The following is a 72,089-nucleotide window of genomic DNA, read 5'->3' as shown; positions in this document are numbered from 1 at the left end:
GTTTTTTTATAAACGTAAAAAATATTTAAATCTTTCATCATTGCCCTGGCTTTACCCTATTAATTGTAGTCGGGGTATTACCTCTTCTTCTACTCTAATCCCTGATTACGAAAATAAAATAATCAAAGTCGTTATTAAAACGATTTTTTTAAATACTTTGCATTTCAAAAGATTTGGTGATGGCCAATATATTTACATTTATATTATATTTATAATATTAGTAAGGAGTAAGGATGTCCTTTTCTTCCACTGATCCATATCAGGCGTCATATCTTATCTATTAAAAATATTTAAAACTATAACTCCTTTAATGTAATACTTATTCTTCCATTCTTCTTTCTTTCAAGACTGTATTTCCAGTTAGCTTTATCAATTGTCGACGAGATGATGAACACAACACTTGACATGCCCACATTTCACTGCATATATTAGAAATCAATATTCCATTCGGCTAGTCTATAGTCATTTCTCGGAATAATTTAATTTATTATCGGTTTTTCTATCACCGGTGATTCAATTAGAAAAGTTTATAACTATAATTCCTTTAATGTAATACTTCTTCATTCTTTTTTCTTTCCTTCAAGATTATTGTCTATATCAATTGTAGATGTAATGTTGATAGCAACATTTGACAGCGAAATGTAAGTATTTTCGCTGGGTATAAGAACTCAACGTTATTGGTCGAGCCTATCATCATTTCTCGGAATAATTTAAGTTATTATCGGTTTTTCTATCACCGGAGATTCATACACAAAGTTTTTTTCTGTAAATTTATACACAATGTTTTTTGCGTTGGTCAGTTGTGTTGTGAAGTTAACGTCAGCTATAGTTCTAACTTATCTAAACTTTTTTTTAGTAGGTTCACATTATTAATATTAATTAAGTCTTAATCCGAATACCGTAAATATCGTAAACGTCAAAGAGTACAACGCAGCTATTAAAAATCGTCAACCACATAACTCTACGATTACCAATGATCAATAGTATGTTGGTACAAATTACTGGATTAAGTTGTTAAATTGTTGTCTAATCTTCTGTATTGACCGTCACTATTGCTCATAAGGTATACGTGCAGTAATGGATTTTAAAAAACATCCCCTTTTTAATTAAGAGAATTGCTTGAAATTGCTAACTGCGTGGAATCTAGTCATAAATAAGTTTAAACAATCATCTATAGCAAGGATCTTCAACCCGCGGCCCGCGAGCTGCTTGCGGCCTTCCGATGTGTTTTCTGCGGCCCCCCAAAAGCATAGGCCCACTCTCAATGACGACAACAATTAAGTAATAAAAAGTACCTTTAATGTAAAATAAAAAATCCTTATAAAAATAAACATGATGTGGCCCGCTATGCAGAAAAATTTTTTTTTGGCCCTTGTTTTGTCAAACGTTGAAGGCCACTGTTCTATAGTATCAGTCAATAAGACAGAAGTTAAAAAACTGCAGGCACCTATCGACTTTATCATCGCTGTACTTTAGTCAGCTCGTCCAGGTCTAGTGTAATCATTTTCTTTCTGGGGGAAAATCCTCATGAGACACGCCCGGAAATAAAAAAATACATACATGAAATACCTTTATTTACCATAAAATTATTCGCAATAAGATCCGTTTAACTATATTTATAATGTCAGCTATAGCGAGGGTGGGTTGACGAGCAGCACTCTTGCAAACATGTAATAAAAATCAATCATTTAACTAACTGTTTTTTTTACATGTTTACGCTTTTTCATTTTATTTTATTACTGGCTCGTGGATAATTTTTTAGTCCAGTCCAGTATAGCTCTAGATCCGAACTCTCATTCTGAAGTAGGCAATATCTTATACATACATACATAGTATAAAATAAAGTCGCTGTCGTTGTCTGTCCGTCTCTATTCATGCTTACATCTTTAAAACTACGTAACAGATTTTGAAGTGGTTTTTTTAATAGATAGAGAGCGAGTAGCTAGTTAATATTATATACGCAAAAGTTTGTGAGTATAGACGGATAGATGGATTGACGAATGTTTGTTACTCTTTCACGCAAAAACTACCGAACGGATAGTGATGAAACTTTTCAGTAATATACCTTATACATCAGAATATGACATAGACTATAAATTTCATGCGGATGAAAGCGCGGCTAGTAGTTAATATGCTAATAACTGAAATGTTTAAACTAGAACACCTACTTGTGTAAGTGTAACTAGTTTGAATGTAACAGTTCTCGACTATGATTTATGATGGTGTCTCCATACTACAGTTTGATAGTTTTAATACATATATTATGTGTCATACCTACATATATATCATATCATTATATGATTTAGTTCCAGAACTACTTAATTTACATACAAGTTTGTACATTATTACGGAATCTTTAGAATAGAATAGAATAGAAAATCATTTATTCAAATAAACTTACATTGAAGCACTTTTGAATAGTCATTACTTTTTTTTTAATCTACCGCTCGTTCGGAAAGCTGTCTCATCACAAGCAGAACGAGCAAGAAACATGCGTGTTGCTCTTTTAAATAATTTTATTATTACTTTACATTTTTAAGTTTAAGTTTGTGAATACAAACCACCAATTAGCACTAATTCAATTAAATACTCAAAAAGAAAAAAATATTGAATACATAACCAACTGGTTAAACAATTAATAAGAGGAAATCAGTCATAGTGATTAGAGCAGACCAGTCCCTACAAGCAGCACCCGTTCACGAGTATGACGGATGAGCCAGCCATCACTGCGCTCGACCATATTTTAGAGAGCCCAATGACCCGGCCCACCACGCCGCTACAAGTCTGGACATTTTAGTGAGCATGACTACTCAAAACACTAGACACGTCAAAGCTACTCACAATTGCCATCTGATAGTTATAGTATTCACATTTTACATAAGAATGCATGCGGCAATTAATACAAAAACCGCTACGCTTTCATATTTCTAAAATCAATCAATTAAATCAAGAAAGCAATGAGAAAATAAAATTTACTTTGTTACAAATCTGTAGTCAGTATAATTACGTGTCTTAGATAGAGTGATAGAATAGAATAGAATAGAATGACTTTCTTTGAGTATTTAAAGAAAGTCTTTGCTTTTTTATTTTATTACTAGCTACTCGCCCCGGCTTCGCACGGGTGTACATGTATTATATATATAAACCTTCCTCTTGAATCACTCTATCTATTAAAAAAAATCCGTTGCGAAGTGTTAAAGATTTAAAAGCATACATAGGAAACAGCAACAGTGACTTTGTTTTATACTATGTAATGATTGTGTATTAACGAAATAAAAAAGCCAATAATAATTTAATAACATGTAACTATAATAATTTATTTTATACATACATATAAAATATACAAATACAAAATATTACAAAAGACATTGTAAATAATACAAATGATTCAAATTTTTAAATTAAAGTGGATGGTTATAAGGGCAGAGGAAGGCCGAAAAAAAGAAGGATGGACTGTGTGAAAGATGATATGGTAAGAAAGGAAGTAAATAACGCGATGACTGCGAACAGGGATGAATGGAAGCGAAAAACATATTACGCCGACCACAAATAAATGGGATAAGGAAGAAGCAGATGATGATGATGATGATTCAAATATTTAAATTCGTATTTGGAAGAATACAGTGACCACCAGCATATGCAATTGCAATTTTGACAAAACAAAAACGTATAATCAGTGCCGTAACCCGGACAGACTGGTCCACACAAGCAGCACCCGTTCTCGAGTATGACGGATGAGCCGCCAACATTGCACTCAATCATATTAAAGGGAGCACTTTGATACCGCCCACCACGCCGTCAGAAGTTGAAATTTATAGCGAGCATGACTGTTTCAAGTTACTCCACTACGTCATTTATAGTATTTAATAGAGCTTAGATTGTAATAATCGCAGTTTTCACCCATTACAATATTTTATTTCGTAACTTTATTATTATTATTCATGTATGTCGTACAATTCCTAAAAAAACAGCAATATTCATAATATTAATACTAGATTTAAAGACAAACTTGCTATCCCCAAGTATCGTTTAGAAAAAGTTAATAGGTGTTTTATGGGAATAGGTATAAAAATTTACAATAAGATACCAAAAGATATGTTGGAATTACCCTTAAATAAATTCAAAACATCTGTTAAATCATATTTACTGAGCAAAGCCTATTACTCATTAAACGATTACTTGAATGACGAGTGTGCATGGCAATAGTTGTTCATGCACTGAATTTTCATTTAATCTTAGACATAGACTCCTATATAAAAATACATTGTAAATAATCTGGCTTTAAAAAAAAAAAAAGTAATTCAATTGAGTTTCTTGCCAGTTCTTCTCAATTGGATCTATATATCGAACTGGACGGTAGGGAAAAAATAAAATTATAATGGAAAAATTTGACGGTCATGAGCGGCTAAAATGTCCTACATGAATAAATGATTTTTGAATTTGAATTTGAATTTGAAATTTGAATTTGACCAAGTTAAAATATTTGATCAGAACATTGTCGACTACATACCGACCAGACGAAACCTGACGTTGAGGGTGACGCAGCTGGAATCGAGTCATAACGCTAGTTTCAAGGGATTTGTGACCCGAGTTCCCGCCAACATTCTGCCCACCTTCATGAAGGACGACTGGCTGAAGGGTGTGGTGTATCGGCGCTACCATGGCAGATTACCATCATCAGTGCCGTGATCACACAGACTATTTATATTTATTTTCACTATTAATTATATCATTCATATATATGTGAGTCTGTAAGGTATTTATAATATGGGCCATTAGTAGCCTGAAATAAATAAATAAAGAGATAAAAAAAAATTATTCTAATAAAATAAGTTATATAGATACCTACATGTATTTTACGATTATGTTATCTATCTATACACATAAATAAAATTGGAGTCTCTGTATGTAATATTGAAATAACCGATTTATTACATGCATGAATATAAATATGGTACATTAAAATAACTTTTTGAAAAAAAATGCTGTCTGTCTGTTTGTTCCTGCTAGTCTTTGAAACGGCTGGACCGATTTTGACGGAACTTTTTTGGCAGGTAACTGATGTATAAGGAGTAACTTAGGCTACTTTTGTTTTAGAAGAATAAAGTTAAATTCCACGCGAAGTCTCGGGTACAGCTAGTGTAATATATAATTATAGATGTCGCCATACAAATCAGTTAAATGTAAGAACATAAGTAGCTTCTCGCTGAAGGTGACACTTATTAAATTTCTAATTTAATGTTACTTCTAATTAAAATTATCAAAATGCGACATCGTAAATTACAAGACACACGCGTAGGTTTTTGAACTGTGGCGTGCGAATACACGGGTCGTATTCTTATTATTTTACTTATTTATACATAAACATTGTCAGTCGTACATAAGTAAAAGGAAATGTGAGTCAAATCTTACATATATTTGTTTCTGAACAAATAATAATTTATAATAAACAAATAATAATAAATAAATAACCCTGGACAATTAACACAGCGCCATCTAGTCCAACGGAGGGAGATACCTACATACAAATAGAAAACACCCGGACCGATACAAACAATCGTTACTCATGAATACAAATGTGTATGCCGTGTGAGAATCGAACCCGCGACCATCGGAAGTAAAGCGGTGCGCTAAACACTAGACCACCAAGGCCGTCAATAAGTTAGTTTAATAATAATAAGTACCCATACAAACACACGCAGTGAACATACTTGCCCAATAATCTCAAAACAATTCACACAGCATCATCTAGACCCAAGTTAAGCTAGCTAAAGCTTGTATAATGGGTACTAGATAACTGATACAAATTAGATATTATGTATTTTCGAAAATACATATTATACATAGAAAACACCCAGACCAATATAATACTCATGAATAAAAATGTTTGTGCCGTACGAGGATCGAACCCGCAACCATCGGAAGTAAGGCAGTGTGATTTAGGACGTTCGATCTCCAGCTGAGGGGTTCTGCAAGTGACCATCTTGACAGCTTGACAGCTTGACCTCCTCACGGTGCCCCCTGGAAACCATCGTGATAAATTCCTGATTAATTTGTCACGATGGGCTAACTGACCTGACCTCATACTCACCTTATCATCCTTCACTGGTGCCCCGCCAGCGTAAACCGTTAACGCAGGCGGGTGCACCATTCCATTATGCCTAAAAAAAACAGCTAGCGATTCCTTAATGCGTCAGATATCTTTTCAAAATTCCTTCTATTAACTTTGTACAGTCATATTCTATTTAATATCATAATTAACAATTGAAACTTTGTTAATATAAATTTCATTGTGATGTTTCGGAATTCGGATCAAACGTAAATAACTGAGGGTGTTCACGCCGATTGCGTGTAATTTTAAACATTCCGTTGCTTGGAAATTTTAATAACAAAACAAGAATAATCTTTTATCCTTACGGTACAGGGCCGGATTTACCATTAGGCAGAGGGCCCCAAACGTCGGCTCCTGTCCGAATTTTGGGGCCCTCCCTACTTACCCTGTGCGCACACAAGCAGAATAGAATACAATAAGAATATAATAAGAAACTTTAAATGTAAGCACTTTTCAATACTTATTTTTTTAATCTACTGCTTATTCAGAAAGATGTTCCATTACAAGAGGAACGAGCTAGAAATTTGCGGTGTTGCATTTTTCGACGCATGCTGATAAAATACTTCGTTATAGAACCATCTAGTATCGGGTAGTAGAACTTATAATATTACACTACGGGTTACAAAAAAATGGACGAGGAAAAAAAAAGTATAATTTAATCACTTTGAAAAAAGCTGATGATCTTCAAACGGTGACTACTCTATATGAAGTATATTGCATTGCGTATCTCTTTTTAAAACTTTTTTAAACATTGAGGGTCCAGAGAGTGTATTACCTAGGGGCCCCGATAACATTAATCCGACCCTGTTTACGTTGAATGTTGATTGTAGGACAGGTATTTGCTAATTTTGTATTTAATTTGACTAGTAAAGTAACTAATTAGAAATAGCTATGAAATAGTTCTAATACAATAAATACTACCAAATTTAATAATTGTAAAGTTGTTTATAATGGAATGAAGAGAGTTGAATAACTTTTATTATATATACGATTTTTAATTTGGATTGCTTATATACCTTCTTTCATTATCTGTTTTTTAATTAATCTATTTAGGATATAAATATATATTTAATATTTACACGCATAACGTGCGCGGAATCGAACTCGCGACTATGTTGTCACTAAATTTGTAACTAAAGATTTGAATTAAATTGAATTGAATAAATAGCTAGACCATCGGGGCAGTCAGTAACTATTGCTAATTTAAGAGAGTTTTTGGGATAACATATTTCTAATTCCTTAGTTACAGATTACGTAGTGAATACTATCATTTCTGTGATTGCGGATATCATAAATGTAACGTAACTTTTTCTTATCGTATTTCATCGTAATTTCCTCTTCCGTTGATGTATAGCGGAAGTATATATAAATGGTATGGTGGTAACACTAGTTTTTTTTATATGTGAGGAAGGACAGTGTGGTTTTAGAGGAGCTTCTTCTCGCGTAAACTTAGATTTTTTTTAATAGATGATAATGGTATAGTGCACCTATCTGCGCTAACGGTTTACGCTGGCAGAGCACCAGTGCAGGATGATAGGATTAGCATGAGGTCAGGTCAGTTAGCCCATCGTGGTAAAATCACCAGGAATTTATCACGACGGTTTCCACGGGGAACCGCGTGGAGGTCAATATGGTATGGTACATTGCCAGCAATGGGGTCACCAGTCCACATTACTAACAATTCCCTTCTGCCCCGTATACTTCGATTGTGGAATGAAATATCTGCTGAGGTTTTTTAGCGAGATTACACTATAGGGTTGGTAATTAAGGTATATTAAGGATTCTTGAGGGTCGACAACGCGTATCTGATATTCCTGGTGTTTCAGACGTCCATAGACTATGGTAACATTTACGAGGTGGCCGTGAAGCCTGTGAAGATACCAGGAGGTTTCTGCGCTTCTGGGAGGAGCTTAGTTAATAATAATAATAATCTCAGGACAATTCACACAGCGCCATCTAGACCCAAGTTAAGCTAGCTAGAGCTTGTGTTATGGGTACTAGATAACTGATACATATACATAGATATTTTTTTTGTAAATACATACATATTATACATAGTAAACACCCAGACCGATACAAACAATCATACTCATGAATACAAATGTTTGTGCCGTGCGAGGAATCGAACCCGCAACCATCGGTCGTAAAGCGGTGTGCGTTTTTTTTTTTTATAGATGATAAAGATGATAATGGAATGGTGCACCCGCCTGCGCTAACGGTTTACACTGGCGGGGCACCAGTGCAGGATGATAAGATGCGCATGAGGTCAGATCAGTTAGCCCATCGTGACAAATTCACCTAGAATTTATCACGATGGTTTCCAGGAGGAACCGCGTGGAGGCCAACCTGACATGGTACATTACTAGTAATGGGTCCGGAGTCCACATTAATAACAATCCCCTTCCCCCCAAAGCGGTGTGCTAGACCTCTAGACCACCGAGGTCGTCGTTACTTTAGTAGTCTTGACTCTACACGCACAACGACCCAGATGAGAGGTTAAATAGAGTTCAAATTACATTACTATGTATATCTCGGTAAATTAGTAAGATGCGAGGGAGTTTTTACACACAGGCACATAGCTCGTAGAACAGATGGCTGGTGGGGCAGTAAAGTCTCGTCCTTGACCGCGGACCGGAAGACGCAGCGTGGGAGGCCTCCAGCAAGGTGGATATGCGATCTGCTCAAGATCGCTGGAAGGCGTTGGATGCGAGCAGCGGTGGACCGATCGTCGTGGAGACTTGGGGAAGGCCTTTGTGCAGCAGTGGACGTCTTCCAGGCCGAGATGATAATCACAGATCAAAGCATTGTCCCTTAAACAAACTCTTTTACAGACAGTGAAGTCGAAGAAGAGGCAGGTCACGTGATCCTGGAGTGCGTGCAGTGGTCACACAACGTACACAAATCCTTGGTAAGGCACTCCGTGAAGACCTTGTTGGAGCTTCAGCAGCTCCAATAATATGAATGTTGATATGATAAGTACTTTAATTGCCGCCGTACTATGCACAAGTGGCGGTCGGCTCCGTTCGGGTATTGTCGGTGTCCTCCGGACGGTCCCAGCTGGTCGCGCTGCTGTTTCATTAGAGTACCATGTAATGAACACCAATGAAGGCACCAGGAGGCTTCTGTGCTTCTGAAAGCAGCATAGCTTATATTTGAATTAGATCATACTTTTAGTAGTCTCGGCTCTATACGAACAACGGCCCAAAAAATAGGTTCAATTTACATTACAATGTCTACCTCGATAAATTAGTAAGGTCCGCGGAGATTTTTTAAATGCAATAGTAGTTGGAAGTGAAACTTAAAGCAATTCTGTAGAGTGGTGGTGGTGGACTTATAGGAAGATATATTTGGAATATCCGTATCGGAATCACATCGGCGGATATTCCGCGCCGCGGAAATGAGTGCCGCGGGGTATCCGGAGTTCGGGGATGACTGCGAGTTAATGGGTCCTATATATTTTATATGTTAGGATGTTTTGTGACTTTTAATTTGTATTTGTACTTGACAGCGTCGTGGTTTACTAACGACCTCAATGGTGTAGCGGTTTAGCATACTGCTTTACTTTGATGATTGCGGGTTCGATTCCCGGTGCAAATTTTTGTATTCATGAGTATGCCTATTTGTATCTATCTACGTGTATTCTATGTGTATTATGTAACTATTTACTAAAAAAAAGAAACAAGTATTTATATCAGTTGTCTGTTATATTATATTATCCATAACACAAGCTGTATATATTATAGTTTGGGACTAGATGGCATTGTGTGAATTATTCATATTATATATGCGATATTATTATTATTACTATCCCTATTGAGACACAAAAGGTAGTAAGTTTAAACCTAATCGACTTAAAACATCTTTTTGTGTCAATTTATATTACTTACGTATGTAAATACTACTTCTCCGGTGATGTAAACACCGACAATAAACAAAATTAATAATAAGAGTGACGGCACGAGCAGTAGCACCATATCACGTTGGATTACAATAAATAACACAAGGGGACGTCAAGAGTTGACAAAACCTCTGCCTATCCTATCTGGGATAACAGCCGTGAAGGAGTGTTATCAACATGGAACTGTATCCACGTGAATTTTATTGCATGATTAATCAGTTTTTATATATGTATATATTTGGATGTAGATATAGGTAGGTATCATTCAAATTCAAGTTCAAAAATCATTTATTCATGTAGGACATTTTAGCCGCTTATGAACGTCAATTATAATTTTAATTTGTTCCCTAACGTCCAGTTCGGTATATAAATCCAATTGAAAAGAACTGGCAAGAAACTCAATTGAATTACTTTTTTTAAAGTCAATTTATTTGCAATGTATATTTATATAGGTGTCTATGTTTAACATTAAATAAAAATCCCGTGCATGAACAACTATTGCCATGCACGCTCGTCATTCAAATAATCGTTTAGTGAGTAATAGGCTTTGCTCAGTAAATATGATTTAACAGATGTTTTGAATTTATTTAATATATCCTTTTGTATCCTATTATAAATTTTTAAGAGTAAGAGTTGTAAGTATTTTAGAGAGTTTTGTAAGAATCAACTGACAAGGACTGTTATCGGTAAAGTTGCCAGAGAGAAGAAAAGATATTAACCAGATATTATAATTGTACAGGACTTATTTTTAAATATTTATATTTTATATCGGTTGCTATGTTTTTGTTATTCCTTTCTTTTGATTCCTTGTATTGCCCTTGCTTTCATATAGTTTGTTAAGACATATATTTTTATAATATACTATTACTTTTACATATTGCATCTTTAATTACCACTATCGTTGGCTGCACCGACCCCAGCGCCCTATACACAGTCCCACACAATAATGCTAAGTTGCAAGAGTAAACGAATGAATGATTTAAAATCAAAATTATTAAATTATATTGTGCAGCCTTTTAGTATCTGTGACTCGGGCACTTTACTGTGATTAAAGTCGAATTTCTTTATCTGACACATTTCATCATTCTTGTGCTGAGAAGTGAATGTGATCTCTATACCTTTAATGTATAAAACATATTTTCTGTTGACACGTTTAATATGAAGCTGTACAACGATATATAAGTTGAAAAAACATGCGGATAAACTTAATCCTGGCCATTATGTCTGCGAACAATATTTTTCGATCAGCCAACACTACACCAAACCGTACCTATTGGGACGGTGACAGTTACATGACAATCTATTCCAACTCTTATCACATAGACATAAAGTTACATTTTATTCGATAGACATTTACTACAATTTGAAAATAGGCCGGCAAGTCACCAAACTTTTTATTTGCTATTACTGTAGTCCTTATTGCGGTGTGGAAAGGTGTAATATTGTATGTTTGTGGTGTGAATAAATTTGTAAAACAGGTGATCAGCTCGGAGAATGCTGGGAGGCATAGCAGGCGTTCAGACAATATGAAGTGAGAAGTTATCATGTTTTATGACTTTGCGACGTATAAAATGTGTTTGACAATATTCTGATAGGCCGGGTTGTGTTTGAATAATTCTACGAAACGTAAGTCTCAATGACATTTTCGTGTTATACAAAACAATAACATACTAGGGATGTGAAAAAACAATAAATTATGTAATCGATCGATTCAATTAAAATTAGATTTTTGTTATCGATTTTTCATATGTTACTATTTTAGAAGATCGATTAATTTTAATCAAATTTATATTGTCATTTTTTATCTAATATTGTCTAAAACCAGACCAATTTATGTCCAAAAAAACAAGGTCAAAGGTTTCAATAATTAGAGTTGCAGAAAAATAATCGGTTATGGAAATCTATTATTATTTAACAAATAATCGATAATTTATGTATTCGATTATTATGATAACATGAATCGATTTTTATACAATATTTCACGTCCCTATGACAAGCGACATTTAAAAATAGAACAGCATATCGCCATTTGGCGGGAGTGAATTGTGATCACGTAGACATCGACTTTCATCAAATACATTCATATTTTAAATTTTAATTAGGTACTTGTAATAATGCACTCCCAATAACATACAAATTTAAAGCCTATTTTTAAATTTTAAGGCAAGTATTTATTTTTATTTTCTACTAGCTGTTCCTGCAACTTCGTCCGCGTGGAAATTAACGTTATATTTCTAAAATAGAAGTATTTTTCTAAAACAAAAGTAGCCTAAGTTACTCCTTATTACATCAGCTACCTGCCAAAAAAAGTGTCGACAAAATAGGTCCAGGCATTTCGGAGATTAGACGGAACAAACAGGCAGACAGACAGACAGGCAAAAATTGTAAAAAAAATTATTTTGGTATGTACCGTATTTATATTCATATACATGTAGTAAAAACCGTTATTTCAATATTACAAACAGATACTCCAATTTTATTTATATGTATAGATGTATAGATTTGTGTCTATTGTCCAGGATTATTATAATTACTGTGTGAAATAGAAAACCATAAAGGTTATTAGGTTATTCATTCATACGAGGAGGATAAAAATTCAAATGATAATGTGATCATAAAAGGCAGTTGCAATGTTAACGTTTATCGTTATTTTTGGTAACAACCGTTTCGTTATCGTTATTTTTAAGAACAACAGCCAGTAACGGAATATTGTCTCGTTCTGGGCAAATTGTGATAATGAGCAATATTCGCTTACTCAACGTTTATTGTTTGTTTTTAGGAAATACGGGTGTATATTTAGGGTTATAGTACCTACTTTTAACTCCCAACGCTAAATGATGAGTGTTATATGTTCGATGTGTTTTAATGTCTGATTGTCTGTCGCATCGTAGCTCCTGAACTAGTATTTCCGAAACTTCTGAACGGATTTTGATGAAACTTTACAGTAATATAGCTTATACATCAGAATAATAGTGTAAAAATAACAGAACTGCAAAGCTTTTTTCAAAAGTTGATAATAATTACAGGCAATTAAAATATTTAATTTTACGTTTTAAAGCATAATTCATACCATCTTCACAAGTGTTATCCACCATAATTTGCTACAAGCAGCCAAATGGTCCCTAAAAGGTAACGTTAGCTTTAGTTAAGTTACCTGCCAAAAAAAGTCCCATCAAAATCGGTTCAACCATTTCAGAAATTAACCGGAACAAACAGACAGACAGACAAAAATTGTAAAAAATGTTATTTTGGTGTATGTACCGTATATTTATTTATGTGCATGTAGTAAAAAACGGTTATTTCAATGTTACAAACAGACACTCCAATTTTATTTATATGTATATATATTTGACTGAAGATTATTTCTATTTTTTTTTTAATTATATACAGAATTACAAAGTTCATTTTGAAAGTTGATCAAAATTACAATCCATTACATATTTTACGTTAGTTTTGAAATTTTAAAGCAAAAATTCACACCATCTTTTCAAGTGCTCTCCACCATAATTTTCAACAAGCAGCCAAATGGTCCCTAAAAGGTAACGTTCATTTTTAATAACGTAGGTACATTACATCCGCTTGGGTCGCCTCAGTACCTAAACATAAGGTAAATATAAACCTAAACTCAGGTAGAAACTCGTAAAACTAAATCACTTTTAAAAAAAAGAAAAGAAAATTAAAATCTATAAAATTACATATAACAAATTAGACGGCCTCGGTGGTCTAGCGGTTTAGCACGGCGTTTTATTTTCGATGGTTGAGGGTTCGATTCCTCGCATGGAATAATCATTAAAACATAGATTTTGTATGATTACCAAAACAAGTAAAGCGAAACGTGATGAGTGATGAGTGGGTATCATATCAGTTCTTCTTGGATCTTATCATACGTGTCTGTAATTAAATCTACCTCAATAAAGATATTTTATTTTAATAAAAAAATATTTATTCTCTAAACATACAACAAACGCGATATTCTGAAAAAAGAGATTTAATATTATATGCCTTATATCAAACAATGTAATACAAATTAAAAAATTACAAAATCATAAAATAATTATAAATTCAAATGTTATTATAGATTAAAACATTTGCGCCTACCAGATTCAAACTTACCACTTTTCAGATCAAGTTGGAGAAGACTCATACAATATACATGATATCTATAATACACGTATGTATGTATGTATATAACTAGTAAACCCAGTGTATTCCCATTAGTTGTGGCGCTTACTCGGATATGAGAGACCCTCAGTATATATAAGGGTTGTATAGATAAGGGTTGTACAAGATAAAGAGCGTAGACCGAACGTCCGTACTCGTACCTACATTTAAATTTTGAAATCCTAAACTTAATCTACCTCATTTCGCTGGTAGTTAGAGTGAATGGTTAAAATTTTACGATTTTCAACCGAACAATGTTTTTATAGATGTACTAAGATAGAGCTATGTAAATGAGCACTTTTTCGTGACTTTGCGACTTTTGAGTGTTTTGTACATTAAAAATGAAATTATCAGGGTCAGTTCCAGGTCTTCAGGTTCCAGCTCCAGCCAAACGCATTGAATTAAATAGAAATGCAAACAAGCTGATGACCGACAGAATGTAACCGTGGCCTATATGTGTACAAGAAGCGCTCTTGCGTTGACAATTCAAAGAACTAAGATATCATGCCTTTGTACCTTACAATTTCACTGCCATATCTCACTCTCCCCTTTGGTCGATCCCCCATCCAATTCAAACGGAGATCAAAATTACGATAGTATGAGCGAGGTTCGAACCCCTTTCGGTGCTCTCAGACTAAAGTCATATCCGTCAAGCGGGTGTTGATCTTCAGCCAATCCATAAGTCCTTCCGCGGGTTTGGATTGACATCTGTCTCCCCCCCATCGTTCGGTGAAGCTGTAAGGCCAGCTACCGCCAAAAGGAATAGAGTAGTCCGAAAAAAAAAATGTCACCCTACAACAAAAAATTACGATAGCCTGAGTGAGGTTTGAACCCCTATCGGTGCTCTCAGACTAAAGTCGTCGTATCCGTTAAGCGAGAGTGGATCAACCGCTCCATAAGTCATTCCGCTGGATTGTAGTGCCATCTATACTCGGCTCCTATCATCCGGTGAAGCTGTAAGGCCAGCTGCCGCCAACAAGATTCATCATCATCATCATCGCAGCCCGGAAGACGTCCACTGCTGGACATAGGCCTCCCCCAAAGATCTCCACGACGATCGGTCCTGCGCTGCTCGCATCCATGCCTTCCAGCGATCTTGACCAGATCGTCGGTCCACCTTGCTGGAGGCCTTCCCACGCTGCGTCTTCCGGTCCGTGGTCGCCACTCGAGGACTTTACTGACAACAAGATTAGAGTAGTCGAAAAAAAGTGTCATCCTACAACAAAAATAGTTTTCAAAGGAAGCTGCACGGCGCCCGAATAAGGGAGACAGGTACCTATGCAGACGACTGTAGTAAAGGTACACATGACCCATGACCATGATAATAGGTAATCAAATATGAAGTCCAATTGCATACTTAGGATACAAAATAAGTCATTTATGTTAGCAAATCTACGTACAACGTAATTACACTACTACGCAGTGTAACTGAACTACGTCTAATATTATGTACAGTAGCTTTTGTTCTAATTACATATATTGAAAAACAGATATTTATCAGCATATATAAATAAACAATGCTTTAGTGATTAAATGCAAAAGATAATGTGTGTAATGGTACTATCATATCTTTTGTTCATATATCTACAGAAATATTATAAAGCTGAAGAGTTTATTTGTTTGTTTGTTTGAACGCGCTTATATCAGGAACTACTGGTTTGTTTTGAAAAATTCTTTTTGTGTTGGATAGGCCATTCATCGAGGAAGGCTTGAAGCTATATAACATTAAGCTACGATCAATAGGAGCGGAGCTGCAATGAAAAATATTGTAAAAGGTGAGGAAATGAAACCCAGACGAAGTCGCGCGTCAGCTAGTTATGTATAAATGTGGTATTATTTCTTTATGATATAAATGGTATTTTTTTTCTAGAAAGTCATATAAATAATCCTTACTAACGTACATGATGTTAAACCTTATCGGAAATGACATTTGTCCGTCTTATTAAAAAAGGAAAGTAATCTATGAACCAATCAAATATTATGACTTCGACCAATGAAATACTGAGGTAATGTAAATGTAGATTTTAGGTTATGTTATTTAATAAAATTTAAATCTACATCATTATTAATGATCATGATGAAATATTTCGAGATGTAAAATACGAAGGTATAATTATGAAATTGCTTCGTTTTTTTTATACCACGTAGGTGGCAAACAACCGAAAACCAAAGCAACTATCATACAGCTATCAAACAAGCGTACGTACGTACGTACGTAGTCTATGGACGCCTGAAACACTACGAGTGTCACATGCGCGTTAAGAAAACTTAATATACCCTTCTTGTGAAACCCCATGCTGTACTCTCGTGAGAAAAACATATAAATAGACAGGTAAATATGAATGCCGATGCTTGTATTCTACAAAGATTGTACCTATGATCATCAGAAGGTAAGGCATTGTGTTAAAAGTTTATCTTTTTGATAAATTCAATATACATTGACGTACCTACTTATAACCAAAATTGGGAGGGTGAAACCTATGCAGCAAATAGCTTTGACTAAGAAAAATATACCTTAAAGGAAAGGACGTTAAGTTTATTATAGAACATGCATTTTCATTTTACAAGGCTACCTTTAAGTGATAATGTGGGCATAAAAGAAAATTTGCTTTTACGACAAAACATTCTTGTATGTAAAATCATTCTACGGGTATATAAAATCGTTATTTACGACCTTATGAGTCTATACAGGTAATTTTATTTATCTTTAACCGACTTTACAGCAGGTTCTAGATTTAATAATATTTTTTGTGAGTGTTCCAGGATATCTGCGCTTTTTATTTATTTTTTACAACCCTGAAATGTTGTACAAGCAGACGGTTGAAGTTGGTTGGTTGTTTCAATGACAATAAAACTGGAGGATGGTATTTAAAAAAACCGAAGTATTTATTAGATGGCTGTATGGGTTAAATTCCTGAAACGGAAAAAACCGAACCAAAAAAAAGTAAATGTTATATTTTTTTACTGCCTATGTTCATTATTTTTACAGAATAATGTTTATAAAGTTTATATTAAATTAAACGGATTTTAATACTTAATGTTCAAATTCATATACAGAAATAAAAAAAAAAATTGTAGAATTGGATATGAGACCTCCTTACTTTATGGCTATAATGTATAAAAAAACATATTACTAAATACATAAATGACTTTTAGACTATGAGAAAAAATATTTTATTCCATTTACGTCGTTCCTAAATAAAACCCCTATACAAAGTTGCTTTGCATTAGTGTTATTCCTAATATTTAATCGAATTAGGTGTTATTTTGCGGAAGTCCATTTCACTACTCGATGGATTTATATTATTTTGTTTAATTCTGCCACAATCAATATGTGTGAGACCACAAACATTCAGTGCGAACCCTGACCAGCGCTACGACCCTCTCCAGTGGCGATCAAATTCCGATTTGATCAAATTTGAAATGAAAATTTATTTGTGGTGGGCGTAATATGTTTTTCTCTTCCATTCATCCCTCTTCGAAGTCATCTTGGTCTTTACTCCCTTTCTTACCATATCATGATTCGCGCAGTCCATCCATCTCCTTTTCAGCCAAACTCTGCACTCATAATCATCCACATTCATATGTAACACCTATCTTAAATTATCTTCATTCTTACGCATTACATGCTCATAAAACCGTACAAAATTATGTCTGTAAATTTATATATTACCTACATTTATTATCTGTATAGAGGTAATCATAATGAGTATGAAATTACTGTTAAAGAAATACAGAGAAATGTACAAATCGTATTAAAACAGAATAATTATTTTCTAAGTTAGAAAATCAAGATCCATAAATCTGATATAATTTGGCGCCAATTATATAAATTACCATAATGCTTTTTTATTTTTTATTATGGCTTGGTAACAAGAAGTTTAAGTCAAATGATTGTTTATATTTTTAGAATTTACAAACATTTCTGAAACTACTTCAATTATATCTTGTTAATATACAATCACAGAGCTAACTAACACTTTTTTTAGACTTTACCTGTACAGCCATCTTTCAAAAAAATATGTGATTAAAAAGGTTACATTACAAATTATTAAAACATAACATGTAATTATAAAATTTATTTTTACAAGATGTACGCATATGAAGATTATATTTAGTTAGATGACGGAAGCCAGTGACTTTTATAATTTAATAAAAAACGTGACTTTATGCAAAAGACGGTTAAGGAAAATGAGCAGTTTAAAAAAATAACGTAACGTAGAAGCAGTATTAAATAGTATTATCTGTGGTATAACTCAGCTTAAAGAAGCAAACGCGCGTTATTTAGAATAAAATATGTTTTGTATTAATCTGCGCAATTACTTTTTTAGTTGGAATGCAATTTTACAAGCACTTTATCACTTTAATTTTAGGCGCCAACTTAAAACGTTTTTTTTTCCTTTTAGCAATGGATCTCTGTTGCCCCATTGGTCATACTACTTTCAACAGATGGGAAATAGATGTAATAGGATGAATGGAAATTTAGGAAAGAATTTCATGATTATAAAATATAAAGGATCGATAGATCCTATAATATGATAATATAATAATATTACAAGGAATAGGGCAAGAAAATTTGAATTAAGTCACCTATGTTTGTTACATATCATTCACTATTAAATATAAAAATTTGCTTAGAAGATTTTTTTTTGGTTTCGATTTTTACCATTTCAGGGAAATGCAAAAGGGCTTAGCCCATACAGCCATTGTCTTCGGTAAGAAAAGTCATCTAATATAACTTATAGAGCTACTTTATTATGAATAACAATAATTAAATACATGTATATGTCCAACTATATTTTCTGCATTTAGCTTCTCGTTTAGGTCGTGGCATGTGTAGAGCAGAGACTACTAGAATAGTCAGTTAAGTTTCTCCCAGACGTACAGAAGCCTCCTCGTGTCTTCACAGGGTTCACAGAGCGACCTCACCATTTCAAGGATTCGTGACGTTGTGTGGCTACTGCACTTCAGGATTACGTGAGCGGCCGTTGCTTCGGTTTCAATTCAGTCACCACTAAAGAGGACTGTCTGTATATCCTATTGTGTACAAAGAGATTGTTTTAAGGACAGTGACCAGCTATTGTACCTATTATTATCTGAAGTTTTTTTTAAATACAAGTATTATAGATATAAGTACACTTTTATTGTTTGTCCCTATGCTAATTTTATACCTCCACGCGGTTCCCCCTGGAAACCATCGTGATAAATTTCTGGTGAATTTGTGACGATGTGTTAACTGACCTGACTTCATGCCCATCTTATCATCCTGCACTGGTGCCCCGCCAGCGTATACCGTTAGCGTAGGTGGGTGCAACATTCCATTATCATCCATAAAAAATTAAAAAAGCTATTATTATTTGTGAAAGCCTGTCAGTGGTTTAGTGCGTTTTAATATTGATTCAATATTAAAATTATAATAATAAATAACCCTGGAGAATTAACACAGCGCCATCTAGTCCCACGATAAGCAGAGCTTGTGTTATGGATACTAGACAACTAATATTAATCATGTATTTATATTATACTCCATTTTTTCAAATACATACATAACATATATAGAAAACAAATACAAACAATCATAATATATATAAACGAAAGAATCAACCCGCGACTATCGAAAGAAATCGGTTTGCAAACCGCAATAATAATAATAATAATAATAATAATAATAAAAACTTTCTTTATTAGTGCTCTGATTACACATAAAATAAAATGTCAGAAAATAGTGGCCTAATTAAATCGATAAAATAATACAAAGAGACCAGCAGTGACGTTTTTTATGATTCTTTTTTATGATTATTTTTAATATTCACTTCACTTCAATTCACTTCACTTCACTTCACTTCACTTCACTTCACTTCATTTCATTTACCTACAATTTTTTTCGTTTCTTTTAAATCTCTAAACATTGTATAATTATAATATATTTAGTGTAGTATAAGCTCATAATTTGTTTAACTTATATCACATTTCAGTTGCAGGCCTGGTGATCTGTATTACAGGTTATGCCTATCTCAGACACCAGCTCTTCACAGCAAATCGATTCAAATAATAAATTTAAATATTTTACTATAAAGAATACTACATGTATTGTTGCCATCATGTTTGTGAGGAGAAATTAATAAATCATATTATTATTATTTGGAATAAAATTATTTTTATTTCAGGATGTGTGAAGAGCTCTAAAATATATTATATCTGGTACGCTAGTTCCATCTGACTATCTTTTCCAATGTTAAAATGCAAATGTGAAAAACGTCTCAACCATTGTCGTATATGACAAAGGTTTTATGCAAACAGCTGACTGTTAAACGTGTCGAGTTTTTTTTTAATCTGTCCTCTTTTGTGCGATATTAAAAAACGTGGCGTACTCGTAACAGGTGCTTTTAGTTGTAGAAACTATTATTTGTAATCTATGGTAACATTTTGTTAATATTATAAATACGAAAGTTTGATGATGCAAAAATCGAACGGATTTTGATGTAACTTTACAGTAATATAGCTTATACATTAGAATAATACACATATATTTCATGCGGATAAAATCGTGTGCACAACTAGTAGGTAAATGTGTTTGGTTCTACATACATTAGTAATAGTAATACTATCTCAGAACATATCACACAGCGCAGTCGAATATGTGTGTTATGGATATCTACTTAATTAATAAATAAGACAAAATCATAATCAGAGGACGTCATGCGTCTTTTCGTGTACTTTCTCCATTGAAAAACGGCTCCATTCCTTCATGCAGTCTTTATTAGTGCTCTGATTACGTTGGTTGTGCATCTTGCCGAACTTTAGAAAACGTTAATATACCTCGAAAATCCTCACAAAGAAACTATATAAAAAACAGTCAGTTTGCTGTAAGGAACGAAAATTCTGTATTAATGTATTGCCTTGGGCATAAATTCAATTAGCGAAGTTTAATACATAACTTTGTTTTCCTTATCGATAAAATAATTTTATTCGATTTTGTTATTTTTTCAAAGAGACCAGCAGTTACGTTTTTTAGTTCCAAGATCATGATTCTTTTTATAATTATTAAATGTTAATATCTCTCTGTGCATTTTCTACCGCATATATCACTTCACTTCCACTTCACCACCGTCACTTACCATCTTCACTGAATCACTTCCACTGCGGTTTTCAGAAACTTTTTGCACTTATGGAATCACCTTCCAGCAATTCATTTCACTTACGATATTGAAACCTTCAAGAAAAGAGCTTTCATTTCATTTACTTTATTCATTTACCTACTATTTTTTTGTCGTGTTATATTAAATCTTTAAACATTTATAATTATATATATATTTAGAATATGAATGGATGTTTGTTATAATTTGTTTAACTTATTCACATTTTGTCGTTGGGGGCCATTGATCTTTATTACAGGTTATGCCTCATCTCGACACCAGTGTCTTCACAGCAAAAAAAAATCGATTCAAATAATAAATTTAAATATTTTACTATAAAAATAGAATACTATATTGTATTGTTAAACATTTCATCATGTTTGTGAGGAGAAATTAATAAATCATATTATTATTTGGAATAAAATTATTTTTATTTCAGGATGTGTGAAGAGCTCTAAAATATATTATATCTGGTACGCTAGTTCCATCTGACTCGGAAATCTCTATTCCATTGCTATGTTAAAATGCAAATGTGAAAAACGTCTCAACCATTGTCGTATATGACAAAGGTTTTATGCAAACGAGCAATATTAAAAGTTAAACGCCATTATACATTTATTAGTGATGTCAATCTGTATACAAATTTTGAAAAAATGTTGATATTAAAAAAATTAGTGGCGATTTAGAATCGTAACAGAGAGAGAAAGTTTTAGTTGTATATACGAAACTATTATTATTTGTAATCTATGGTAACATTTTGTTAATATTATAACTACGAAAGTTTGAGTATGTTTCTTACTCTTTCACGCAAAAATTACTGAACGGATTTTGATGTAACTTTACAGTAATATAGCTTATACATTAGAATAATACACATATATTTCATGCGGATAAAATCGTGTGCACAACTAGTAGGTAAATATGTTAGGTTCTACAGAGATTAATAATAGTAATACTATCTCAGGACATATCACACAGCGCCATCTAGTTCTAAGCTAACCAGAAATTGTGTTATGGGTACTAGACAACTGATACTTAGATAAGTCTACACAATATCACATAACTCCATCGATATCCCTCATGCGTTGCCATATCAGAGGACGTCATGCGTCTTTTTGTGTAATTTCTCCATTACAATGAAGCAGATTCTCCATTCCTCCTCTGTTCCTTTCTTCTTCTGTTTTTTTTATGCTGTTTTATTTTTTTATACAACGTACGGCCCATCTGATAATAAACGGTTACCGTAGTCTATGGATGCCTGATACACCAGGGGTGTCAGGAAACGTTATACCTCGAAAATCCCCAGTACACTTATGTAACCAATTAACTATATAAAAAACATCAGTTTGCTGGTAAGGAACGAAAATTCTGTATTAATGTATTGCTAACGCGAAAACTTGGGCATAAATTCAATTTTGAGACGCCGCAAGCGAAGTTTAATACTATAACTTTGTTTTCCTTATGGGCTTTGTAATGGAGTTTGATTTATTTTATTCGATTTTGTTATTTTTTCAATATGATTAGCTAAATAAGTATATAATCCTAGACAAACGGCGGTAAAGGGATTATAATTATAATATCTCAGGACAATTCACACAACGCCATCTAGTTCCAAGATAAGTAGAGCTTGCATTATGGTACTAGACAACTATATAAATACATATACATTTTTATTGCAAATACATCTTATTAATTATATATATGCGAAAGTTTGTGAATATGAATGGATGTTTGTTACTTACTAGTTTTAGTTTACCGCGAGCACAGCTAGTTCATTCATAATTTAAGAGCCATGCTCTTGTCGTTGGAGGTGTTGCCATTTTCCAAGATTTTTCATCAATCTGGTCAGTTATGGATACGACACGACTCCATCTTTTTCCGTAAAAGTGTGTTACAGTAAAAAAAATAGATTAGATTAATTTGGTTAATTCTGCTATCATAAAATAACAATTAATTTAAAAATAGATAATACATATATTATATTTCTGTCAAATAAACATTTCATTTAATTTTATTCCGCGGAGACTTTATACAATCTCTATATTTAACTATTATATTTATTATATATTAATATTAGTTATTAATTTGCATTTCCTTATTATCTCTGATCACCGTGACTGATAGAGAATGCCATCAAGCATTAAGTCCGCCATATACACAAACATCTATGCCAAAGAATAAATATATAAAAGTCTCCTTTCAGAAAGAAAACAGTACAATAAAAATAATATGACTTTATTAAACATTACTATTCTATTGTTTAATAACTATCGCCAATCACAATATAATTTACGAGCGGATAATTCTGTTTTTCACATACAAAAAATATCAGTCTTGTAATCTTACTCGTATTATAGATAAAAATTGCATGTTTGCCAGTGTGAGTTACAAGAACACTTATCTGATGTTTAATAGCGGCGGAGTGCAGATATGATAGTGGATAGCACTGATAAAATTATTGAATTATAAGCCAAACAAATCATTAGTTGGCATGAAGCTGTGACAGATAGAAGGCATACACTAAATAATATAGAAACAAATATGCCTGGGTATATAAACAAGAAAGAAGTGATTTCGTCTGACGAATCTACTGACTTGAGTGACTCAGATAGTGGTAATACGCAAAGAAACAAAAGAGAGCTAAGGAAAAGCAGACAATTGACGAATTATGTACCACAAGAACCGATTACGTCAGATGAAGACTCTGACGACTCTGATGGTGAAGGCAGATTCTCCCGCGTGTTTGTAGTCAATCCCGATTCATCATCCGATTTGGAGAATAGCAAGGACAGTGATGCGGATTCAGACAAATCGGGTGATGAAGTTGTTAATGAGAAACAAACAGTGAAAAACAAGGATGGTGTATAAAATTTGTTGTGTTAATAGAAGATTGTTTATGTGTAAGAAAATTATAGAATTATGTGAATTGTGAATGCGCAGTCAATATGTGATATGAATTTACAAGATGGGCCGTATGCTTGGTTGCCACAATACTAGTATAAAAAGAAAGAAGAAAGAAAAGAAAAAAACAAAAAAACATCTATGAATAATGTATGGACTTAACTTTTTGAAAATTATTATAATGACATAATTATAACATAGTCGTCACATATGGCAACATATCCATAGGCGTTTTATTATATTTTATGACATCCCTGATGCTAGTCCTGTATTCATGTATTTTCATTACATAGACAGTCATCTGGTTTGCCATTTCATTTATTACAAAAATATATATTGTGTAATAAATTATAACTCGTATTTTAGCAGTCAATTGAGATAGTAAATTTTGAATTTGTATTTGTCTGTTATTCTATAATATGTATACTATATCATATATTATACATCTATCAATTGTTTTGTACCCACAATATAAACTCTACTTAGTTTAGGGCTAGATGGCGCTGTGAATTATCCACCGTTATTTATGTATCTATTGTATTGTCGGACGCCTAAAACCTTAGTATTACCACAGATAAGATAATATGTATTATCTATGTCATTTAACTTTATGTTTTTCTAATGAATGATAATGTGTATCTGCCTGCGCTAACGGTTTAAGCTGGAGTGGCACCAGTGGAGCATGATGAGATGAGCATGAGGTCAGATTAGTTAGCCTATCACGGTAAATTAACCTTGAATTTATCACGATGGTTTCCAGAGGAACGTGGAGGTCACCCTGACATGGTACATTGCTAGCATTGGGCTTATTAGTCCACAACTAACAATTCCTTTCCCCCTAGTAATTCTTCCCCTCACAAATTTTGTGTGTATATATTGCATAGATTACAACAATAGTAATCTATATTTACTAATAATGTATTGAATCCCATTACCTCTATCAATAGAAGCTCAGTAGTAACTTCAGGGTCAATAGTCAGACTTCCTCGTGATTAGTTATTTCGAAATGAAATTTACTATTCACATACTGTAACAATATCTAAATATAATTCTAATTTGTGTCCTAATTTAATAGTTTTAATATCTGATATTGTATAAACCGAGTTTTATATTATCTATCTGATTAATAAATTTTTTTGGGTAAATATTTCTGCTGTGAAACAATGCATATAATTTGCTCTGTAGAGAATATGGTCTGGGAAAAGGGAAATAAATCACTTAGATTTATAAAATTTTTATGTTATATCTGGCTAATTAGAAAATTATTTTTTAATCTAAATTTGTATTTGAATTTATGGTTCTTTTATAGTACATTTTTTTATATTCTTCATTCTGTCTTGTCAATGGTTTCCTAATATATATTTCCGTATTCCAAGTCTCTGTATTTTATTATCTGTACACATCTATACATATAAAAAAAATTGGAGTGTCTGTTTGTAATATTGAAATAACCGTTTTTTACTACATACAAATGTATATAAATACGGTATATATACCAAAAAATCACTTTTTACATTTTTGTCTGTCTGACTATCGGTCTGTTTGTTCCGGCTAATCTCTGAAATGGCTGGAACGATTTTAACGGGACTGTTTTTGGTAGCTGATGTAATAAGGAATAACTTAGGCTACTTTTATTTAAAAAAAATAAAATAAAATTCCACGCGGACAAAGTCGCACGTACAGCTAGTATAAAATAAAACTAAACATTTTATAGTAACATAAAAAACCAAGATAGTTATAGAATAATAGCGATAACAAATTCAACGTAAATATATATGTTAGTTTTGAGAATAGATAAACAAATTTTGATATGTTTTGATAACGAATCGAATTGAATAATAAAGAGAATGATGTAAAAGTGTGATTCCTTAATAAATGGATTTATAATTAGATATTTATGTTTATTTACATTAACATATACACACATATATATTTTACAAGACTATTTAGATTTAAAAAACCAATAGTATACAAAAATAGAAGAGGAAAAAACTTACTAATATAATAAATTCGAAAGTAACTCTGTCGCGCATTCACGCCTAAAATACTGGACCGTTTTAAATGAAATTTGGTACACAGATAGTGTAGACCCTAAGAAAGGATATAACTACTTTTTAATGTGTTAAAATTTTTGTAAGGGGTTGAAATAAGAGATGAAAGGTTGTATGGAAGTATTACGATATATATACAATTTCATACAGACTTTCCTTTCCTCTTTCTTTATATGAGTACCACAGTAATGCAAAAAAGCAGCAACTCAGTGCATTGTTTGCTCTAGGAGATAAACAAAGGTTTTCGGTACATATAAAAAATTGTATCATTTCATTAAATAGTTTCATTTTATATTAAAACATCGTCCATTTCATATTTGACGTCCAACATTTATTACTTTGTCGTAACAACTGTTGGTAATAAAAATTAAAAATTCATATCTTTGTGGAATTATATTTACTAGCTGTGCCCGTGATTTCATCCGCATGAAATTTAAAGCCTATATGTTATTCTGATTGCTATATTACTGTTTCATCAAAATTAGCTCAGTAGTTTTTGCGTGAAAGACAAACAAACATCCATCTATACTCACAAATTTTCGCGTTTATAATATTAGCTATGTTATCTGTGAATTAATAAGACTAGCTGACCGCGCGACTTCGTCTGCTTCACATTTATATTTGAAATATTTTTAGTCAAAGCATGATGTTATATAGCTTTTTAAATTAAATGGGTTATCCAACACCAAAAAAAAAGCAGTGAAGCAGTAGTACCATTAAGTACTAGCTGTGCCCGCGGTTTCACTCGAGTTAAATTTCAATAAAAAATATAGCCTATGTCTTATTCTGATGCATAAGCTATATTACTGTAAAGTATCAACAAAATCCGTTCAGTTGTTTTTGTGCTAAAGAGTAACAAACATCCATAAACAAACTTTCCCGTTTAGAATATTGTTAAGATGATTGTTAAATAGACTACTTTTATTGGACGGTAAGGATAGCGAAAAAAAATATGACATACATAAGCGGCCTAAAGGTCCATTTTATAAATAACTAGCTGTTTCAGCGACTTCATCTGCTTGGAATTTAACTTTATTTTTCTAAAATAAAAGTAGCCTAAGTTACTCCTTATAACATTAACTATCTGCCAAAAAAAGGTCCCGTCAAAATCGGTTCAGCCATTTCAGAGATTAATCGAAACAAACAGACAGACAGATAAAATTTTAAAAAAATGTTATATTGTTGTATGTATCGTATTTATATTCATATGGATGTGGTAAAAAATGGTTATTTCAATATTGCAAACAGATTCCAGGACTACAATTTCATTTACATATATGTGTATATTATGAGTTTCAGTTTACTAAGTTTATATTCGTCCTCTCTCGTTTTGTTTATTAATATTATCTCTTTCTATCAAGTGAGTCAATGGCCTGTGTATAAAAAATAGCCCTTACTCAGTAATGTTAAATTATTCATTTGATCGAGGGATCCGTAGATAGAACTCTATAAATAATAAAGCAAACTGCATCCAATGCAAATCGATATCCTAGAATGCAAGAAATAGAATAAGGAAGTGAGTTTTGTTAAAGCTCCGCGCTCACAAAATGGCGCGTAATTTTGAAGTTATATCGTGTCTAAAAGTCAAACAAATCAGTCAAAATTCGAAATATATTTTTACTTATTTCTAAAAAAGATAAGAATATAGATAATTATAGACATTGCGTAACAGTAATAAAAAAATATTTAATTTACGGTATTATTTTAAACGTAAATTAAATTTCATTTATTTCTTCGTACTCATAAAATGGCGCGTAATTTTGAAGTTTGACGATCAGGTCATAATAAATCTGTCAAATTTCCAAAGATAAATTGGTGTAGATATCTGAAAATAATAATAATATAATTATAGATATTACATAATAGTAATAATTTAATTTTTTACAATTAAATTATTTACAATATACTATTATTTAAACTTAATTTTTTCTTCACGCACACAAAATGGCGCATAAATTTGACGTTTGACAACCAAATTGTAAAAAATCTGTCTGTAAAATTTTGAAACAATTTTTTTATGTCTATAACATTAGCTTTTGATTTAGTTATTGTTACCAGGTTTTATATTTATAATTGAGTTACTAAGACTTCAATTTTTTTATAGAAGATGAGGCTATACGTCTGTGCCTTCTTGCTATATCGGCCATTAAAAGATATAAAAACATATTTGAGTTATTTAATGTAAGCATTCAATAGTATATTTTTATCAACAGTTATTCCAGTACCTTAAAGAAGTGTCTTTGAAAGTAGCTTTATTTTTTTAAAGAACTTTTTTTTCTTATATTTATTAATGGAAACTCGTTGTCTCTCTATTTACAATAATCTAAGACGTGATCTAGTTAAGCGCCAGTGAAACATAAAACATAAATAATATGCGTTTATTTTACAAACTCGTATTATACTTACATATAAAACGTAATCAATTCTTAATTCGATTAAAAATATATCTTATCATGCTATAACATAATGTTCTATTTTAAAGGTTATAGGTAGATTAAATTTAGTTTTCTTGGTAGTGCTAATTTGTTACACCCTCGACTAGACGCAAGTTTAACCACTTCTGTCTATTGTAAGGTTGTCTGAAAGAAATCATACCTCCTACGCATGTCTGGAAGAACTGTTTTGCGATAAGGCCGCCCATTGTTAATTATAATATTATATATATATATATATATATATATATTAGATAATAAAGATATTATAATTAATTAAATAAAATAAAATTTGATAATAATAATTTGCATTTTTTTATAAAGTAAGTATCATTACATAGTATAAAACAAAGTCGCTGTCGCTGTCTGTCCGTCTCTATGTATGCTTAAATCTTTAAAACTACGCAACGGATTTTGATTTTTTTAAATAGGAAACGGTTTTTTTTTAATATATGATACACATAACGAAGAAGGAGTAACCATTTTTTATTAAAATCATATTAGGCACTGTGTCAAAAGTCGCCGGCGCTGTGTGTTCCTTAAGGCAACGTCCTTATTTCCCAATAGATAGATTGATTCAGAATAAATAGTACTTATATAATAATTTATATGCAGCTAAAAGCATCGTTTTTATTGTGTTGAGATATTCTATTCTAATATGATTTTAATAAAAAAATATAATTTGGTTACTCCTTCGGTAACACACAAAAATTATATATTTATTAAAATCATATTAGGCACGGTTGTTATGTAGTTTATTCGAAGGAGTAACCATTTTTTTATTAAAATCATATTAGGCACTGTGTCAGAAGGCCTTAAGGCGTCCTATTTCCCAAGGCAGCATAAACTACATAACGACGAAGCAGTAACCATTTTTTTTATTAAAATATTATTAGGCACTGTCTCAGAAGGCCTTAAGGCGTCCTATTTCCCAAGGCAGCACTAAACTAAACTACATATTGACGAAGGAGTAAGCATTTTTCTATTAAAATCATAATAGGCACTGTCTCAGAAGGCCTTAAGGCGTCCTATTTCCCAAGGCAGCACTAAACTAAACTACATAATGACGAAGGAGTAAGCATTTTTCTATTAAAATCATATTAGGCACTGTGTCAGAAGGCCTTATTTCCCTTATTTCCTTATTTCCCGTTATAAAGTGTATGATACATAAAAACGTAGAGCGCCTTGGGAGAAATACCTTTCGCAAATACGTTCCCTGTGTGCATATTATTTGAAAGGGTAAAACTTTATATTCGATCGCGGAGGCAAGTTATAGAATTGGATAAATATATTTTATCTGGATTATGCGAATATTGAAAGAGGATCATTGAGAAAAGTTTCATTTCAAAATGCTTTATTTTATTTTGGAAATTTGGTATTGTTCTGTATTATTTTTTATATAAAAATATCTAAATATATCTGTCAGTAGTCTAGTACCTATAACACAAGCTCTGCTTACCGTTTAGTGAATTGTCCAAGGCTATTATTATTATATTGGATGTTACCCGCAAATTAGTCTTTCACTTTTTTATCAAAATATTTTTTTTTAATAAAGCCAAGTTACTCCTTATATAACTAATCTTTAGTTACATGTGAGTGAAAGTCTCTTCAAAATCAGTACGGTCGTTTCAGTAACCAATAAGGATAAACAGAAAGACAGATATATTTTTAATATATACATTTATGTAAGCACCGTATATATTTTCATATGCATTTAGTGAAAAGATATATTCAGATAGATGTATTTTTATTATAAAAACATACATATTATATATAGAACACCCAGATCGATATAAACAATCATACTCATGAATACAAATATTTCTATCATACGAGGAGTAGAACCCGCTACCATTGAAAGTAAGGCGGTGTGCTAAACTGCTAGACCACCGATGCCGTCATATATCTATAGATATTGGATATTTCGCTCAAATATCTATAGTTATATAATATGGCGGGTATGAACTATTTGAACTTAGTTGACCTTCGATTGAATGTCCCGACGTGACGGTTGGTTGTGTGAATGGCCAGTTTTCTAGGATATTTTCAAGTATCCTCAGGAATCGACGAATATTACCTTCGGTTACTTTTTTCTAGGATGATTTTATTCTATTGCCATTTACGTGACTGGCCCCTCACGGAACCCGATAAACTTGGTTTTATTGAACAAACAGACCGTCGTAAAATTGATTATGCAAATCTGATCGGTCCTATATGCTTTTAATATTGAAAGATTCTTATACGATACTGTTTGGGGGGTGGATAATGTTTTTAATGTTGTTTTTGTTTTAAAAAAGGAACTGCGATAGTCAGCAGATTTCATCTCGCGATAGTTTTGTTGATTTCAGGACAAATTTGATAGTTATTTTTTTTTACTTCTAAACCAAAAAGGTACAAGGTTACCCTTATGATACCAGTTGAAACTCTATCTCACTGTCAGCTGGTCTACATTTAAGAAATTATTAACGTTATACCAAATATGCTTAACTCTCGGGTGATCAAATACACTAAAATTAGTTACGTTTAGAATAGAGTGTTTATTATTATTACATATAATGTAATATCCATATGTAAAAGAACTTTTAATATATGGCAATTATATTTTTGGTTTATCCATTACAAGCAAACATATTATTATCACTTTTTTCCTAATTAATATTAATAGTAATAACCCCAGAAACTTAGCAGAGCCTGTGTTGTGGGTACTGGACAACTGACATAAATACTTAGATTTTTTAACATAGATGATATATATAGAAAATACTCAGACCTATACAAACAATCACACAGATGAATACAAATGTTTGTACTGTGAGAGGAAATGAACCCGCCACTATCTGAAATAAATCAGTGTGCTAATCCGCTAAACAACTGAGACTGTTAGAAACAAAGAACCAAAGGAACTGTCAAAACCAGAGTAGTTTATGTGGCACAACTTTTATATGGCAGTTGACATTCCTTCGTTATTCTTCTTAGCATTTATTCACATCTCTCCCCTTAAAATACATCAGCAAGCAGTAATTTTTTATAATGTCAAAATGCAATGCCCAAAGGACCAAACAGGAATGAAATAACTGCGGTTTCGTAAACTGAGACATGACATTAGTATAAGGTCAAAAATGAAAATGTCAGATAGGCAAAAGGATCTTTCGCGTGGGCCATGGTAAGGGCGAGACTTCACGTAAAATAGTGTAAAAAGGTACCTAACATTAGTTTTTTGTAATGGGTATTTTTTGAAAATTCTATCCGTGCTAACGTATATATATATCTGTATATAATTTTCATAAAATATAATTTTATGAATAACCTATTATATAAGCAGGACATTGTTGACTATATAGGACCTTTTTTTTTTTAACGTGTGGAAAATCTTCAAAAGATCGCGCTCACTCGCGAACGCTGGACATTCTTCCAGCGTGTGTTGCGGCGTGTCCTCTACACCTCCGCATTCGTGGTGTATTATTAATTTAATATATTCAAAATTCATTATGTACGTGCAATCTTATATATAAAATTCTCGTGTCACAGTTTTCGTTCCCATACTCCTCCAAAACGGCTTGACCGATTCTCATGAAATTTTGTGAGCGTATTGAGTAGGTCTGAGAATCGACCAACATCTATTTTTCATCCCCCTAAATATTAGGGGTAGTCAACCCCTAAATTATTTTCTTTATTTTATAGACAAAATTTTTAGTTTCAATTTTTTTATGATACAACATACAAAAATACATACAATCCTAAATTTTCACCCTTCTACCACCAACCCCTATTTTTTTATAGCGTTATTAATTTATATGGCAATACAACGTTTGCCGGGACAGCTAGTAATAAATAAATTCGACGTAAAGATAAATTGCATACCGATGATTTTGTAGACATTATGACATACGTGCTTGCATAGCTATTTTAGAGATAAAAAACAGCTGTATTTTACCCCTAAAAATCTACAAAACACATAATTCTACAATTAAAAACACATATAAGGCTGGGTCACTAATCTTATATAAGAAAAAACACAATAATATAATATAGTGATGTATTATAAAATTGTTACAAAATCTTAAAAAAATATAAATCGCAAATAACATGATTACGTTTGATTACAATCCGTGAAACTTGTTTTTTTTTCTGCATTTTTTTCAACCACCAAGCACTACGTAGCTGTTAGCAACGGTGATGAAATATAACCACACTGAAACAATAAAATTTAGTGCTAAGGTAGAGGTCATAAGGACTAATATAGACGCTAGACGACCTATGGTCGCGGTGTCGATTCCTCGCACGGTACAAACATTAGTATTCATGAGTATGATTGTTTGTGTCGGTCTGGGTGTTTTCTATGTATAATATGTAGGCATTTACAAAAAAATATATATCTATGTATATGTATCAGTTATTTAGTACCCATAACACAAGCTTTAGCTAGCTTAACTTGGGTCTAGATGGCGCTGTGGGAATTGTCCTGAGCATATTATTATTTTTATTAGTATCCAGAGCCATAAAACGTTATACATTAAAAAATATGAAGTTTACATTTATTTTACAATGCACTCGATTTCAAAGTCGAATTAAAAATTATTTATTCAAATAGGACGTTTTCGCTTTTTTATGAAAGACAATTTTTATTACTGCCCCTACCATCTAGTTTGGGTAGCTACTCCAGTTGAGCAGAACTGGCAAGAAACTCAACTGGTACACAATATTATTTTTAAATTTTCTCGTTTTATACATTATTAATATAAATATCACGAGTTCGGTGGTCTAGCGGACTAGCACACCACTTTACGTCTGATGGTCGCGGGTTCGATCTTCGCACGGCACAAACATTTTTATTCATGAGTATGATTGTTTGTATCTAGTACACGTAACACAAGTTTTAGATCGTTTAACTTGGGACTAGATGGCGCTGCGTGAATTGTCCAGAAATTATTATTATTATAATTAAACGGGTTTTAACACGAATAATATTGGTAAATAAAGGTATTTACCACTCTAGACGTTTCGACTAGGTTGCCCTAGCGAAAGAGTTAAATACCTTTCAACAATTGACACTGTAGACAATATAACACTATAACATATATATATTCTATGTGCAATATACAAAATGGTTGTAAAGTTCGAGAATCGAACTCACGACGATCGGAAAATAAGCAACTGATGTCGTAAATTTCAAACCGCCTCATATATTGCATTAAATGAATTTAATTTAATCTCAATTATATGCGTAGAGTTAATTAATTACTCATTGAAACTCGTTTCTTCTCATGTTATATGTTTGATTTACCGTCTGCATAAATTAAGTTTGAATTTCAATGGAGTAGCCAAGTTACGCCATATCAATTTGACGAACTCGGTGGTCTAGCAGTCTAGCACACAGCTTTACGTCCGATGGTCGCGGGTTCGATTCCTCGCACGGCACAAACATTTGTATTCATGAGTATGATTGTTTGTATCGGTCTGGGTGTTTTCTATGTATAATATGTATGTATTTACGAAAAAAATTATCTATGTACTTGTATCAGTTATCTAGTACCCGTAACACAAGCTTTAGCTGGCCTAACTTGGGACTAGATGACGCTGTGTGAATTGTCCTGAGATTATTATTATTATTATCATCATTATACAAAAATTCTCATCTTAAGGAGAGGAGATAGCAACTTACCCCCGGATTTATTTGTTTATTTATTTTATTTAATTATTATTATTATATATTGTAAGAGAAGCTCATGGTTAAGTTATTAAACATTGATCTAGCAATTTCTAAATTAAGACATTATTCATGTTCCAAGATACTTAACCTTAAAATAGTTCTATTATTTGTAATAACTTGGAAATCTATAAATGGCGTTAGAGTAATTAAATAGATAGATAATAGTTTCATTTATGATGACCTGGGTGGTCTAGCGGTTTACATCCGAAGGTCGCAGGTTCGATTCCTTGCACGGCATAAACGGTCTAGAAGTTTTCTATATATAATGTATATGTTTTTTAAAAAGTATTTATGTATTTGTGTCAATACCCATAAAAAATCTCTGCTTAGTTTGAGAGTAGATGGCGCTGTGTGAATTGTCTTGAGATATTATTATTTATTATTATATTATTATCCCCGTGACACAAACTGACCCCACCACCATGTGGGATACTTAGCTGGGAAGAGAGAGAGAGAGAGAGAGAGAGAGAGAGAGAGAGAGAGAGAGAGAGAGAGAGAGAGATTATTGTCCCCGTCTTTAATCTAAATATATATAACTCAAAGGTGTCTGACATAGTGATCTATCAACGTACAGCCCAAACCACTGGACGGATCGGGCTGAAATTTGACAAGCAGGTAGATGTTATGACGTAGCCATCCGCTAAGAAAGAATTTTGATTAATTCTACCTCCAAGGGGATAAAAGTTTATATGAAACTTTGTAAATTTTAAACCGATCGGGCTGAGACTTTGCATGCATAAAGCTGCTATGACGTAGGTATTCTCTAAGAAAGAATTTTCATAAATTCCACCTCTAAGGGGATAAATTAACGCGAGCGAAGCCGCGGACAAAATCTAGTGCCCATATAAATCTACAGGTAACAACAAACAAATGCTTCCTTCTCGTTGCCGCTCCGGAGAATTAAGATTCACGCCCCAAACCCTGTATCTTGACTGCCTTATCTAAGCCTTCAAGAGGAAAAAGCCTTATCAAGCTAAGTACGTAGCGAGTGAAATAGGTAAAAGAGAGTAATCAAACAGATGACTTTGTTCAAAGTCTACACCGGAAAGTAAGCCTTATCAAGCTAAGTACACGACGGGTGAAATAGGTAAGAGAGAGTAATCAAACTGATGACTTTGTTCAAAGTCTACACCGGAAAGTAAACCTTATCAAGCTAAGTACACGACGGGTGCAATAGGTAAGAGAGAGTAACCAAACAGTTGACTTTGTTCAAAGTCTACACCGGAAAGTAAGCCTTATCAAGCTAAGTACGTAACGAGTGAAATAGCTAAGAGAGAGTAATCAAACAGATGACTTTGTTCAAAGTCTACACCGGAAAGTAAGCCTTATCAAGCTAAGTACACGACGGGTGAAATAGGTAAGAGAGAGTAATCAAACAGATGACTTTGTTCAAAGTCTACACCGGAAAGTAAGCCTTATCAAGCTAAGTACGTAGCGAGTGAAATAGGTAAGAGAGAGTAATCAAAAAGATGACTTTGTTCAAAGTCTACACCGGAAAGTAAACCTTATCAAGCTAAGTCCATGACGGGTGAAATAGGTAAGAGAGAGTAATCAAACAGATGACTTTGTTCAAAGTCTACACCGGAAAGTAAGCCTTATCAAGCTAAGTACACGACGGGTGAAATAGGTAAGAGAGAGTAATCAAACAGATGACTTTGTTCAAAGTCTACACCGAAAAGTAAGCCTTATCAAGCTAAGTACGTAGCGAGTGAAATAGGTAAGAGAGAGTAATCAAACAGATGACTTTCTTCAAAGTCTTACACCGACGGGTGAAATAGTAAGAGAGAGTAATCCTTATCAAAGTCTACAGTAAGCCTTATCAAGCTAAGTACGTAGCGATTGAAATAGGTAAGAGAGAGTAATCAAACTGATGACTTTGTTCAAAGTCTACACCGGAAAGTAAGACTTATCAAGCTAAGTACGTAGCGAGTGAAATAGGTAAGAGAGAGTAATCAAACAGATGACTTTGTTCAAAGTCTACACCGGAAAGTAAGCCTTATCAAGCTAAGTACATGACGGGTGAAATAGGTAAGAGAGAGTAATCAAACTGATGACTTTGTTCAAAGTCTACACCGGAAAGTAAGCCTTATCAAGCTAAGTACGTAGCGAGTGAAATAGGTAAGAGAGAGTAATCAAACAGATGACTTTGTTCAAAGTCTACACCGGAAAGTAAGCCTTATCAAGCTAAGTACATGACGGGTGAAATAGGTAAGAGAGAGTAATCAAAAAGATGACTTTGTTCAAAGTCTACACCGGAAAGTAAGCCTTATCAAAATAAGTACACGACGGGTGAAGTAGGTAAGAGAGAGTAATCAAACTGATGACTTTGTTCAAAGTCTACCCCAAACGTAAGAGAAGAAACAAAAATTTATAGAATAACATAAAATAAAAAATAATTTATTGAAATAAACTTAATTTAAACACTTTTCAATAGTCACAGTGATCTTCTTTTAATCTACCGCTCATTCGGAAAGCTGTCTCATCACAAGAAGAACGAGCAAGAAACTTGCTTGTTATGCATTTTATTTATCTACTATCTTACTCGACTAACATTTTGCCGTAAATCAAAATTGGCACTTTGTTATCTTCGATTTCACTACATGTACTATATAATTTATAGTCTGTGATCCATCAAATGTGATTAGTAGTCTGTGATTCCAGTTCCAACTAATGTAAGTATAGACAAACCATAAACTCGGATTATCACGACAGCAGTTGCAATGAAATGCATCTGCACGCTCTCAAAGTTAGTGAGTAACTTGCCAAGTTTGGTTTATGTTAGAACTTTAGTGAACAAATAAGAGAGATAAATGTTGATCCATATTATTAGTTACAGAATTAAAATTTAGGTTTTTTTATTTATTAGCTGTGCCGGCGACTTTGTGTCGTATATAATTTTATATATAAAATTCTCGTGTCACAGTTAGTTACTATACTCCTCCAAAACGGGTTGACCGATTATTATGAAATTGTATGTGCATATTTAGTAGATCTGAGAATCTATTTTTCGTACCCCTAAATGGTTAGGGCTTATGGTAAAGGGTTAGAGGTGGACCCCTTACATTTTTTTTAAATTTTGCACAATTTTCAAATTTTTTTTATAATATTTTCTTTTTTATTAAAAAACCACACAACCCCAAATTTTCTCGCTTCTAACTTCAACCCCTATTTATTAATAGCGATTTTAATTTATATGGCAACACAACGTTTGCGGCGTGGGGACAGATAGTATGTATATATAATGACAACAGCAAAATATATCTTTTATCTAGCGATTTAGCATACTGCCGTTTAACTTCCGGTGGTCGCTCATTCGATTTCTCCCACGGCACAAACATTTGTATTTATGACTATGATTGTTTGTATCGGTCTGAGTATTTTCTATGTATTACGTACGTATTTACAAAAATATATCTATGTTTATATCAGTTGTCTAATAATTATTACACAAGCTCTGCTTAGGTTGGGACTAGAGGGCTCTATTTGTACAAAGAGACGCGATAAATGTTATTATTATTGCTATAAATATGAAAAAATGTTTGTTGTCAATGTAATTTATTAATAAGACTAGCTGCTCCCGTAACTTCCCCCGCGTGGAATTTAACTTTATTTTTCTAAAATAAAAGTAGCCAAAGTTACTACTTATTACAACTACCTGTCAAAAAAAGTCTCATCCAAATCGGTCCAACCATTTCAGAGATTAGCCGGAACAAACCGACAGACAAACAGTCAGACAGACAAAAATTGTAAAAAATGAAATTTTTCTGTATGTACCATATTTAGATTCATATGCATGTAGTAAAAACGGTTATTTCAATACTACAAACAGATACTCAAATTTTATTTATACGTATAGATGATAAAGGATTTAATACCAGCATATTTTGTAAAAATTCCTCAAGCCCTTTTTAAGGGAAAACCAAATAAGTAGAGTTTTCGTGTCGTCATGTTACGAATACATAAAGATAAAGAAATTTACAATTTATTAAAACAAAACTGATCGGCAACTACATATATAGTGGGCAGATACAACTTCATTTCGGGCGCGTTTCAGCTGTAAATTTAATATCCCGAGTTATAAATAGAGTTAATATTTTATCACAAGTTATATTCCCACTCAGAGATCAAAGGGCATTAATTATAATTTTAATGAATAATGAAACATTTCAGTTATTTAACATTATCTGTGGCGAGAGAGAGTTATGAATGGGTCTTTAATTACGCGTTACTATTTCAGGGCAAAAAATATACCCTATAAATAAACCCTAATAAAGTACATAGTTACAAAGATATAATTAGTAAATCACAGGATCTTACCACGTTTTATTTTTAGAGATATCGGGATATTTCCCGATATTTACCTTTTCCCGTGATCATGGCGGTTGAAACACTGCCGAAATATCGGGATCTCAACAAAAATAAAACGTGGTAAGATCCCGTGATTTACTAATTATACTTATAAATAATGACCGCGTCAAACTTAAAACAGTATATAGTTACAAATGTTATAATAATAATAATCTCAGGACAATTCACACAGCGCCATCTAGACCCAAGTTAAGCGATCTAAAGCTTGTGTTACGGGTACTAGATAACTGATACAAGTATGTACTGTGACGGTTCACCTATACCCATAAGTATATTACAAATATTTAGTTCAAAAATTGTATTAGATTTTAAAAACAATTCATTTTAGGACTTTAATTCACTAACTAAACATTGATTTAATTTCTATAAACTAGATTATTTAAAAAATAAAATAATTATAAATAGAAACATTATATGGTTTAATAAATAAGATATATTAAATAATTTTACGTAAAAACAATACAAAAATTAAATAAAAATGTTTCAATCTTATTTCATTCAAATTCAAAATCTTATTGAATTCATCAGCTCAAAACGATAGCTTTGATTTACGCACACTAACGTATATCATTATTAACACATACACATTGATAAACAAAAATGTCTATAAATAGCCAATATGGGTGTTAGAAGGGATTAGTCGGGAGTGACCGTGAGGTGAGCAAGTGTTTAATTAATTATTTTATTAGTGGTTCCTGTCGAGCATCTCGGTAAGTGATTTAATTCTTTTACTTTAAATGAGGCAGTCTGAAATTTATTGAGAAGATAATATTTAGGATGTGTTGATCCAGATAAATTTATAATAGCAAATAATAGGATTATTAAACTCGGTTAGATGTATGTTAAGACTTATGGCCATAATCTAAGCCTTGTTTAAATGTTAGATATTAAAGTTATAATAAGATTGAGAGCCTCTATGGTTTGGTGGCTTAATGTACGCTGTTTCCTGAAGTCGCGGGTTCGAGTTACATGCGTAGCGCATGTAAATTATTATGCAGACATACATGTGTATAATTCTGTTATTTTCTATTATTGAGTTATTGTGTGCATGTTAGTATTACAAAATCATTTTCTCTAGGTATTACATATGTTTATTTCCTTTTTTATCATTTGTGTGAATTTATTATTTCTCTATTATTGTTTTATTTTGTGCATGTTAGTATTATAAAATTATTTTCTTTAGGTTCTACATGTGTTTATTTCCTTTTCTATAAATTGTGTGTTTTATTATGTGCTTAAATCTTATGTAATTGTACATCATACAACGAGTAAAATATATATTAGAATAATTGAATCTTTACGTACGTTATAGTCTCTAGAAATTCGTGAATCGGTTTATATTAATTTATTTATTTCTTAGGCATATACGTTATACAGCGTTTGGTACTTTCTTGTTAGATGTTAAGGAATTTCCTCATGTTAAAATCTTCAACGTTTATAGGTAATTTAATATTTACAATGAGAATTCAGATAATAGCAAATTTACTTTAAATAAATAAAAGTAATTTAATGGAGTTATAATAGAACTTTGTTGCACTTGTGTAGCTATTAATAATTCAATTACTTGCAAACGGTAAATATTTCCCTTACTAAATTCATCTATTAATTATTTATTTCAAATATTTTATTACTCACACTGAATAACTAGCTTTGTAGTATTCTTTGTTTGTGATAGTAATGCAAGGTTGCTATTTCAAATAGAGGGATACTGCCTGGTTGGGATTTAGTACTTACCCATACTACAATTATATACATTCTACAAAAGGTGTCGCATGGGGGAGTTCGTGGTTACTGAAGGCTTCACTAGAAGGAGGAAAATATTTGTATCGATGATTGAACTATTGAAGTGACATTTTCCAAGAGTTTTTGATGATATATTATGATCCGTAAATCTCTATGGAGGCTTTAGTAAGGAAGTATAATTTCTGAATTAGTTGTGGAAGTTTTCATCAGGAGGAGAGAGAGGCTCAGATCAATGAATCTATGATGAAGTCACATGTTCCATCATTTGAGGAGAGATGGGTCAAAGCTCGCAATGAAGGTTTTAGACCACGATCCCTGTGGAGATTTCTACAACCAATAGGGACTTCAGTTTAGTTGATAACTATGTGGTTATCTAGGTCTCACACCCTGAACTTTACTATATGTGCGTTATATGTGTGGTGTATCAATATAGAGATATGTTGCTACCTTGGACATATGGTGTTATGTAGGTAAAGATTTAGGACACATATCACATTTATTATATAATACAAATTATTACACTGCACAAATATGTATATAATAGATGAATTAATCCGTAATCAATATTATCTATATTAATCAGCTGAAGCAATAGCAATGCTGTTCAATATGACTCCCTTATAGATATAGAGACGTATTTTGCTTTCCGTAAATAGTGGAATTGCCTAATTATAATATATAGTTGTGAAAATTGTACGCATTGGGGGGTTTATTAGATGAGATCTGGGAGTTTACCAGAAGTAGTGAAGGTGAGTGTTAGTGCATTTTAAAAGGGTCCTTTAAACCTACACCCGTGTCACAAGTCTCTTGTGGTTCTCTCTCTGAACCATCAGTGGCCAGTATGAGGGCCTAAATCGTCATCATAATTAGTAGGTTTAATAAACGTATACATATAAAAGTATAATTACTAAATAAACCGGTATCTATTAATTCTTATTGGACTTCGGTTCTTTATTAATTAAGATATTTATTATTATTTTCTTTGTTCCAGTCAATTCATTAAAATAAAAGTTTATTTCAAGGTCCTTGGCCTTAATAACAAATACTAATTACTTTATTGTATATGCTCAACTTAAGCATATTAGGACTCTTAGTCCTTTAATTTATATATACATATTATATATATATATATATGTTTATGTATACATAAATATAATCACTTCTATGGGCTTCGGTCCTCAATCTATATATATTTATGAGTATCCATTTATATGGCTAATCATTTCATCAATTATCTTAGGCTTTAGCCTTTACATCTAAGGACTCCGGTCCTGTATCACATCGACTGTCCGCCTAGTGGATGTTCATACATCACTTTAATCCATGTCATAGAACTTTGACATTATTATCTATATTATTCTGATTATTTCACTATGTGATTAATCAAACCTTACTGATATATATTTGGACGTGCAGTCCTTCTATAAACTAAACATTATCTTCTGGTTGGTTCATCATGTGGATCATTCAGATATCTCTATTTAGATTTGGGACTTATAGTCCTCGCTTATAATATCTCACTAATTATAATGATTACTTTACTATGTAAGTAATCTTATTTAAATATAAACAATCATAACAGAGTCTAGCTCTGATTAACGAATACACAATCCTTATTTCCTCGAGTATTCTTGGTATTAAGGAGATTTATAAATTATACATGCTATGTTTGTAATATAGCAATTATCAACATTATATATTGGATTGACCAATATTGTGGTGTTGATGGCACCGGGCTATCATACCACTCTACTATTTATCGTACTGCAATTACGGGTGATCTCCAATGTTAAATTATAGGGCTGAAAGGATACTGGGATCCATTAGTAAGTTCTGGCTTTTGAGTGACCTCCTAGTTTCTGTTACGACTCGTATCTTCAGTCTGATCTCCACTGTCACGCTGGGGCCGGGGTGTTCCCCATTAGGTGGGCTCTGTGACTGAGTGATGCTGGGATTTAGTTTCGAGGTCGGCAGTCTATTTGACGGTCTCTCTATCGCCTCATGGAACTGAAGGGGTCAATATCCATAAGTAAGCTTCTGTGTCGTGAGTGATCCTGAATTCAGTTCGATTTGCCTTTGGCAACTATATCTTTATTTATTTACTTGAAGCATCACAAGCTTGGTGAAGCCACTTGTAATGTTGATTTAATAATATAAACTAAACTTGTTTTGATGCTGAGAATACTCATCCCATCTCACCTTCAAATGGTGTATATCGCAATCCTATTTTGCATATCCCATATTCAAGGGGGAAGGAACAAGTTAGTTGGTGAGTCTTCCACTTGAGGCTTGGCGTGTGGATGGAGCCAGTTCTCTGCCCCTTAGGGGGCCTCTTAATTATTAAAACCATAATGATTTCACTTTAAATTATTTACTGTATAATTATTATTCATAACATATACTTTGTATTATCGAGATATGTATTTATCTCGTAGTTATTACTCCGTCATATACCAATCAAAGAATCTATAGTTACTACACATACACAACAGGTCCTCCGATACTAGACGATCACATATTATTATTTATATGGCCAAATGATTGAGTGTTCTCGTTTCTGATCTATATATTTAAATAATTATTATATTATCCAATTAATTAGAAGAAGAGGTTAAAATATTATCCAAAAATTTTATTAGGGAAAGGGGCGATCGTTACAGTACAAAAATATTTTTTTTTTCGTTAATACATACACATTATACATAGAAAACACCCAGACAGATAAAAACAATCATACTTATGAATAAAAATGTAAGTGCCGTGCGAGGAATCGAACCCGCGACCATCGGCCGTAAAGCGGTGTGCTAGACCGCTAGACCACCGAGTTCGTCAAAATTATTGTCAGTCGTCGTTATGTTTTTATATAACTCGAATGACAAGCAAACCATAGAGAACTCTATGAAACAAATTGGTGATAGGTCTGTATTTACGGGCCTGAAAATAAACCATAGAGAACTCTGTAAAACAAATTGGTGAAAGTACCGACCAGAGGTTTTCTTGTCTAACTGTACTATTTGGAGCGCATTTTTTTATACTACGATGGTGGTAAACAATCTTACGTCCCATCTGGTGGTAAACGATTAACGTAGGCTATAGACGCCTGAAACATGAATGGAAGAGTTGTGAACAGGATTCTAATTCATAATCAAATTTAAATTCAAATTCAGAAATCATTTATTCATGTAGGTCATTTTTAATGAGAGTAAAAAGAACTTACAGCAGAGATATCCAACTGCCAGCACCAGCAGCGTCGCTCCTGACAGCCAGTCCATTTTGCTGAGCAAGCACTTGGATTGAAGTGTGCACTCCACAGCTATCACAGCCACTAGCACGTAGCCGATGACTACAGCCAGGAATGTCAGCCAGACGAAGCCTTGTGCTAATCCTTCGTCATCCTACAATGCAAGTGAAATAGGGGAGTCCAATTGTTAACAGGGTAGCAGTTTTCTGTATGATAATGGTATGGTGCATCAGCCTGCGCTAGCTGTACGCTGGCGGGGCATCAGTGGAGGATTATAAGCATCATGGCAAATTTATCACGATGGTTTCTAGCAATGGTTTCTTCTTCATTGCTAGCAATGGGGTCATCAGTCCACATTACTAACTATTTCTTCCCCCCTGAGGGGAGCAGTTTTTTATTGGATGATAATAGAATGGTTCACCCGACTAATACGGTGGTAAGGCACCAGTGGAAGATGATAAGCTGAGCATGAGGTCAGGTCAGTTAGCTCATCATGTCAAATTTCCTAGGAATTTATCATGGTGGTTTTCAAGGGGAGGTCAACCTTACATAGTACATTGCTAGTAATGGGTTAATTACTGCACATTACTGACAATCCTCTTCCCCCTAACAGGGGAGTGTGAGAGGTGAAGATGAGGGGAAGGGAGCCTAAATCTCATATCCCACCTTGTTAGTAGCCATAGTCTAAGTAGCTGTAAGATATTGGTCAATTCACGCAGACATTAATTGCGGTACAGACTCTGTGTCCTCATTGTCAAGCTTATGTACCACGTATGAGGCCTACGCGAGGTCACATACGAGTTTCAGAGCCCGCCAAGGGTTTCAATTCGCAATATTTTTTTTTATACTACATAGATGGCAAATAAGTAAGATCAGATCATATCCTAAGGACGGTGTTACATATGAATGTGGATGGTTATAAGGGTAGAGGAAGACCGAAAAAGAGATGGATGGACTGTGTGAAAGATGATATGGTGAGAATGGGAGTAAATAACGGGATGACTGCGAACAGAGATGAATGGAAGAGAAAAACATATTACGCCGACCCCAAATAAATGGGATAAGGAAGAAGCAGATGATGATAGATGGCAAATAAGTATCCGGCCCATCTGATAGTAAACGACTACCGTAGCCTATGGTCTGAAAACCAAGGTTATTACTTGCCCGTTGCCGACTCTTAAGAAACCTTAATATACCCATCTTGAAAAAACTCATGCTGTAATCTCTCGAGAAAACCTCGGCAGTTCATTCCACTATTCGAGTATACGTTAGAGGAAGTCCTTTGAAACCGCACTGTCCAAGACCACTTAGGTTCCAGCGTGTAGGGATGAATTCCCAGTTTCCGCCCTGAATACTGGTGGTCTTACACGTGCTAATTGTAACGGAATAAAACAAAATAACCTAAATCCTTTAAGGAGTGCAATGGCCTGCTGTAAATAACACAATCCAATAAAAAAAATTATTTAATGTTCAATATGAATTAGGGTTCATTCCCAGGAATTCTCGGGTCGAGAATTCCCGGGAAATCGTTGAGTTTTGTTCCCGGGAAATCAAGCTCGAGAAAAGTCGAGAACTCGAGAAATCAAGTACCTATATAGAAATTAAATTGCCGTTTGTTTTGTTGCATGGCGGCGTAATAATTCAAGATATTAAGGTTTTCTTTCATGTAATTTTTTTTTGTTTTGCAGAAACTATTTTTGTTTACAAGTTTAAGGTAGATTTTTTTAGAAGACCCGAGAAATTAACCTCGAGAATTCTCGAGACCCGAGAAATTGAAAAGCTCGAGAAATCATGAACCCTAATATGAATGTATATCTATAATTATTTCTGCGGTAGTGGGTAGGTATATTAGCATACAGCAATATTCTAATATATGCAAAGACGTAGTTACAATGGGGGTGAGCGCACCACCCGCTCTTGGAAACTAGTTCTACCCTAACTTGTGGATGTCTTATCATTTGACAGCTTCGGTGGTCTAGCGCTTTAGCACACCGTCTTACTTCCGATGTTCGCAGGTTCAATTTCTCTCACGATACAAACATTAATTTTATACGTATGATTAATTTTATCAGTCTGGGAATTATCTATGTATATTATTTATGAATTTACAAAATTATTTTAGTATTTATATCAGTTTAGTACCCATAATAAAATTTGTTTAGTTTAGAACTATATGGCGCTGTGTTCTTAAGATATTATTAATATTATCATTCTAGTCACAAAAATATATCTATACACTTACCGATATACTAGCAAAAAATAGAAGAAGACCACTGAACATAAACAGGTATGACATAGTTGTAATGCCTGATGTAATCAGATTACTGATACGCGATAAAACCTCATCAGGCTCTGAAAAATATTTATATGAATAGTCAGCAAAATTGAGTTATACCTCTTTATAATCTTACTTAATATTATAAATACGAAAGTGTGTTAGTATGGATGGATGTTTGTTACTCTTTCATGCAAAAATACCGAACAAATTTTGGTGAAATTTTACAATGAGACAGCTTATAGTATATATCATAACACATATGTAGGCTATAAATTTCATGCTGATGAAACTACGGGTACAGCAAATACTATAATAGGTCCTCTAATAAGAAGCATGTTGCTTCTTATTATTATTTATTATTATATACTTTTAATTATTTATAAAATTTATATACCACACTGGTGGCAATTTATACACTAGATTATCGACCCTTAAGAAATCAGAAAAAAATTATATAACAATAATCGTGAATAATTCACAACCCTAAGTATATAAAGACTTAAAATATTTTTTTTATAAATATATCATAGAAAACACACAAACCGATACAAACAATCATACTCATGAATAAAATTGTTTGTATCGTGCGAAGAATCGAACCCGCAACCATCGGAAGAAAGGCAGTGTTCTAAATTGATGGACCACCGCGATTCGCACTTTAGAGTAGACGAGTGAATGAAATCGCGTGTCATACAACATATCAATAACTTTTTGACTCTTTCTCACTTTGCATTCGATGTATACAGTAATAAACATTACACTTCTACCCTCAAATCGCTAATTCATGACATGACTCCAGCAAAATTAATGTTATTGTACCTCTAAAACTGGTTGTATATTATTTATGTTTCATTGTTGTATTATGTAGGTAATATTTATCAAATCTATCTCTCTCTCTATCTCTATCTCTATCTCTATCTCTATCTCTATCTCTATCTCTATCTCTATCTCTATCTCTATCTCTATCTCTCTATCTATCGTACATAAATATTTTTAAAGAGTTAATTATTGACTGTCACCTTTTGTTTTTTTTTTGTATATATCATTTTCGTACTGTTATATGTTTAAAAAGACTTATTGTCTATGTAACGCTAAAAAAATATGTTTTGTGTACTCTTAGATGTATATCAATTTGTATTGATTTTGTTATACTTAAATAAAGAAGAATTAAAAAAAAAAATTCCTTTTTGAAAGTGGGTAATAAGAAATAACTTACTACTAATATCAGTGATATTTTTAATATTATCAAAACTGACGTTGTTGGTTTGTTCTAAAATGCACAGACTAGTCACGCCCGTCATCTGAGAACAAAATGTACAACAAAAATTAACTATCTGTAAACTAATAATAATAATTTATTTGCATCTAGTATTTACAATTTAAATTCTTCCTTGGTATCTGAACTATGTAGAAATTGTATTTTTAGTACCAGTTCCTTCCTCTTACAATTTACATATATTGTAAATATTACAAATTACAAAAAGACTACAAATGAAATATATTAGCTAATCTATACATATACAAGGAGATTAAAATTACGGTTCGTAGGCAACATTCGGTATAATTTAAATATATTTCACGTTTTTCTGTTAAAAAAAACAAATTTTTGTTTTTTTTAACAGAAAAAAATCATAATAATTAAAAACCTAATTTTCTGGCCTCAATCATTACGAGCCCTATTGTACGTGGTCTATGTTGTCTATCCGTTAATGGATTCAATTCGGTAGAGAAAAAATCTTAATTACAAATATAAGCAGCTAAAACGTTCTTCATGAATAATTGATTTTTGAATTTGAATTTGCGGAATCAAATTCAAATGCAATGATTTGGACTAATGAGTATTAGTTTGTATGAGTTTGTATCGGTCTGGGTGTTATCTATGTATATTATGTATGTATCTATAAAAAGATATATAAATTTAAATACGTAATTTTAGAAATTTGATAGAAATAATTCTAAGTAATGCGTAGGAATGAAGATCATATCCTGAGGACGGTGTTACATATGAATGTTGATGGTTATAATGGTGGTTATAATGGAGGAAGACCGAAAAAGAGATGGATGGACTGTGTGAAAGATGACATGGTGAGAAAGGGAGTAAATAACGGGATGACTGCGAACAGGAATGAATGGAGGAGAAAAATATATTACGACGACCACAAATAAATGGGATAAGGAAGAAGCAGATGATGATGATAGAAATAATTCTGTCCGATGTACACAATTTCTTCTTATCATAAGACTACACTAGATTAAAAAAATAGCCTAACGATGGCGTTCTGTGAATTATTATTATTATGTATATAATTAAAAATATATAAAAAAATAAGATATAATTAAAATATAATTATAACTTATTTTGTTCATTGTTAATGTTATACAAAGAAGGATTTCTATATTTTATCCGCAGTCGTTAGACCTTTATTGATCTAGTTAAATATCAACTTGACCAATTAATCTAGATGTAAAATAAACGAGTAAGCTTACTTCGCTACTTTAACAAAGCACTTTATCTCCTCATTGTGAGTGGGGATGTAAAACTCTCGATAATTAATGGAGATTGGATTTTAGAGTTAACTTTTTACAAATCCCTTATGGGAAGATCCCTAATTAGTATATATATGTACATATATCAGCAGATACATACGTACATATATATGATGTATGATACATACATACATATATACATATATATCTATTGCTCCAGATCTGTCCCGGTGTCGCCCAAGTGCTTAGAAGAATGTGAGTTTTATATCTCTTAACATAATATATAACCAATGAAATAGAAATAGAATAATATTTATTCAAATAAACTAAATATAAACATTTTTTAATAGTCTTATTTTTTTTATTCAACCACTAATTTGGAACGCATACTCACACTCATCACAAGAAGAACGAGCAAGAAACTTGCGTGTTGTTTAGAATTACATACTTAGGAATTTTGTATGAATAATGTATGTCTAATTGAGTTTAATGGTCCGTTAGAAAAACTAATAAACAGCACTTTGTTAACTTTAACCTCGGCAGAGATTTTTAAACTGTTAGACTACAGAGATCATTAATAAATATATATATTTTAAACATAATTGGATATAACTGTGACTCGGTCCCAGCCTTCCTTCCCTTTGTATATTGAGCGACTTTATATTACTCATATAAAATTCATTATTTGGGGTTGTGGATACGTTTATTGGTTGAGGATTTTTCTACTTGTGTTTGTATCCATATGTAAGTAATAATAATAATAATAGGCCATTTAAGCATACCTTGTGTTATCGGTACTAGTCAACTGATATAATAATAAATACTTAAATACATTTTGTCTAAATACATCCATAATATAAATAGAAAAAACTGCGACCAATACAAACAATCATACTCTATTGTATTCGCTTTTGTAGTATAAATGAATAAATTTTATTTAAGAAATTTATAATAAAAATAACCCTAGACCTAGACAACTGATATAAATACATGCATCCTCCTGTAAAGTGCGAATACTGAACTAACGTATAGTATTTTTTGTAGCTGTGACGTGGTCGAGTGGAATGAGTAGTCATGCTCACTAAAATGTTCAGACATGTGGCGGCGTGGTGGGCCGGGTCATTGGGCTACTTAAAATATGGTCGAGTGCAGTGAGGGCTGGCTTATCCGTCATACTCGTGAACGAGTGCTGCTCGTAGGGACTGGTCTGCTCTTATCACTACGACTGATTTAATCTTATTGTATATTTATATTTGACCCAAAGAATTTGTGCTGGTTGGTAGTTTGTATTCACACGTTTCGACTTGTAAATGTAAACTTACAAACATTATTTAAAAGAGCAACACACAAGTTTCTTGCTCGTTCTTCTTGTGATGAGCTTTCCGATCGAGTGGTAGATAAAAAACAAATTGTTATGACTATTCAAAAGTGCCTAAATTAAGTTTATTTGAATAAATGATTTTCTATTTTATTCTACTCATGGATACAAATATTTGCACCGTGCGAGAAATCAAACGCGCGACCTTCGGAAAGCAACACAGTATGCTGAATCACCGAAACATCAAAATTAATAAACAATAATAGCAATATATATCCAACCCCACGCGGTCATCTAGTTACAAGCTAATCAGAGCTTGTGTTATGGGTACTAGACATATGATGTACATAATTAAATACATTATTTTTGTAAATACATACATAATATACATAGAAAACACTCAGACCAATACAAACAATCATACTCATGAATACACATGTTTATACCGTGCGAGGAATAGAACCCGCGACCATCGGAAAGCAAAGCGGTGTGCTGGACCACTAAACCACCGAGATCGTCAAAACGAATAAACAATAATAATAAACAGTAAATAGCAATTTATATCCAATTTTATTTGATACTATCTACACGCCCCGGCTTCGCACGGGTGTACAAGTATTATATATATAAACCTTCCTATTGAATCACTCTATTATTTAAAAAAACCTCGTCAAAATCCGTTGCGTAGTTTTAAAGATTTAAGCAGACATAGGAACAGACAGACAGCGACAGCGACTTTGTTTTATGTATACTATGTAATGATAATGATTTTGTACAACATATGCATATATGTTTTGAAGTTTTGAATGGCTGACATAATGTGATTACTTACTATACAAAATACTGAAATAAACAACATTCCGAGTCTCAGTGACACCAGGAAACAGCACGTTGTAACTTCGGGGAATATTTCACACATGTTTCAGTGTTATTCAGATAAATACAGAATTATTATTTAATTTGACATTATTACATTTCAACAAACCATAGTATTTTTTCTTTTATAATTCAGACAGGCATAGACCATGGTGCATAATGCCTAGTCATAGGTTTTTATTATTATTATTATTTATTTATTTATTTATTTTAGGCAACTAAGCCCTTTTTTTTGTTGATGATAATGGAATGGTGCATCCGCTTGCTCTAACAATTTACGCAGGACACCAGTGGAGGATGATAAGATGGACATGAGGTCAGGTCAGTTAGCCTATCGTGACAAATTCACCAAGAATTTATAACGATGGTTTCCAGGGGGAACCGCGTGGAGGTCAACCTGACATGGTAGGAAAGACCGAGAGGAAATAATTGATGACAAAGCCTCTGGCTCGCAGACTACAGTTTCGAGTTTTAATAGTGATAAGGTGCTTCAAAAATAGTTTTATTAGACATCTGTCATGTACAGCAATCAGTTTTATTTTATATATAAATAAATAAGATAGAATAGAAATTTACATAAAACTACATAATACACGTTATGCGAGAAATAAAGACTCATCAAAAGCGGACGACTACAAGTCGTAAATTATTCCATTATCATCCATATTTTTTTTTCTGGACATGATAGTCATAGATAAGATAAAACAGAAATTTACACAAAACTACATAATATATGTTATCGGATAAATAAAGACTCATCAAAACCGGTAGGACAACTGATATAAATATATAATATGTATATAAATAAATGTATGTATGTAAATAAACTGGACGACGGTCATTAGTTTCTTGCCAGTTCTTCTCACAAACTGGACGGTTGGCGATACAGTTAAGCGTGTGACGTTCATAAGGGCTGAAATATTCGTGAATAAAAATCATTTTGATTTTGAACTTGATTTGATAGCTGTCCGTGTCGCTTGCGCATATATAGCGTGAGGATAGTGGACGCGTTTTTATAAACGTGCGGTGACACAACTTTCTTAAGTGATAACTGGTGATAATTGACGACAATCTACGCACAAGCGGTGGGATCAATTTAATTACCAAACAAGTAGGTATACAGGTATGTAACATTAAGTTTTACAGATATACCCTACAAACGAATAATATATTTTACCAGTGAAGCATCAATTTATACAAATACATATATAGTAAAAGGTAAGTATGGATTTATATATACATTATGGTTATTTCTATATGTTTTATGTGTTTTTATTTTTATTAATATTTTAGTTTTTATTTTACAGGTCCGGTTCGCAGTCGCGAGGCACGTCGGCTACATAGTCTATGCACAGACAAGAGCAGACATCAGATGCAGCATCCTTTTACAGATTAATGTCTGGTGAGGGCGATTGTGAAAAAATACCATTAAACATTCTAGACTAATATATCACCCTGTACATTCACCGTCGTAACGGTCAGTGGAGGTCAGCGACCTTATTTCAGACACTGAACACAATAGAATAGAATAGAATAGAAAATACTTTATATAAATAAACTTTTGAATAAAAAATCTCGTGAGATTTCGAACAAAATAATTAACTAACTTTAAGTAAGAAACAGTTCTCAATACAACTTTCATCTCAAGCTTTTATTTCTATAAATAAAGAAGCGTTAGTTTCTAAATTTCAAATTAACAGCTTTTCAATAAATGCATATATGAAATACATGTATGTACCGTAGTTACATCAAAAAATATATTTATTAATTTTTTGTCGGTCTGTTTATTTTTGTTAATCCCTGAAATATGTGGACCGATTTTGATGAGACTTTGCAAATTTAATTCATTTCAATATAAATAAAACATTGGGGACGTCTCTCCCCCAAAAAAGGAGAATAAATGGCAAAAAAGGATAATGATATTCATTACTTGTATTAAACTTTACCTTATTGTAGCCAATATATTTTCATCGAAACAACAACATCCTGTAACTATTTACGACAAGAAGAAGGTATGGTGTTACTGAAACAGATAAATAGATAAATAAATAACATTATACATACAGGTTTTTTTTTATTGGATTGTTTGGGCTATTGTCAGCTATTTGTAGCACCTGTAGCACTGCGACCTACATAGATCTATTATGCTCGCCCTTTATAAACACATATAACGCTTTTATTTTGATAATTAAAGTTAATTTCACATTAAATTTAATTATCTATAATAAAGCTAACCTAAGTTACTCCTTATTACACCAGCTACCTGCCAATAAAATTCTCGTCGAAAACGGTCCAGCCATTTCAGAGATTAGCCGTAACAAACAGACAGATAAAAATTGTAAGAAATGTTATTTCTGTGTATGTACCGTATTTATATTCATATGCATATAGTAAAAAATGGTTATTTCAACATTACAAACAGACACTCCAATTTTATAAGCATATTAATAACTATTAATATGCTTATAAAATTGGATGAATTATAAGTATAACTATACTTACTAATCAGAAGAAACAAAAACCCAACCAAATGTATCACAGCTATGTTTAAACATATATCAATGCAAAATACTAGAAAAGCAATGCAGAAAGTTAACTGCATGACCATAGTGAATATCACAGACCAAAAATATACTTGGAATATTATATCTTGTACGGTATCATTCTGAAAATATAAATACATAAACCTATAATTAAGATAAAGTAGGATCTTTTCTACTGAATGGTAACGGCGCACGATATAACCGGCATCTCATACCGGTTTTTTATTATGCACGATAATGGAATGCTGCACCCGCCTGTGGTAACAGTTTACGCTGGCGGGGCACCAGTGGATGATAAGATGAACATGATGTCAGGTCAGCGCATCGTAACAAATTTCAGCCCGATCCGTCCAGTGGTTTGGGCTGTGCGTTGATAGATCACTATGTCAGACACCTAAGTTATATATATATAGATTAACATATTGGATGAGTATATTTGAAACCAACGTGGCAAAAATCGAACTTATTACCATCATTCGGATAATTTTTGTTTTAATGTCGGTGTTTCCATCGACGTTTCCACATAGGTGTTTTTTTATTAATCTGTCGAATTTGAATCTGTCGGATGTAATTAAGGGTACACCAGATAGTTAGAAATAAAAATTAGCACACAATGTTATTTGTCAGTGTCTTCACAATTCAATTTAGGGTACAAAACCACTAGGATATCATCATCATCATCATCATCATCATCGTCATCATCGTCATCATCATCATCATTACGATCATCCCCTTCCTTATCCTATTTATTTGAGGCTGGCGTATTATGTTTTTTCGTCCATTCATCCCTGTTCACTAGGAAATCTAATATGAAATAAAATAATGCCTTAAAAACTCCCATACATCCTATAATTAATATCGTCGAACTTTTTATCCATAATATCATTATACCTATATACCAATAGGTATAGTTTAGGGCACCATCACGCAGTCCAAGTAGAGAAGGATTCATAGTCGCAATTATTAGTAATGGCATAAATATTAGCTGAAATAAACCAATACAAACCTTATTTATAAGCAACTAGAAACGGCAGACAAGCTAGGAACATCATTTAATAAGTATTTATATTAGTTATCTAGTACCTATCAGAGACCTTTGTGATCTAGCGGTGTAGCACACCGCGCTACTACCGATGGTCGCGGGTTCGATTCCTCGCACGGCACAAACATTGTGTTTTCTATGTATAATTATATATTTGTATCAGTTATCTAGTGCCCATAATATAGGCTTTAGCTAGCTTAACTTGAGTTTAGATGTGTGAATTGTCCTGAGATTATAATTATTATTATCATTACATAGTATAAAACAAAGTCGATGTCGCTCTCTGTCCGTCCCTATGTATGCTTAAATCTTTAAAATTACGTAACGGATTTTGAAGCGGTTTTTTATATGGATAGAGTGATTCAAGATCAAGGTTTATATGTATAATATGTTAACTATCGTGTGACGCACCATTAATTAAAAATGGTAAAGTCAATAATCATGTAACCTGAAACGGAACGTCAGAGGCCAGAGCCAAAGTAATCTATGTGACATTGACAAGTGGATGACGGATGATTGAACGTAGGCAACGGGAGTTTTGGAGCGAAAGTGTTTATATTATTATAAAAACAAATAAGAGATAGGTAATTGTGAATATTGTAGGCATTGAGGTGTTTCTCTCCCTAACTAAGTTGTCAGGATACTAGTGATTTTAAAAAATATATGCAGTAGAGTAGCTAGTTACCAATAAAACAAGCTCTGCTTAACTTGGTACTAGATTGCACTGTGTGAATTGTCCTGAAATATTATTAACTTCTAAAATCCATTCATCTCGAAAAGGGCTTTAATATTATAAATATAACTATTTGGAAAACACTTACTATGCTCGATTTGGATAATATAAACACGGCATCTGTCAGTTCAATACAAAGGAGACATTTATTAAACATAGGCAAACAATTTAAGCACATTATTTTATATGTACAATGTCATAATTGAAAACTCCGACTCGAAATCTGTTTGAGTAATTGTTTATATTGCAAAATGTATTTGATTACTGAGCAAATATACACAGTTTTGAGGGTGAATACTTATGAGAACGAAACCTTGACGAATCTGTGTATGTAGAACTGTCATTTAAAAAGTGGTATCACAGTTTCATACAGAAAGTATTTTGTTGTAAGTGACACAGTGACGTTTGGAATGTAGTGTTGTTTTTTTTTTTACTTACATAGATAGGCAAAGGTTTTTAGACTATACAGCCTGTATTTTTTTAAGTAATTCCAATTTTGATATAAGAATTGATTAATTAATATACCTATATGAAATTTGTTATATTTATTTTTATAGTCTTTTATACACTAATGGAAAGTTACAAAGCTATACAGCCTTATTTTCTATAATATGTCAAATGTTTACCGTTCTGAGTTATATTAATTTATTTTATTTTTGTTTGGTATGGATTACACTTAGAACAGCGAGGTCATGATGTACGAATTTCATATACAAAAGTATAAATAATAAATCAATTTTCAATATCAAATACAGAAGTATCTATATCTGTTTGTTACTTTTTCACAACTAATCGCCTGAAGGAATCTTATTGAAAGACTAGAACAATAAAACATATAAAGATGACGGATATAAGCTAAATTCTATATTTGTATTCATACGCCTGACGAAATTGGTGGTCTAGCGGTCTATCACACCGCTTTACGTTCGATGGTGCGGGTTCTATTCCTCGCATGGCACAAACATTTGTATTCATGAGTATGATTGTTTGTATCGGTCTGGGTGTTTTCTATGTATATTGTGTATGTATTTACGAAAAAAATATCTATGTATTTGTATCAGTTATGTAGAACCCAATCTTTAGCTAGCTTCAACTTGGGTATAGATGGCGTTGTGTAAATTGTCCTGAGATTATTTTTTTTTTTCCAAAAATTCTCTTCTCCCCTCTTAAGGAGAGGAGATGGCAACATACCCCCGGAAGAAGCACAGTCAATATTATTGTTATTATTATTATTAGACGCAATGTTCAGATCACGAAACTATAGACATTAATCGCATGAATAAAAATATACTAGAAAACTTTAGTCAGCTCTTGATCAAATTTAAAAGGATATGTATTAAAATCACCAGCATTCAAATAAACAAAATAATAAAATCGAAAAAAGTTCTAGGGCAGGGTTTTGAATAGACATTTCGTCTATTTCCATATTCGTCCATCTCCTTTTCAATGATAGAACAGGCAAAGGTACTTAGACTGTTCAGCCTAGTCTTTTTTAAACTTCTTCATATTTTTATAAGTGATGAGGCCAAAGGGTAATTAAAAAAATCTCATCCTTTTTTTAATTCAGTTTTTTATACTACTGGTTGCCGTAGCCTATCGCCTGAAACATCAGGGTCGATAAGCAGACAAAGTCGCGAGTAACAGACAGTATGTTTCTAAATCAATAAGCCTGCCAACAACAAACAAAGCAATCGACGCCGCGAAAAAACACTTGAAGTATTTGCAAACTGGAATTCTTGCGCTTATTTTAATCAGCCTTTGATCGCAACTTCGATTCAGGGGTTGTTTGCCCTTCAAACAAATTGGGTGGGTTCACTTATAGCAACGGTTTCAGATTTTGAACACGGACTGGTCGTGTACCGTGACTCTGTTTTTTTTAATAATAGCTTTTAGTTAGACAGTATTAGGACAATTTACATAGTGCCAAGCTAAGCAGTTTTTTTGTTATGGGTGCCAGACAACTGATGGATACAATAACAATGTATCTAGATTTTGATCACAGACTGGTTGTGTACCGTGACGCTGTTTTTCTTTTAATAATAGCTTTTTGTTGGACAGTATTAGGACAAATTACATAGTGCCAAGATAAGCAGTTTTTTTGTTATGGGTACTAGACAACTGATGGATACAATAACAATGTATCCAAATTTTGATCACAGACTGCTTGTAACAATGTTTTCAGAATTTAATCACAGACTGGTTGTGTCCCGTGACTCTGTTTTTCTTTTAGTAATAGCTTATTGTTAGACAGTATTAGTGCAATTTACATAGTGCCAAGCTAAGCAGTTTTTTTGTTATGGGTGCCAGACAACTGATGGATACAATAACAATGTATCTAGATTTTGATCACAGACTGGTTATGTACCGTGACACTGTTTTTCTTTTAATAATAGGTTATTGTTAGACAGTATTAGGACAATTTACATAGTGCCAAGGTAAGCAGTTTTTTTGTTATGGGTACTAGACAACTGATGGATACAATAACAATGTATTCAGATTTTGATCACAGACTGGTTGTGTACCATGACGCTGTTTTCTTTTATTAATAGCTTATTGTTAGACAGTAGTAGGACAATTTCCATAGTGCCAAGCTAAGCAGTTTTTTTGTTATGGGTGCCAGACAACTGATGGATACAATAACAATGTATCTAGATTTTGATCACAGACTGGTTATGTACCGTGACACTGTTTTTCTTTTAATAATAGGTTATTGTTAGACAGTATTAGGACAATTTACATAGTGCCAAGGTAAGCAGTTTTTTTGTTATGGGTACTAGACAACTGATGGATACAATAACAACGTTTTTAGACTGGCTATCTCCCGTGGCGCTTTTTTTTTTTTATCATAATGATAATCCAGGACTATTTACACAATGCTCAGCTAAGCGCTTGTAATATGGGCACTAGACAACTGACAGAAATACTAGCAACGTTTTCAGATTTTAATCACAGATTGGCTGTGTGACGTGATGCCGTGATGCTTTTTTTAAATAATAATTATAACCCAGGACATTTTACATAGTGCCATCTATTTTCAAGCTAAGTACCGTTTGTGTTTCGGGTAATACGAGTATACCAGCAAAGTTTACAGTTTGCAGATTGGCTGTATCCTATGACGCTATTTTTTTTAATAATAATAAAACACAGGAGATTTTACGTAATGCCATCTAGTACCAAGCTTAATACTAGATGGCACTGGCAAGCAATACTTATGTTATAGGTACTAGACAACTGTTATATATACTCAAATATATTTATTTTTGTCAATTAGGTACTTAATATGATCAAAACAAACAATCATACTCATAAATACAAAACTTTGCAATGTGCTAGGAATCGAATTAGCGACCATCACCAAGACGTTGTGCTAAACCGCTATACCACCGAGGCCGACCATTTTTTTTATTATTTAATAATTTATTTACGATCAAAAACAGGTTCACAATTAGAAAACTCATATCAGTATTTAGAAAAAAATGCTATAATTATTTTTTTAATTATTTATTTACGATAAACAGGTTTACAATTAGAAAACTTATAACAGAATTGAGATATAAAAATAGTTCAAAAGTGTAACTAATCAAGCGTGTCTTATTAGTAATTGTCCTATAATTCAGACTTGAGGCGAAGCTCCGCGGAAACGGAAATGAAAACGCCTGCGACACTGAGTTTCTTAGCAGATTTACTCGGATGCTGGATGTCATTCTGGCAGATATTAATGTTATGTCGGGAACATTAATCTGCTATGTACAAAACTGCGGGGTTATTTAGGTCCACGATGATCTTTTGGGTGTAAAATACCTACTAATGGTAGCCGATTCGATACCCTCACAATAACATTTAACAATTAGAAACATTATATATTTCTCCATATGAGTCAGTTAACTGGGTCGTATGCTTGTTTGCTAACATTGTATTATAAAAAAAAACTATTGTTTGTATGATTATTTCTGTTTTTAACAACAGACAATGTAACCGTAATTTTTAATTATCACAAACTGTAGTAAAATTATGTCTTCTCAATTCGGTAGGGTTCACCATTGCAAAGATTAATTATGATGATGTGATGATGACGATCGTGATGATGATGGATTATGATGGTTAGGATTATGTGATAATGATATAAATAATTTTTTTATATAATATGATGTAGACAAATATTCATGAAATACATAATTATTTATATTATTCTTTCCATTCAATTACATACGAGTACATATTTCTAAGTTCATTTCTCTAAAGAAAAATCTCTCAACGTTTGAAACAAACGCGCTGACATTTAAATCTCATCAATATTACTTAGCAAACGTACTTTATTGGAGATATAATAAATTTCCATGGTACTACTTTCAAACATTATACATTTCACCTTTTTTAATAATCTTCAATTCCTCGAAAATGGAAATCAAACAAAAAAAAATTCCAATACTTTATTCACGAAAACTTTTACAAAACCAATTAACAAATGTACAAGGGCGATCGTTTTGTGAGGCAATTAGTGTTATATTTTTATGTTGCAATCAAAGTAACGGTGGTATGATCTAATTATATCATATTATACCTTCGTCGTTGAGGAACTTCAATGACATGCGAAGACTATTAGCTACCATAACGAAGTACGCGGTCACTGAAAAAAAACCATGTATATTTTCCACTTTTCTAAAGATTTAGTGATTGACAGTTTGTATTTATATTTACACGTTTCATCTTAAAAATTTAAAGTTACAACAATTATTTAAAAGAGCAACACGTATGTTTTTGCTTGTTCTTCATGTGGTGAGACAGCTTTCCGAACGAGCGGTAGATTTAAGAATATAAATATAAGATTAAAGAGTGCTTAAATTTAAGTTCATTTCAATATTTTTCTATTCTATTTTAAACATCTAAGATTCGGTTGTAGGATGCAGATTAGATAGTAAAATTACAGGATAAGAGTCATTTTAGTTCTCTAGAATGGCAACGCATGAGTGATATCGCGTGTCTCACTCTGAGAATAAGATTTAAACTATTTCTCATACCACAAAGGTGATCTACACAATTTTTTTATTTTGTTTTATAATTCTAAATTCTTCTTCGCTATTAAAAAATACACACAACCCTAAATTTTCACCTAATACTTTAATAATTTTCTACTCACGGCGATCGATAACTGATTTATGTATGTGGCAAAACCTCGTTTGCCAGGCGTTTGCGTTTGATAGTAAGAAAATATAAGAAATAATAAAAAGGATAGCTGCTTCCATCAGGCGGGCCGTATGCTTAGTTGTTATCTTAGTTGTATAAAAAAACCAACATAGAATGTCACAGATGATAAGTGCGCAGAGTGCACCCCCGGCCAGATAACAGTTGGTGTGGATGAAGAAGCAGAATGCAGCGAGAATGAAGAACAGCAGCATCACACCCAAGCAGTACACCACCGCACCCCACTGGTATATCTCAATCAGAATTGGCAGATTCTGAAAATTAGATCATTAGGGGTTATCCGGGTAGAGTTTTGGTAAGTAAGGTATGTTATCGTTCTCCCGAGCGAGTCGTATAATTTAAGAATAAGGTCAAACTTTAGGAGGGGGCGGGATCGAAAAAACCCTTCCCCAGATTCTGGAAATTAGATCATTAGGAGTCATCCGGGTAAAATTTTGTTGAGTAAGAATCTCGCTCTCCCGGGCTAATCTTAGAATTACGTCAAACTTTAGAGGATGAAGGGATCAAAAACATTCTCCGCACTACACCCCCGCACCTCTTTGGTATATATCTCGAACAGAATTGGCAGTTGTTGGAAATTAGATCATTAGGGGTCATCCGGGTAGAATTTTAGTGAGTAAAAATCTACACATCTACCTTTCTCCAGGGCGGGTGGTCTAATCTTTGAATATATATCGAAAAGAAAAAAGGAGAAAAAAGGAGTTATCCGTAAATTACGTCAATCGTTAGGAGGGGACGGCATCGAAAACATCCCATTCTTTTTGTGGTAAGACTGCATTCCTAATGAGTGGTAGAATAAAATAAATATGACTATTCAAAAGTGTTTATATCAAGTATTTGTTTGTTGAAGTTTTCAATAAAATTTATTTATAGTTATAATAAGGGTCATCGGCAAGTTAAGTCAAACGTTATGAGTGGAAGAGGACAAAGAAATGAGTCACAAGGGTTGGGAGTGGGCCTTAAATTTTATGACGTCACATTCCAAAATCAAATACACCTAAGTTACCACAGAATGCAATCATACATATGATTTTGTATAGATCGATCCCAACCCCAAACATCAAACCAGACCAAACACCTATTAATAAACAAACATAGAGAAACTTCTTTTGACAGTGACTTCAAAAGTTATGATAAAATGAATTCCAGCGATGGTATTCTTGATATAGAACAATTTTTGATCAAGAAATACCCGGCGAGGGTTGAAATATAACAATAATTTTTGTACCCTCCACATCTACAAAATCACTTAGGTACGTGACTACGCAGTTTGTATGAAAGGTTAAAACATTATTTTCATAATTCAGATAATTCGATCATCCACGGGGAAAGCTCTGTTCGGTTTCAGAAATAATTTCACTGGATTTTCTATTATTAATAAGTAAAATAAAACGAGGAAAATCTTTTACGCCGCTCGAAAAAGTAGAATTTAATTCCAAGCATCTTGTTTGAAATTTTCTTATCGGCATATCTTGGTTTATATTATACTAATTGTTACTCGTGACTTCGTTTGCATTTTTTTTGTATCAAAAATAATATATATATATATTATTATTATACCTATATTTTAATTTTTTAATATTACGTTTTTATGCTCTTTTTTTACGTAATGTTTTAAAATCTGTTTGTTCCTTTCTTTCCTTACTTGTTCCGCGAAAAATAATGTTAAGTGTGTAAGTGTAGTAGTGTAAGTTCTCTCCTTTTCCTACATACACTATTGCTTTATGGTGTTCTGACGTAGAAGAAGCACACTTCAATCTGCCCGGTATTGGTCGTGAAGAATATAAACTAAATTACTAATTATATTGTGAGCTCTCAGCTCTCAGTATAAACTAAGTTACTAATTATACTAACGCAGCAAGCACCAATGAGCAGGAGCACACTAACTGCACACAGCATAATAGACAATATACCCAGGAACAATTGTATGTTGCTCTCTGTAGCCGAACTATAGTTCGAAAGTATGGAGTTCATATCCCAGAAACCTTTGGCATAACTCACGTTGGGAACGAAAATGAGGCCAACTATCTGAAAAAAAAATTGTTAACATACTGAATAACACAGAAGTTCATAAGATTGGGCGTGAGAATCTACCCTTAAGAGAAGAAATGTAAAGTTCTGAAAAAAATTTTAGCATACTGAAATTAATATTTATTGCTTAAAATATGGTACATATGTGGTTTTAAAGATCTTTACAATTAGTTTCACACATTTTGTCATATCTGACATGCAACAGACAAAACAAATGTCCATTTTGGTTATTCTTATAATTAAGGGGTTACATGGGTTTCCTCGGGCAAAAAACGGCCTTTTTTCAATATTTTTTTTACATATAAAAAATGAAATATTTTAATGAATTTTTTTTTATTTAAAAGATACATATTTAATAAACATTTTGCAAAATTGTCAAAAAAAAATATCAAAATGGCGGTCATTACGACGCCATTTCCGGCAGTCCCTCGGAAAAAAGGTGCCTCCGCGTTGTCAGCAGAACTTCTTTCAGGATCATCTGAAATAAAAATAAAAAATACGTGTTTTAGTAAAGACAATAAACTAGGTATTGGACGAAGGAAAAAAAAAAAAAATGAAAATTGGATTTTTGGCAGACGTTTTTTTAAAAAAAATGCAAATTTCGATGAAAATTTCTCGACATTTTTTTTTTAAAAATAGTTGTAATTAAAATAAAAAAAAATCCTTCGTTCAAGACCTTGTAAATGATATCTCGAAGACCTGTGTAAAATTTCATCAAGATCGGTTGAGTAGTTCGCGAGAAATCTTGACAACCGTCTTTGAAAACATAGTTTTGAGAAAAACGAGTTTAAAGTTTTAAGAGACAATAAAAGAGGGTATTTTTTTTTTTTTAACTTACATTGATTCGTCGATTCTTGGGCCATAAAGTAGAGAACCTGCTGCACCTGTATTGTCCAGGGCATCCTTTTGCTCCAGTCTATGACGAATCCTGGCTTCACGAGTCTCGCTGATAGATTTCTTTTCGGCTGCGGTCACCCGGTTTTCATCCATATTTCGGGCATATTCATGGCAATTTAGGCCAAGTTTTAGGTCCATACCGTGCATAATTAATAATAATGCTGATACGAACACCTTCCGTTATCTGGGTTCTAGACACTTTAAACGGCATTTTTTATCGAATAAAATTCACAACAAACACTATAAGTGTTTGTTGTGAATTTTATTCGTGAAATTTATTACCTCTACTATTTATTTGTGAATTTTATTACCTCAAAATGAACTTCGTAGTTTAACGAGAAATCACCAAATGAAATATTTTCCAGTAGTTTACCTTATATAAAGAAAAAAAGGGACAAGAATTACAGCTAACAATAGATGAGCTGCAGCTGCGTTTTACCTACTGCGCCCTCAGCCTATACCTGACCTCGACCGTCCACCTTTTCAAGGCTGTATCTCCGAAACTATTAGTCGGATCAACTTGAAAATTTAGGACAATATTCTAGAGATGTTATAGAATTTAATAAGACAAAAAAAATTTTTTCGATTTTTTGAAACCGTGAAACCCATGTAACCCCTTAAAGAGCCCTTATTTATAAATCATTATTAAGTATCTACATTATTTACAATAATAGTAAGTCAATTACTTATTAATGAAATATTTATAAATTATACATGTCAATATTTCAAATATTTATTCAATCGCACAGAAGGTTGGGCGTGAGAATCTACTCTTAAGAGAGGAATTGTAAAATAACTAATTTTAAGTAGTGAAACTATTTTTAACACATAGAATCGCACAGAAGGACCCAATGTTGGGCGTGAAATCTGCTCTTAAGAGAGGAAATGTAAAATAACTAATTTTAAGTAGTGAAACTATTTTTAACACATAGAATTGCACAGAAGGACCCAAAGTTGGGCGTGAAATCTGCCCTTAAGAGAGGGAATGTAAAATAACTAATTTTAAGTAGTAAAACTATTTTTAACACATAGAATCGCACAGAAGGACCCAAAATTGGGCGTGAAATCTGCCCTTAAGAGAGGGAATGTAAAATAACTAATTTTAAGTAGTAAAACTATTTTTAAAACATAGAATCGCACAGAAGGACCCAAAATTGGGCGTGAAATCTGCCCTTAAGAGAGGGAATGTAAAATAACTAATTTTAAGTAGTAAAACTATTTTTAACACATAGAATCGCACAGAAGGACCCAAAATTGGGCGTGAAATCTGCCCTTAAGAGAGGGAATGTAAAATAACTAATTTTAAGTAGTAAAACTATTTTTAACAGATAGAATCGCACAGAAGGACCCAAAGTTGGGCGTGAAATCTGCCCTTAAGAGAGGAAATGTAAAATAACTAATGTTAAGTAGTGAAACTATTTTTAACACATAGAAATGTACCGAAGGACCCAAAGTTGGGCGTGAAATCTGCCCTTAAGAGAGGAAATGTAAAATAACTAATTTTAAGTAGTAAAACTATTTTTAACACATAGAATCGCACAGAAGGACCCAAAGTTGGGCGTGAAATCTGCCCTTAAGAGAGGAAATGTAAAATAACTAATTTTAAGTAGTGAAACTATTTTTAACACATAGAAATGTACCGAAGGACCCAAAGTTGGGCGTGAAATCTGCCCTTAAGAGAGGAAATGTAAAATAACTAATTTTAAGTAGTAAAACTATTTTTAACACATAGAAATGTACCGAAGGACCCAAAGTTGGGCGTGAAATCTGCCCTTAAGAGAGGAAATGTAAAATAACGAATTTTAAGTAGTAAAACTATTTTTAACACATAGAAATGTACCGAAGGACCCAAAGTTGGGCGTGAAATCTGCCCTTAAGAGAGGAAATGTAAAATAACTAATTTTAAGTAGTGAAACTATTTTTAACACATAGAATTGCACAGAAGGACCCAAAGTTGGGCGTGAAATCTGCCCTTAAGAGAGGAAATGTAAAATAACTAATTTTAAGTAGTGAAACTATTTTTAACACAGAATTGCACAGAAGGACCCAAAGTTGGGCGTGGAATCTGCCCTTACGAGAGGAAATATAAAATAGTATAAGTACCTAATTTTAAATAGTGAATCAGCTTTGTGTTGGTATGTATCATGGTACATTAACTAATCCTGTATTATGTTCAGATTTTTTTTATTTTAATTGTTTAGTAGGAGATAAGGTATAAGGATTGGCATTATGATAAGTCTCTAAATATTTTTTTGATTAAAAAATAGAGAAACAATTAATACAAACAGGACAATTCACACAGCGCCATCTAGTGGTAAACTAATGAGAGCTTGAATTATAAGTACTAGAAAACTCATACATGCTGATACATTCAAATAGTTTTTTTGTAAGTGCATACTTTATATATACAATATAACATCAGTACAAATAACAACCTCAGCATTTACTGAAAGAGTTTCTTCAGTACTGAATGTACTAAGTATCGCAATAATAGAAATAGAGCGTCTATTAATTTAATAAAAAGTGATTTATTTTAATTTCAATTATAACTGTGGTGAGGTGTATGAAGTTTTTAATCATCATCATCATCATCGCAGCTCGGAAGACGTCCACTGCTGGACATAGGCCTCCCCCAAAAATTTCCACCACGGTCGGTCCTGCGCTGCGCTGCCTTCCAGAGAGCTTGACCAGATCGTCAGTCCATCCATTGCCACTCTCCTCTCTGCGGATCTCCTCATTTCTGATTCGATCACGCAGAGAGTAACTCCGAGCATAGCCAAGTTTTTAATATAGATTATAAATTTAGTAAATTGTGCGTGAAGCTCTATAAATATGTATTTAAAACAACAACAATAATAAATAAATAAAATACTGTTCTTTTTTCAAAAATACTGTGCTGCTTGTGGGGACTGGTCTGCTCTAATCACTATGACTTATTTCCTCTTATAAATTGTTTAACCAGTTGTAGTGTACTGAATGTTTTTTCTATTTTATTATTTAATTGAATTAGTGCTAATCGGTATTTTGTATTTACACACTTAAACTTAAATTGTAAGTATGAATAAAATTATTTAAAAGAGCAACACACAAGTTTCTTGCTTGTTCTTGTGATGAGAGAGCTTTACGAATGAGCGGTAGATTAAAAAAAAATGTGATGACTATTAAAAGTGCTTCAATGTAAGTTTATTTGAATAAATTATTTTCTATTCTATTCTAATATTGTTCACAGAATTAATATTCTTCTATTAAACAGTAAAAAATATTCATTTCATTCATTTCAGACCTGAACTTACATTTTATTTTTTGTAAAAAACGTTGGCAAGCCTGGGTGAGGCATACCATCAGGTTGAGAGTCAATTTGTTTGTCATTCCAATTACGTAACAAAATCCATTCTTTCATTAAAGAGTAAGTGACAATTCGCTAACCCGGGATTCTCATTCTCTATAACCAACGTCTTATGTCTGCGACAAGCGACAAAGGAGCAATGCATGCATTGTTGCTTGGATCGAAGTGTGGGAACGGACGGTATCTGAGATAAGAGGTTTAGTACCTCTTGCATCGTATGTGTTACCACAGGAATAATATATTCAGTACTGAATTGAAATAGAACTTTATATAAGTACTAGCTTTGACCTCGGTTTCAACCACGTTAAGTTTCAATAAAAAAATATAGCCTATATGTTATTCTGATGCATAAGTTACATTACTGTAAAGTTTCATCAAAATCCGATCAGTAGTATTTGCGTGAAAGAGTAACAAACGTCCATACTTACAAACTTTCGGGTTTATAATATTATTGTATATTCTTTATTGCATTTTGAAATACAGAAATAAACTTAATTATAGACAAAGTGACTACTAAAGTGTTAAGTTACTACTAAGTACTAGAGTGTTCTTTTATATGTTCACTTAAACATATCTCTAAAATAACTAACATATCTCTCTGCCATTCAACCTAACAACGTGGCAGCTAGTAGTGAGTGGGTAACACTAGTAGAACTAACAATATAATGATGAAATAAATATAAGTAAAGGACATAATACATAATGTAATTTTCCTGGTGCAATAAAGAGTATATAAATAAATAAATAATAATAATAATCTCAGGACAATTCACACAGCGCCATCTAGTCCCAAATTAAGCCAGCTAAAACTTGTGCTGTGCATACTAGATAACTGATATAAATACATTTTTTTTCGTGAATACATACATAGTATATATAGAAAATATCCAGATCGACACAAACAATCATACTCATGAAAACAAACTGTCTGTACCGCGTGAGGAATCGAACCCGCGACCATTGGGCGTAAAGCGGTGTGCTAGACCGCTAGACCACCGAGGTCGTCAAAAATAATAAAAATCAGCGATAATAAGGTGAATTAAGGTGTAACATAAAATATGTAGATAATTATTATCAATTGATACAATAAAATAAATATGAAAGTAGAAAGAAGAAAATAGTAATGTCTACTACTGGCCTCGGTTGTCTAGTCGTTTAGCACAGCGCTTTATTCCCGATGGCCGTGAGTTCAATTCCTCGCACGGTATAAACTTTTGTATTCATAAGTATGATTGTTTATATTGATCTATTTGTTTTCGACGTAATTACATATATTTTTAATAAAATATATCTATGTAGTTCTACCAATTGTCTAGTAAACATAACACAAGCTCTGCTTAGCTAAGGACTAGATGGCGCTGTGTAAATTGTCCTAGGTTATTATTATTCATTATCATTGTCCAGGAGCCCAGACATAGTTAATTCTCCCTGCATCAGAGGGACGGTCGATGGTCGCTATCGCAAGTAAAGTGGCGTGGTAAACCGATTAACCACAGAGGCCGTCATTTCAATATTTGGTGTTAGTTAATTAAATTGTTACATCCTTATGATATATTTTTGGCTCGCATTTGTAGGGTTTCATATAATTAATTTCAAAGTTTCAGAATTAACTATTTGAAATTATCCATTTATTAGTATATAGATGGATTAGATAACGATTTCGTACAATTTTAATCATTTATACCAAACGTAGATTTTAAAAACTCCTCAGCATGAGTACAGTCTTATTAAATCATAGGATTAAAGTAATCTATACATATAAATAAAATTGAAGTGTCTGTTTGTAATATTGAAATAATCGTTTTTTACTACATGCATATAAATACGTTACATACACCAACATAACATTTTTTACAATTTTTGTCTGTCTGTCTGTCTGTTTGTTCCGGGTAATCTCAGAAATGACTGGACCGATTTTGACGAGACTTTTATTGGCAGGTAGCTGATTATAATAAGGAGTAACTTAGGCTACTTTAAGTTAAATTCCACGCGGACGAAGTCGCGAGTACAGCTAGTATAAAATATAAGTAATGTCCAGATCAATACATTTTTAATGTAATTAGATATGTATTAAAAAAAAGTTTTTATGTATATATATATATATATCAACTAGTCCTCTGCTTCTTCCTTATCCCATTTATTTGTGGTCGGCGTAATGTTTTTCTCTTCCATTCATCCCTGTTCGCAGTCATCCGTTATTTACTCCTGTTCTTACCATATCATCTTTCACACACTCCATCCATCTCTATTTCTGCCTTCTTCTGCCCTTATTACCATCCACATTCATATGTAAGCTAGTGATTATATAAAAATTTAAATGAAATACTCACAAATGAAAATATAGCTATCATTACAGTACCAGCTCTTAGAAAACAGCAAAAGCAACAGCTGATTACCGTTGGTAGCTTGTCCATATAATACATCTTATATTTTTTTATACTATTGCTAAACTTCAAACTCTAATACACAGAAATTAAAAAGTCAAAAGCTAAAATCATTGCATTAAATACATTGAGAAATTGAAATTTTATTGTGAATATTTTATTTTCTTTCACTTACGATTTAAGATGACATTTCTTAATTTTTTTTTTCATATTCGTCCATCTCCTTTTCAATGATGGAATAGGCAAAGGTCCTTAGACCATACAGCCTAGTTTATGTTTAAACTTCATATTTGTATAAATGATGAGGCCAAAGGCCAATTCTTATGTCAGTTTATTTATTATTGCTTTCATTCTTGATATTATTTCTTTATTTATATTATTTTTTTTATGGTGGCAAACAAGCATACGGCCCATCTGATGGTAAATGGTCACCATAGCCTATGATCCCCAGGGGTATCACGTGCGCGTTGCCGACCCTTAAGAAACCTTAATATACCCTTCTTGAAAAACCCTATGCTGTAGTCTCGTGAGAAAACCTCCGCAGAAAGTTAATTCCACAATCTAGGTATACGCGGCAGGAAGCTCCTCTGAAACCTCAAAAACATATAACTTCAATGCACTAAATACCAAGGTAAAAGTACATATGGCGGACTTAACGCCTTACGGCATTTTCTACCAGTCAACCACAGGTTGTGCAGAGAAACTGTAGACGGTGCAAATGATATTACGTTGATTTGACGTTGTCTATTCTTTTTCAATAATGGCTATGGCAATAAAATATGCATTCTTCTAAAGGTTGTTCTACCGACTATACAAAGTAGTAGAAAGTCTTAGAAGTTCACAAGATGGCGCTGTGTTAAATGTAGAACGTGATGCAATTTCATTCTGATCGTCTCATATAGGTAATGGAAGATATTATTAACCTCAGGTTAGGTTAGGTTTAACACTATCTCACCTCATTCACCAAGGTTCATGATTCAAGATTCTTTATTTGTAACACATACGTCATTACATACTGTTATGTATTGGATTTCCGATAATTGATCCATGTATTGTATGTTATATTATCGACGAAATACTACACAAAGGGGGGTCTCACCCCTCACCCCTCTAATTGACATCCATTTTTAAATTGAATAACTCGTGTTTTTACGAAATATTTATTAAAACTCATTTTTTTCATGTTTCCATATCGCCCCCATACAAAAAGCGGTTTTATTTGAAAGATTATGTTTGCAAGCATTTAAAATATTTTTATTTAGAAATAATGCAAAATGATCCATAAAATCCTTTCGTTTAGCCGAAAAACTTGGTAAAATTTAATTTTTTTTTTTAGATAATGTGTGCTACTTTTTAACCAGCCCCTTAACATATTGTTTATTTTTCCATTTAATCTATTTGCAAGGAACTGTGTTAACAAATAAAGATCAAAGTAATATCGCAATTATGGCTAATTATTTTAAAATAATGTCAGTGTCAAATATACAAAAAAAAATATATTTACAAAAAAATTGGTTTTCATTTAATGTGCGAGCGGGAGCGGTATTTTTAAGGATAAATAGGTGTGAGTGAGACAAAAACTGCATACTAGTGTAATGAAAATCAATTTTTTGGAAAAAAATTAATTAATTAATTTGAAATTACATACATTTAAATATATATACAATTAAATACAAACCGACACTTCAATTTTATTTATTTGTATAGATGTAGATATAATTTGTAGTAAATATTATTGTATCTTCTTATATATACGATCCGTATGGTTTTATATGTACGGAACTCTCAGGCGGTAAGTTCGGCTTGTACTTGGCGTTACAGTCCCTTAAACTTCGTGTCTGATATAATTAATATCCATGTTCGTGTTACTTACGGGCTATTTGGATGCAAATCGATTGTGATCGCGGTCGGAGGGTTAAGTGAGTAGACTTGCGATTTTTAATCGCAGCGATTAATCGTGCAATTTTGTAATCACAAACTAGGTTGCGTAGAGTATGTAAACTCTATTGTAATGTGTGATTACCTCGGTGGTCGATTTAGCACTCCATTTTACATTTGAGGTTCGATTCTTCGCACGGTACAAACATTTGTATTTTTGAGATTGTTTGTATCGGTGTGTGGGTTTTCTATGTATATTATGTATGTTGTTACAAAAATGTTTTAAGTGTTATATCACTTCTCGGGTGCACTTATAATACAAGCTCTGCTTAGCTTGGAATTAGATGGCACTGTGTGAATTATCCTAGGTTATAATAATAATATCATCGTATTATACAATAATTATTTTATTATACGTTAATAATTATTTGTATTATACGTTAATAATTGTTTTTCTATTAATTCCTTTAAAAATATATTTTTCTTCTTTTTTAATCATTACATAGTACAAAACAAAGTCGCTATCGATGTCTGTCCGTCTCTATGTATGCTTAAATCTTTAAAACTACGCAACGTATTTTAAAGAAGGTCATTCAAGAGGAAAGTTTACATATACATATATATGATGAATGTATACCCGCGCGAAGCCGGGCGAGTAGCTAGTAAATGATAAAACGATTGCCTACTGTTGTTCGGAATAATCGCACGACTGTACAGGTCTGTCGCAGAATCGCGCGTGTCGTCTTTCATAAGGAAACATTATTGATGTTGTACGGTACCATAAGTTACGCTTGAATAAAATTGATCCCTGCCCACGCTTGACGTCAAAGGAATAGTTTTCGATATAGAAGGTTTGTTCCTTACAGATTAACTAAATCTAGTTAGTACAGGTATTAGGCTGAAGGGGATTGATAACACCATTGCTAGCAATGTACCATGTTACCTGTACCTCCACGTGGGGCCCCCTAGAAACCATCATGTTAAATTCCTGGTGAATTTGTCACGAGATCTGACCTCAATTTTTTATTTTTTATTGGGTTATTTGGGCTATAGTCAGGTGATTGTAGCACTGCGATCTACATAGATCTATTGTGCGCACCCTTTTTCAGAGTTCGCTACCTAGACCCGTCAGGGACAAGAATTGAAGGATATTCTTAGGAGCGATGGTTTTTATCTCCTCGGGAAAGAGTATAAACTTTCTAAAGGAGACATTTCGTTTATGCATGAGTGGGCATGACCTGACTATCATGGTTATCTTATCATCCTCCACAGGTGCCCCGCCAGCGTATACCGTTAGCGCAAGTGATGGCACCATTCCATT

At 32.8% G+C, this 72,089-nt stretch overlaps 2 protein-coding genes across 3 annotated transcripts; both read right to left on the bottom strand.

Moving 5' to 3' along the window:
* Window positions 1-32,771: 32,771 nt before the first annotated feature.
* Window positions 32,772-50,820, bottom strand: LOC131845489 (uncharacterized). 2 transcript variants are annotated; one of them, XM_059194553.1, is made up of 6 exons: window positions 50,669-50,820; window positions 47,248-47,332; window positions 45,996-46,105; window positions 43,730-43,907; window positions 43,572-43,612; window positions 32,814-32,883 (listed from the first exon to the last, which is right to left on the bottom strand). In XM_059194553.1, exons 1-5 carry the CDS (start codon window positions 50,753-50,755, stop codon window positions 43,593-43,595), a joined length of 480 nt encoding a protein of 159 aa, XP_059050536.1. In that variant the 5' UTR covers window positions 50,756-50,820; the 3' UTR covers window positions 32,814-32,883; window positions 43,572-43,592. The 2 variants fall into 2 exon arrangements, with proteins under 2 accessions (XP_059050535.1, XP_059050536.1); XM_059194552.1 differs by lacking the exon at window positions 43,572-43,612 and having other exon boundaries at window positions 32,772-32,883.
* Window positions 50,821-59,511: 8,691 nt separating this feature from the next.
* LOC131845490 (uncharacterized) lies at window positions 59,512-69,037 on the bottom strand. Its single transcript, XM_059194555.1, has 4 exons — window positions 68,837-69,037; window positions 62,087-62,260; window positions 60,324-60,486; window positions 59,512-59,657 (listed from the first exon to the last, which is right to left on the bottom strand). The coding sequence occupies exons 1-4, from the start codon at window positions 68,927-68,929 to the stop codon at window positions 59,581-59,583; spliced, it is 507 nt and encodes a 168-aa protein (XP_059050538.1). The 5' UTR covers window positions 68,930-69,037; the 3' UTR covers window positions 59,512-59,580.
* Window positions 69,038-72,089: the final 3,052 nt, after the last annotated feature.

This window comes from Achroia grisella, unplaced genomic scaffold, assembly GCF_030625045.1.
Source record: "Achroia grisella isolate CSIRO2021 unplaced genomic scaffold, CSIRO_AGI_Agris_v1 utg474, whole genome shotgun sequence".
In the NCBI taxonomy this organism is placed as follows: domain Eukaryota; kingdom Metazoa; phylum Arthropoda; class Insecta; order Lepidoptera; family Pyralidae; genus Achroia; species Achroia grisella.
Note: the sequence above shows the minus strand (reverse complement) of the source record. Positions and strands in the feature narration are given on the sequence as shown.

What these genes read in the sequence shown, in the direction of transcription:
- LOC131845489 (XM_059194552.1), bottom strand. Translation starts at nt 50,755, where the DNA reads ATGTGTGAAATATTCCCCGAAGTTACAACGTGCTGTTTCCTGGTGTCA. An exon ending in TATTTTTTGCTAGTATATCG is followed by an intron (nt 43,908 to 45,995) that starts GTAAGTGTATAG and finishes CTTGCATTGTAG; the next exon opens with GATGACGAAGGATTAGCACA. An exon ending in GGCAGTTGGATATCTCTGCT is followed by an intron (nt 32,884 to 43,729) that starts GTAAGTTCTTTT and finishes TTATTGTTTCAG; the next exon opens with TGTGGTTATATTTCATCACC.
- LOC131845490 (XM_059194555.1), bottom strand. Translation starts at nt 68,929, where the DNA reads ATGTATTATATGGACAAGCTACCAACGGTAATCAGCTGTTGCTTTTGC. An exon ending in TGATAGCTATATTTTCATTT is followed by an intron (nt 62,261 to 68,836) that starts GTGAGTATTTCA and finishes TTTTTTTTTCAG; the next exon opens with ATAGTTGGCCTCATTTTCGT. An exon ending in TGCTCATTGGTGCTTGCTGC is followed by an intron (nt 60,487 to 62,086) that starts GTTAGTATAATT and finishes TCTAATTTTCAG; the next exon opens with AATCTGCCAATTCTGATTGA.